The following is a 72,089-nucleotide window of genomic DNA, read 5'->3' as shown; positions in this document are numbered from 1 at the left end:
CCATGAATGGAAGGTTCTTGGAGTCACGGTGACTGTTTGTTTACATTTCGGCTTTTGGCTGTAACATTACCAGAAATGCGCCTAGCGAGCGGATTTAACTCGTCAAACTATCGGAACAGCAACGCGATAACGCGTGTATACCCTTTATAAAGTCAGCTTGTCGCGGAAGTCAGCTAGGTTTGTTTTGCTTGCATTTGACTCAGCGCGCGCGCGCGTCGCCCCGGAGCCGAAGAAAAAGAAAACGTTTAGAATTGTACAACTATTGGCGCTACGAGGTTCAAATTTGGTACAAAGGGACTCTAGAAGTTTATGAAAGAGGAATGCGAAAGGATTAGAACTTACATGGCAGATTTTCTAACGAAACTGTCAAAATTCTCGCAGCTCCGTCCTAACGCGTCTGCCATGAATGGAAGGTTCTCAAAGTTACGGTGACTGTTTACATTTCGGCTTTTGGCTGTAAATTTACCAAAAAATGCGCCTAGCAAGCGGATTTAACTTGTCAAGCTATCAGAACAGCAACGTGACAACGCGAGTATTAAAAGGGTCACATTGTCGCGAAAGTTAGCTGTTTGTTTTACTTGCACGTGACCCAGCGCGCGCGGCCGCCCCGGCGCCGAGGAAAAAGAAAACGTTTATAACTGTACAAATATTAGCGATACGAGGTTCACATTTGGTGCACAGGTGCTCTAGAACTTGATGAAGGCGGTGTGCGAAAGGATTAGAACTTACATGGCAGGTTGTCTTACGAAAATGTCGCAGCTCCGTCCCAACGCGCTCGCCACAAATAGAAGGAATTCCCGATGACGGTTTACATTTCGGCTTTTGGCTGTAACTTTACCGAAAATGCGAGTAGCGAGCTGATTTTATTTGTCAAGCTATCGGAACAGCAACGTGGTAACGCCAGTATGACCTCTAAAAAGTAAGCTTCTCGCGGAAGTTAGCCAGGTTTGTTTTGCTTGCATGTGACTGAGTACGCGGCCGCACCGAAATGCGCCATGCTCAAGGCCGGTAAGAAGCAAATGGGAGAAAGGTGAGGGGAAACTTCGGAATAGACAATCGAAACACTCGAGGAGATACACTGGTGGGATTCGAAGAGAGAAATAACCTGAGGTTAATAAACAATATTCTTCTACTAACGAAAGAGTAAAAAATGGACATGGAAAAGTCCCGGTGGTACAGCCAAAAACGAAATTGACTTTATTCTAAGTGACAACCCGAATATCGTGCAAGACGTAGAGGTTCTAACTCAGACCCGGAGCGGCGATCACAGGGTGGTTAGATGAGAACTAAGGCTGAATCTGAGAAGAGAAAGAACGAAACTCGTGAAAACCAACAAACCCCTCATGGAATAAGTCAGAGCCAGATCGCAGGAATTTAAAATAGGTCTTCAAAACAAACTCTCGTTTTTGAACGAACAGAACGAGGTCAGTGTAGACAGGCTAAATTACAACCTAACATCGGCCTTAAGTGAATTAGCACGAGCTGTGGGAGAAGCAGCATGTGGAGAACAAACAGGAAAACTAACTGAGAAAACGAAGGAACTATTTGGCCTAACGTAAGGACATTGTGAACAAGATTGTAAACCAGACTCCCGTGCGGGAGCTGAAACTTCTTTTAAGATGATCTTTTTCATTACTTGGTCGGTGCCCTCTTTCTCTCTCAAGAACATGAAAGGGTCAAGTACGGTGGGTCGAATTGAATTACCGAGATGTCAAACGTGATTAACAGAAATAAAACATTCGTACATATGACATGATCAAGGAAATGCTGGAAATAGGGGGAAGCTTGAAAGCAACAAAGAGAAAGCTATCCATCGATAAAGAGAGGCTGTACGCACTCAGAGATGAGCAGGGAAACATCACGCACAACGTGGACGAGATAATTAAGGTAGCGGAACGATTCTGCACCAGGCTGTAGTCAGCGACGTTAGACCAGGGGAAACTACTGAGAGTACAAGCTCAACTTGCGATGTCCCACTAGTAGCTAAAGAGGAAGTTTGAAAGGCTCTCACAGGCATGAAAATAACAACAGCTGCGGGTGACGACGGTGTAACCGTAGATCTTTTGAAGGAGGGAGGAGATAATATTGTACTGGAAAAGCTTGCTGTACTATTTTGGAATGCTTGAAGACTCAAAAAGTGCCCATAGACTGGAGAAACGCGGAGATGATTATGATTCATAAGAAGTGAGATCCCAAGGTCCTCAAGAATTACAGACCCATCATCCTACTTTCAGTTGTTCACAAGCTGTTCACCAAAGTTATAGTTAGCCACATAGGTGACAGCCTGGATTCTCATCAAACCAGAGAGCAGGCTGGGTTTAGGAGAGGGTACTCAACCATGGATCACTTCTATGTCGTCAACCAAGTGATAGAAAAATCCACAGAGTAGACTAAACCCCTTAACGTGGCATTTATAGATTACGCGAAAGCGCTTGATTCTGTACTCACCGCAGCCGTGCAAGAATCACTAAAGGACCAGGGAATAGAGTAAACCAACATAAGACTTCTAGAAGACATATATAAGGGATGGACGGGCAGGATAACCCTCCACAAGCAAAGCGATAAATTTCCGATCCGAAAAGGAATAAGACAGGGGGATACCATTTCTCCAAAGCTATTCCCAGTATGTCTGGAGGGTGTGTTTAGAAATCTTGATGAAAAAAAGGCAGGATTAAGGATAAACAGGGAATACTTGATCCATTTGAGGTTTGCGGATGACATAGTCTTGCTGAGTGAGACTGTGGAACACATGCAAACAATGCTTGAGGAACTACAATCAGAAAGCACGGCCGTGGGGATAAAAATAAATACGAATAAACCTAAAGTAATGAGGAATATGCATGCCAAAAATGTCCTCTTCAGCTTAAGAAACGAATCGCTAGAAGAAGTAAAGGAATATAACTGCGCGGACAGATGGTGAGTGCTGCCCCCAACCACGAGAGAGAAATCCGGCATAGAATAGGTATGGGCTTGGGAGCAGTCGGCAAACACTCCCAAATAATGAAAAGTAAGCTAGCTCTGTCACTCAAAAGAAAAATCTGCAACCAGTGCATACTGCTGGTGATGAAATACGGAGCTGAAATTTGGCACCTTACTAAACAACTAGAAAGCAAACTTCGGTCGGCTCAACGGGCCATGGAACGAATAAGTTTAGGAATAACACTCAGGGACAAGAAACGAGCTCCCTGGACTCGAGATCAAACTAGAGTTGACGATATCATAGTTGAAATAAAGAAAAAAACAAATAGAGTTGGGCTGGCCATGTAGTGAGACGAACCGACAACCGGTGGACAATTAGGGTAACAGAGTGGATACCAAGAGATGGGTATAGATGAAGGGGAAGGGCAATAATACGATGTAAGGATGAAATACGGAACTTCGGGGGTAAACTGCGGACTGGAGTAGCGCAGGACAGGAGCGTTTGGAAGTTAGTGGGAGAGGCCTACGTCCTGCCGTGGACCTGAGCAGGCTGATGATGATGACGATGAAGATGACAATGATGATGATATCATCAAACATTCATCTTATAACAAATAATGTTATTGAGGGGTGTACGCATTATAAGATGCGATGCACGACTGAGTGAGATTGTTACAGCATATTCACTCTAAGAAATCTTCCAAGGACGGCTTCCCCAGAACCATCCGAAACAGCCAATCAGCGTGAGCAAATGTGTGGAGTTGAAGAATGAAGAGGCCGAGCATGCGAGCATCCCCGTTCATTGATTTGCGCTGCGGGAGAACAGCCCAAGGCGTGCATTTGGGCTGTTTTCTTTGTGCAAAATAATCGCGTCCCCGGACCAAGCTCAAGCTTAAACAACTACGTTGCTAAAAATTGGCAGCGTTTGAAAGGACTTTGTAGAACCTATGGGACAATTCACACGTAAATAGCAAACATACAAGGGCGAAAAGGATGACGCTGTTTCACAGGAACTCAAGCAAAAATCGTGTGACCTTATACTCCCAGTAATTCCCCTTTGCTTTCAGGAATTCGTTTCACTTGTATGCTGGCGTCGTGGCACCGCCTTAGTGCGGGCCATGGGGAAGCTTGTGTGTGAATTTTCAGATGTTGTGACGACGCGGGCACAAAGCAACGTATGAGTCGGATGCACGTCATGTGCCGCATGCCGCTCCCGCAACGGCGCTGGAACGCTTTAATGACTACCCCGGAGAAACGTTTCACCTCATAGCGTTAAAGGGAAGGTGAAGCGGTTTTAGAATTAAAAGAAAAGTTGACTAGCAGCAAGTACACATTGAATAGTTCCCGTGTACGAAATATTTTCGCAATAAATACAATAGAAGCGGCGCAATGCGCAAACAAAAGTGGCCCGATGCTCCGCCCCCATCTCGCCGCGCGATGCCGGAAGACTGAAGAGCGCGGGCGAAAACCGGCTGAAAAACGTCATACCTGGACTTCCGGCCGGATCGGCCGCCTCTGCCACGCTCTTTTCGCCGTGTTTCCTTGTGAATGATACTTGTTGTTGTTGGGGTTGATAGCATTTATTTGTACAATTTTCGTGATCAAAAAGTATGCACGAGCGTCAAACGAGGCATACGTTACCATGCCGTATTCCTAAGCAGGATAATGCCACGCAGGGATGTTTGATAACATACGGAAGCGACAACCTAGAGCTGTGCTTGATGACAGAGAATATACTACACAACGTTAGACACTTCGTAAAACGCTCCAATGCGTTTTTCTGATTTCTTTCTTTCTTTTTTTTTCTTTTTTGATGCGCCGGAAGTGAATGTTCCCATTAGATGCTAGATTTAGGAAGTAGTGAATACTGCTGTACTTTGGCCCGGGATGTTTCGTTCAGTTCCAGAAACAAAGTCACATTTGTTCAGGAAATACCTGTTTCGTTAAACGCGTCGGTTTTCTTCAAAAACCCAGTTTTGGCGAAACTAAAACAAGGGGCCAATCCTGATAGAGGTTTCCACCCGGCTAAGAGGTAAAATGTATTCCTACAAAGTAACAGAAACAAGACCACCACATTACTTATTTTGCAAGTATACATGCCACGATAAGGTAATGTTTGTCTGGAATGAAAAAAAAAAAAAAAAAACACCACTCCGAACCACCACAGTGCCATAATTTGTGTTGATTGCGGGGGCCTAATTATTTGCCCAAGATTCCGTGTGCCTGCATATTATAACCTGGCAAGCACTTGTTGCTGCTGAACCTCAACTGTGCTCCAGTGATAGTCGTTGATATATATAACGATGATACTAAAAAAAATAGAAGCGAAGAGTAAATATACGGCCTTTGTCCGACTAGCACGGTAAATGCTTAAATATAGAAATGCTGAAACAGGCCAACGATGTATTATCACAAACGTTTGGTGATTGTTACCTAAAGTAACGTAACTGCAACGTAACTGCCTTGCCCGACTGGTCTGTTAATTTTAACGAGGTGGCCGTAATATTGTAGCAGAATGCACAACGCATACGCGAAAATCAGGCACTACTAGAGCCGATAATGTTGCTGAGGCCCCAGTATGCTACAGTGTTTTCAGAATAAATGCATGTCAAGCAGTAAGACGCCACTCATCAAAGTGCAGCTAGCGATCGGGGAGGCGCCTTAGCGCCGCTGCCGAAATAGCGCGCGCGTGCGCGCGCGCGCGCGCGTATGGGTCGGTGTATGGGAATGAGGAACGGGTTGGATTTGCGGCAACGAACAAATGAAATTCGGAAGCAGAGTCCGCTTGTTGGTTTATCCGTGTACCGGCAACATATGTCTCGCATATACGTTTACAGCGCATGAACGCTATTTTTTCGTGCAGTGCACGTACGTGCTTTTCGCTGGTAGATTGTTTATAAAACGGCAGTTAATCTTCGGCATAAATGGTTTCGTATGTAGTAACAAACAGTTCAGGCAGTACCTAATATTAATATAAGGAATAGAAACCCTCGATGCTGGTTGCCTAATTCAGAAATATTTTGAAGGAACCCTCTAGCCGACGCCACCGTCACTGCTTTGGGTTTCTCGGTCGTTTAAAGCAAATTTAAGCTACAAGATAATTGAAACAACAGCACAGGAAGTTGGAAAATAAACTTGCAGTCATGTACGAACATTAAACTGCAAGCTAAATTGCCGAAGAGGCAAGCGCCGCTGCCGTACGATCGTTCCCAATGCTTCCGACAACCCGCGCGGCTGAAGGGAGTCCTCCTTTGGCGTCATGACGGGCACAACCAATCAGGTGCGTCAAAAGACGATAAGCGCGCGTATTTCAAACGGGACCGCGAGTTTTGCAAGATAAATGCCGGTTGGACTCATGGACGATAAAATTCAATGTGACATTCGGAGTCAGCGCGCAAGAGACTATATAAACGTGCCCCTAACTCAATTTTTTTGGAAAGCGCTTCAGCTTCCCTTTAAGGATATATCAGGTTAAAGAGTAACTTTCCAATCAATAGCTAGTTAGCTATTGATGTTTCCGGAAAGCTACCCCCGCTTTTTTAGCCCCAATTTGTGGCAGGAAATGTAAAATTCTTACGGGGTGTTCCATGCTGCATTATGAGTTACAACTGAACAGGTGAAGTAGACAGTACATCTGTTGCGGAATACAAAATTAACTTTTCTGTTTGCTACAACGCAGATGGTTGGTAGTAGGAAAGAAAAAAAAAAAGCAATCTAAATAAAATGTACTGTGCTGTAAGAGCTGTCAGTAGCCTTTCCCCCGCATGCTTTGCGGATGCGTCCAATGTTCTTTGCAGCAAAACTACCTTCCCTGCAAAACCTAATTTGAAAGCAAAGCCAGCTGTACTGACATGCTGTCGTTCGTGTCTCCGCAACCAACAGGGACCGATACGTGTGCCGGTAACCTCCTCGTGCGCGCGTCCGCTACCAACAGGGACTTGTCCTACACGGCCTGCAGGGTCCGCAAAGTAAGTGTCCCAGTCTGTGCTTTGCGGCAAACCCAACTTTACAGCGAAAGCTGACCCGACAGCAAAGTCAGCTTTAGCCCTGCCCGGCCTTCGTGCCTGGAAGCGTTATGCCCGTGCGTCCCTAAGCCACACGCTCATCCTGCCTATTTGTCCCTCAAACAACATTCCCATGTGTCAGTAACTTCTACACTTCTGTCCGTGCGTCCGTACCCGATGTGCCCATACCCTTTTATCTCCAATACCTTACGCCAAAGTGGAAAGGTGCTGGTATTTTTACACTTGAGGTGCTCCGCAGTCGAGGGTTATGGCTTAATGTGGGCTCTTCCGGTAGCGTACCGCGTACGTAACGTCGGGTCCATGACGTCTTTTTTTTGCGTTTTCCCTGTCTAAATAAACACCCGTGTGTTAAGTTGCCTGGCTTTAAAGTATAAAAGGCGGCGTGTACGTGTTGCTTGGTCTTCCGTTCTTTTATAGTACGGCCCTAAACTCCTGCCAGACTTCGGACTTATTCGCTCCAGCCCGCTTTTTTCATTTCAGCTAAACACCAACGACCCACCCTCCTTAAGAACTTATGGTAGATATATTTATCGTTTGCGGCGTGGTCGGAGGTGTATCTTCTCTCATGACCGTCACGAATGAGACAGCTTGTACGGGAGGGAAAACTATTGTATAAATGTATTCTAAGCCGCATGCAAACTCATTTCCGTTCTATCGACTTACATACACTGAAAAACAGGAATTTATTATTTTCAACGAGGCAACTAATTCTCGCAACAGGAACCAGCTGTAAAGCATAAGAATGTGAATAATGCGCATATATCCTAATATTGGGCCACCGTTGGCCTGTTTGCTGCAATCTTGTCTACTTCATGTGAGAAAAAAAAAGCAGTTTGGTTATACAGTGTTTTTGTACGTATAACTGGCCCCTGCATATCGATGAACTCCATCGTAGGGGCTAGAACCAATTTTTTTCTGCAAATTACTTGCGCGATATAATGGTAAATTATTGTTGAAATCTTAAAATAAGCAGGGGGTTAAAAAAATATATTGATTTGTTTCGGGGGGTTTCATTTTGTGGAGGTTGGAAATAAAGTATTTTCCGAACCGGCTCCGATAGGTTGAACTTTGAGAAACTAGCAGCATGAATGTCGCAATGTAGCTTCTCGTGAATAAGATATCATGTTATCAGAAATTTCATCTGTTTCGTAACTGAAAGACAAAAAAGGAAATTTGAAGTTATGCTTCATATTACGCCAATTTTAGTACAACTGTCTTCGTGCGCTAAAGAGTAAAACATACACGACAATAACAAAAATTGGACGAGAAACGAACGTCTGACGTAATGTGCTTGGGAAACATTCTTAAGGAATTAAGGTTAGTTAAACTGTGTCATTGAAAAAAAAAGGCATGGAACCAAGCCGGTACTCGCTTACTGGTTCGAAACTTAAAGGGAAACTGAAGGCAACTAGCAAGTTGGGCTCAAATGAAAGTTCAACTGCTTCATAGCCGTCTCAGTGGTTATTCGGCGGCGAAATATGCTTTAATTGCCGAAAAAGTACCAACTGAAAAGCGCATTTCATTCCTCGCGCCATTTCATGACGTTTCGCGTAGCGTAAACGGAGGCCGGAAGTGAGTAAGGCAGCGGTGGGGTCTAGCAGGAAAACTAAAACCTACCGAGCGAACCATCGCGGCCGCAGAAGCTATATAGTTTCATACTAATATATACTAGAGGGAAATCTGGCGTTGCATTCTCGGGCTGCAGTGGGTGGCGCCATTGCAGCTTGATTGGTTGATTGATTGATTGATTGATTGATTGATTGATTGATTGATTGATTGATTGATTGATTGATTGATTGATTGATTGATTGATTGATTGATTGTAGGTTTTAACGCGCCGACCCAAAGCAGACGATGAGGCGCGCCGTAGTGGAGGGCTCCGGATGAATTTTGACCACCTGGGGATCTTTAACGTGCGCCGAAATCTCGTACACACGGGCGTTTTTGCTTTTCGCCTCCATCAGAAAAGCGGCCGCCGCGGCCGGGAATCGAACCCGCGACCTCGTGGCCATTGCAGCTAGCGACGTTTTTCGCCTACTCGGCTTGGTTAGGAGCATGGCTTCTTTTTTGTCTCGAAGCCAAACTCAACAAAAACGGGTAACATTGTTTTCATGTTCATCTTGCATGAAGCTTCTAAATAATCCCTGATAAATAAATATTTCTGGAGCTTTAATTTTATGATAACAAAACAACTTGATTAATCTTCTGCAGTAATATTGTTGCTTTTTTGCAGCCAGAGGCAACTTTCCAGCCTATGCCAAGGACAAGTAGAACGTGCTTGTATATACATGACGGAACGCTCGCTGAAGCGCGGCTCCCCTAGACAGTGGCGCCAGATTTCCCTGTAGTGTATATTAGTATGAAACTCTATGGCAGAAGCCACTGGTCGCGCAATCGGCGTATGTGACAAAACAACTCGCCCGCCGTACACGTCCGTTAAGTGTCGCTCCGTGTGCGTCAATCTTGGTGCCGAACGGGGCGTGAGATGGTGGTTAAACAGTGTAAATGTGCCGCACGGCCTTTTACTTATATACCTAAATGAGGTCTTGCGGACAGCGCAACTGCAGCGAGAACGACGACAGGGGTGCTTTTTTGATTTGCATTCTCGTTATGGATCGAAGCGTGGGGTATTCGTCGCTTCGATGTACTCGGCTTGACAACGAAGCGCCATTTGTTACTTTAACTTAAGACAGCGTGCAACGCCAAATTTTTGCTGCCTGCTACGTCGGCATCGCGACGCGAGTTTTAGTAGCACGTTTCATCAGTTTTCCTCCGCGATATAATAGCGATTGATGCACCGTCTGTTGAATGTTTTGCTTCTTAGCCTAGCTCCCAGAAGTGTGCCTTGAGCTATTACGAGCGCCCAAACGCCTACTAAAAAACGCCTTTTCGCCAGTATGGAATGAATAACGTGCATAACATGATACAAATATCCTTTCACCTAAGTGCGCACCGTAGTGGAAGCATAGAAGCACACAACATCCGGAATGAAAAAACTCAGTTTGACGCACACATTTTATTCAACTTCAGGGCAATCAAGAAATGGTTTGGAGCAAACAAATCATCACGGCATGCTCTTTGAGGCCGAAGCGCGATATTAACAGGCGATCGATTGCCTCCTTCCCGTCGTAAGGGTAGCGCTCCCTTCTTGCGATTTACGGGGGCGAACAAGTCACTTTACGCTGGCGCAAGCCGAGAAGGTTTTTTAAAAATCGCGCGCAGTCTATATACCCGGGGTGGGGTTCAATCTTCGCTAGTGATAATACCAACATAGCAAACGCAGTCCACCTGCAGGAGCACACCGTCGCATTTCATCGCGAAGCGAACGCGACCACAACACACGCACAATGAACAATCATACGCCATTTAACTTGCTGTCTGTACATTTTGAGGTGTTAGAATCCTGGGCATTCCTTTACATCGGTGTATGCAGTATGTTTTGTATTGAAATGCCTTCGCACCTTATTCTCAATGTTTTGCCATTTTTATGTGAAATAAATGTAACTTTACCGCTAACTATTGTACACAATATTTTGCTGTGACTTTCCCTGTTATTTTTTTTCTTTGTGTAATTTTTGTCGTATTACTTCACTGCGTTCTGAGAATAACACTGTTCATCGCTTTCGCTACTGCTGAGAATTTTTTCCTTTTCTACTCCTTAAATCACAAGGGGTCCCATTACAGTGTTAAACTCTGGGACCCCTTTCTGTATAATATTTTTTCACAAATTGAATATTTTGTTACGAATAATAAACTGAAACTGAACTGAACTGAACAGCTCCGGTCGCCGGCCTGGCTGCGAAACTTCGTTCGGGCAGACAGCGCTACGTGAGGGACCAAAAAACTTCTTCTATCGGGCGCAAATTACTGTGCTCAGAAGAGCGGAACCATAGAAGGCCGACGCGCTACTTGCCGCCATGATGCAAACAAGAAGATAACGGGCATAGGACTACGCCGAACTTGCAATAACCGCGTCAACCGCCACCGGCGCACGCCTGGGCAGCTTGCGAATGTCGGGACGGCTTGAATTATATCTGTACACATTTATAATTGTTTATGTCTTGTGAAATTTAACGTGCAAAGAAAGATTGTACGTGTTTTATTTGAGAGCTTTTGTGCGCGCTTCTCGTCCGTCACGTGACTCTGGGCACGTGACTCTGTTGTTCGTCACGTGACTCTGGGCACATCCGCTCAGTCGCCGTTTACGACATCTCTACTGGGTGACTGATATCTTTATTTCTTGTCTATTTACGAGATCATTTTGAAGGTAGTGCCCCAGAGACTGGTACAGTGGAATCTCAATAAACGGAATTCGGTTAAACGGAACAAACGTTTAAACGGAACAAACGTTTCTCAATTGGTTGGTTTTGTATTAAGTCAATGTAAAAAAAAAATTGGTTAATCGGAATTCAAATTTTCCGACCACCGCATAAACGGAACCGAAAACGGACTCGAAACCGCAACTATTTCGGCAAGAGCAGCGCAATCGCGGTACGCATCACTGGCCCCCCCCCCTTTGGTCCCGGATATTTTCCTGTTTCTGTCTCCGGCGATTTCTGCGTGGTGTATCTATCTTTGTGCGGCGGTTTACGACTTCGTGCGATGTCGTATGCGACATTTCGTCGCGAAGCCAGCATACGACGGCAGCGTAAAAACGACCGCGCAATGCATTTGCGTTGTCCAGGAAGATTGAGGTAATCAACGACTTCGAGAGTGGCCGCTTCACAAAAAAGACGCTCGCGACGAAGTACGGTGTCACCGGGAGTAGCCTGACCAGAAAATTACAGGACAAGAACAAGCTGCGAGAGGCTTTCGAAAAGTCAGGCTTTGGTCCTGAACGGAAAGACTGCGAGTGTCTGACCACGAAGATTTTGAGAAGCGCTTCGTAGTTTGGATATGGAGAGCCCGCAGTAAGAACATCCTCATAAGCCGGCTACTCATTCATGCGAAAGGAGAATTCGTCCTTCACCTCGGCATAGACAGCTTCGCATGCGGTGAAGGGTCGCCTCTTCACGTCACTTCGGGACGACGCGTCGTGAAGAATCCATTCTCTCTCTAAACGAAACCCCTGATAAACGGAACATATTTTCCCGGTCCCTAGAGGTTCCGTTTAACGACAGTCTACTGTATATTCGTTTTCCGTGATGTCAATATATCGCTTTAGACCAACTTCGGTTTTGTCTTCAGTGTTCCTTTCAGGGGCAACGTTGGACCTCTGAAATAAAAGAAGGGAAAAAAAGAGAGCTTTGGTGAATAAATGGGCCGTAAGAAGGGAGGTGCTGAGTGTCAAGCATAGATATAAAAAGTAAGTATCGCCGTATAAATAGTACAAGGTATTTGGATTCAAATGAAGAAAATGAATTGTATTGTATCTGTTTGTTTTATGGCGCAAGGGCAACGATGGCCAAAGAGCGCCAACGCAATGGTTGATCATTTTGAATTATGTTTTAGTTAAATCGTGCTGTAAATGTGATGATATTAAAAGTAGGGGTGTGCGAATATTCGAAACTTCGAATATTCGATTCGAAATTTTTGGTATTCGATTCGATTCTAACGAAACTTTTATTGTTCGAAATATTCGAACCACCCAAAACTAAAAAATAAATAAAAATAAATTCAGAGCGTGTCTCAGCAGCAAAGTCGCGAACGTTGGTATGCGCTTTCTCAGACTGTATCGGTGTTTATTCGCAGTTACAGTGGACTCTCGATGATACGATTCTGGGGGTGCGAATTTCGGGATGATACGAATTTCCGAAAAGTCCCGGCGAAATTGCATTGTTTGCAATGGGCAAAATTTCGGCTGTTGCGAACGGACCTGCGCGGCCCGGCGGAAGATACGAACGAGCCGGCGAGGCACCCGGCTGCCGAACGAGCAAGTGACGGCTCTCGCTCCCCTGTTTGTCACCCTTTCTCCAGAAACGGCCGGGCTGTTGTTTTCTGCTCGCGAAAACGCTCTGCACACTCCCAGCGCGCGCTAACACCGCCGCGAAACCACCCCCACGCTGCGCACGGCGCGGCCGGCGGCGTCAACATGGCGTCAGCTCCAGCCGCGAAGTGGCGCGGGCAGCGCGGGCGCTCGAGCGACCGCTTCTAAGCGTTCTTTAAAATGTGGCTCAAGGGAGACACGAAGTTGCTTGTGCGGTAAAGGAGCTGATAATGCATGCGAAAACGGTAATATAAAACATCATCCGCGCCGCAGCGCCCATAAAATATTTGCCGTGGTGCTAAGCCTAACCATCTCCGGTGGAGCCAAGCCGGCTGCCTCGATCTCATCGCAAGTAGTCAGGCTCCTCCATTCTGCCGCGCGCGTCGTGCGTCATTTTCTGACCGAGGTAGGCGCTACCGCGGGCGCGAAATCGTCGATGCGGGCGTGAAAATACAGCGCTCGCAGAGCCGAGGCGAGCGAATCGCGTGCAAAAACGCACCATGCGGTTCACGCTAAGGACCTTAGTTCACGCTTGACTGTTGCGGCGTGTAGCGAGCTTGGGCACAGCGAGTGAGGAGACGAGCGCGAAGCTTTACATGCTCCGGAAAGGACTGCTTTGCGACATTGGGGTTAAAAAAAGCACAAAAAATCACGAATTTTTCACGCGAAAGTAAGAAAAGAAATAAACGAAAACTTTTTTCAGCGCTCAATTTTTTGTTCTGTGTTGGTTCATACGAATTGCGGATGATACGAATATTTTTCGCGGTCCCGCAAGATTGGTATCATCGAGATTTTACTGTATCAGCGCGCGGCAATGTGCACGGGCTCAGGCATGCCAGCCACTAGTGTCTCAAGTGAGCGGCTGTTTTCGGTATCTGGTGGAGTCGTGACGAGCAGGAGGTTGTCACTGCTCCCTGAACATGTCGAGCAGTTAACCTTTCTCCATGTTCACATTTAAAGTGAGTGCAGACCTTAACCTGTTGAGTGCAATGGTATTCTGTAATTCCTAATTTTACTTTGAGTGATTTGTTGTGCACTAAAGTTGCAGTTTTTGTGTCTCTAGATGGTGAAAACTTTAATTTTACAAAAAACAATAAGTATTCGTATTCGAAAAATATTCGAAAAATATTCGATTCGATTCGAACTTTGTTTTTATTATTCGAATTCGCTTCGAAATTAAAAAACTGATATTCGCACACCCCTAATTAAAAGAGATTAGTGTGGGGGTGTATACAGCCCCTCATTTAAAACAACAATAAAATTGGGGAAATGGGAACGGCAGGGTAAGAATGTAAAAAATAAATAGACACTCATAGCTTCCTCCCACTGTGAGGGGCCCCGAGGTTACACGTGTTATGATATGCGGTTTAAAAAGCCAATGTCTCCCAGGTAAGCAAAAAGGCGTTTACTTGGAATTAAGGGTTGATCAGCTAAAACATCGAGGGATGAAGAGGAATCATGTGTGTAGAGTTCCCGGAAGTGCTTTTGCCTTGCCTTGTGGAAGTACCCACACTCAACTAAGACATGGCTGACGGATAGGCGATGTCCGTCCCTGTCGCATTGTGGCGGTGGTTTGCCCTGCAGAAGGTGCGAGTGAGTAGCGTATGTATGGCCTATTCGTAATCTGCACATGTATACATCCGTTGTTCTGAGTGTATTAAATGCAGAGCATTTCAGTAACTCACGATGTCACCCGCGTTGACGTCCGTAGTCCGCACCGCACCCCTCCGTACTATATAAAAAAAAATACTATCGGGCGCCCGGTTTCGATCCCTCGACCCTGCGGGCGAAACGCAATGTACATGGTGCTCTACCCACTGCGCCACAAAGCCGACACAGATCTGGACGCTACGAACGCGCCTTATATCGTTGACTCATTCAAATTACTGCTGACGAGCGCTCTCTCGTCAGCAGTTGCCACAAGTACAACAACATTACCGTAACGCAAACTACTTAACATCGTGCGCCCCCGGAAATTTGATCATGCCCCTCGCGAGGGGGATGTTTCACTGCGTCTTCTCTCGGTCGCGGGACCCGTGGCGCCATCTGGCGGAGGCGCGGCAGAACTCGTAGCACTTTCTTTGAAAAAGCGCCTCGAAAGCGCGGCAAATATGAAATAGGGATGACGCGCTTTCGAGGCAATCCGCCGACGCGGCAGCTTTGTGTACAGACTCGGCGGCGAGCGTCCCGGGATCCTGTTTTAGTGCCTGTCGGTCGTCACCGACGCTACAGATAAATCGAATATTGAAACAACCAATAAGGTGGCGAGCGAGCTTGTGCGAATGGACAGCCACGTGACGCGTCGACCCTGCGAGAGGCCGCTTGCGCGCGAACTTATCATGAGGCTTGGTAAAGAGTCGCTTGCAATAAAGGACCTAACATAAAAAGCTGCCTAAAATTTCTTTAAAGACCGTTTGTTTTGCTACAGGACATAAATGAGTTTTTTTCCTGTGGGTTATTCGCATGAATACTGTTTTTTCTGTGTAGTAGCTGCTAAATTGGGGTTTTATAGTGTGGAGTTTGTTATCTGAGTGTACCAGTGTTGCTGCCAGCGTTGTCGGATTGCCTTTCGAATGAATGGTTTCCAGTCAAGATAGGGAAGCTGCTGAACGTCGACGCTACAGCGAAGTGCTGCCACAGCGGCGCTCTGGTCTGCGAGTTCATTACCAGGAATGCCACTGTGTCCAGGCACCCAACACACGACTATGACTATGACCTGTTTTAAAGCGTAGTCTGCCATTATCTTTTTAACTAACCTGTTCAGCACAATGTTTTCCATAATGCAGTGCTGTTACAACACTCTATGAGTCTGTGTGTATAATGAATTGTGTCTTTGTATTATGTGTTCTAGCGTAATTAATATAGCATGTGCCTCAGCCGTAATTATACTTGTGTTTCTGTTTAGTGTCCTTGTGCTGGCAAAGTTGGGACCGTGTGCAGCACATGCCACAGCAGTGGCAGTTTTGGAGGCATCTGTGTAAAAAGCAGTGTATGGGAATTTGTTTTGCAAGTGCAGGAAGTGTTGTCGGATGAGTTCTGTGGGTGAATGTTTTTTGTAAATTTCCTTGAACGACATGTCACAGGTGACAGGGTGCAGTTGCCAAGGCGGCATGAACACAACGAAGTCAGTTTTGTAAGGTTCAGATAAAATAAACCCAAGTTCCTCTGCCTCCACCTTCACTCGGATAGAGAAAGGCAGAGGAAGCGGCGGACGGCTCAGAAACAGCCTTTCGGACGCTTTGTTTTAAAGAATAGCATTTACCAGATGACTATTTAAGGATGTCGCCCTTACGCAGTACAAAAGTGCCATGTATGTACGCTGATGCTCTAAGCACCACTGATCCGTTTCTGCATAGAGGCTTTCAAGAGGACTCGGCCAGAAAGCCCCGGACGCCAGGCGGAGCCCCAAGTGCAGCACTGCGTCCAGCATTTTTAGAGCTGTTTTTGATGGAGACCCATACACTACACTTCCGTAGTCCACACGGGACCTGACAAGACTGTTAAAAAAACTTATAGTAGCGTAAGTGCAGATTACAAAGGGGCGACCAACGCGGTAGGATTTGAAGCGCCTTCTCTGACAACCGCAGCCGGTGCACGAACGAAGAAGCGAGCGGCGGCGAAAGATGCGGCAAACTCGAAACTAAAGCGTGGCAAACTGTTCGCATGGCGACGCAGTGAAACATCCCCCTCGCGAGGGGCACGATCAAATGCAGAGCATTTCCGGGGGCGCACGACGTTAAGTAGTTTGCGTTACGTTAATGTTGTTGCACTTGTGACAACTGCTGACGAGAGAGCGCTCGTCAGCAGTAAAATTGGCAGCCTCGGCGCACGTTGATTCCGAGAGAGCGGAGAGAGTGTCCTTGAAACGTGCCTGGGCGCGCTATCGAATGTTGATCGCGCCGATAGCGAAACGTCTGAGCCGGGCATGTCGAGGCGAGCGATGCGGACTACTACGGACGCCTAGAACGGGTGACATCGTGAGTTAAAGAAATGCTCTGCATTTAAAACACGTAAAAGGCATGTTGTATCTGCACCGTATGACTGGCGGGAAAGGACTTTTAAGATGTTCATAGACTTCATGCATTTCATTTTAAGTTGTTTAATATGTGGGATGAATGTAAGCTTATCATCTAAAACTACTCCAAGAAACTTGTGTTCTCTTTTTACGGGTATGTCAACTCCCTTGAGTTGTATGGTTAGTTGCAGATGAACCCCACGCTTCCTGGAAAAGAGAACACAAGTGCTTTTCTGTGGATTTAGGATAAAACCACTTTGCCTGCCCACTTCGCTAGTCTGTTCACAGCAACTTGGATCTGCCGTTCACAGATAGAGGAGTTGCATGACCTGAAGCTAATGTGAACGTCGTCTACATAGATTGAATAAAAAATGATGGGTGGCAGTGCTCTCCCTAACGTATTCATTTTTACAATGAAAAGTGTGCAGCTAAGCACTTCACCCTGGGGAACGCCATTTTCTTGTGTATACGTCCTGGATAACGCTGCACCAGCTCGTACCCGGAATGTTCTATCTGATAAGTAGCTTTCCAGTGTGTTTAACATGTTTCCACAAATGCCGAAAGATTTAAGGTCATGCAGGATGCCATACCGCCAAGTGGTGTCATAGGCCTTTTGGATGTCAAAAAATACAGATATACAGTGTTGTTTATGAGCAAAAGCTTCTTTAACATAACATTCAGCAGCTATAACATTGTCAGTTGTTGACCTGCCCAAGCGAAAGCCTGCCTGGCAGCTATCAAGGACACCATGATATTCCAAGAAATAGGTAAGCCGTCTATTGATAATCTTTTCAAAGAGCTTGCTCAAGCAGCTTGTCAAAGCAATAGGGCGATAGCTTGTCACAGAAGAGGCATCTTTCCCCTCTTTCAATATAGCCAACACAATTGCTTGTTTCCAAGCACGAGGAAAGTACCCAGCACACCATATCTTGTTGTACAAGAAGAAAAGAGTATTGAGGGTATCTATGTGCAGGTGCTGAATCATTGTGTATGTTATTTTATCAGCTCCTGGCACCGAAGCACGGCATGTGTTGAGGGCTACCATAAGTTCCTGCAGCGAAAAAGGAGAGTTATACCCATCATGAGATTTCTTGTTGTCACGAATAGGCTTTCTTACAACAGATTCTTTGTATCGCAGGAATGTATCAGTGTAGTGGGAGGAGCTGGAAATATGTTCAAAGTGCTGTCCCAGGGTGTTTGCTTGGTCTTCAAGTGTATCGCCAGTGGTGCTGACCAGAGGTGTGACATATGTTTTCTGCCCCTGCAGTTTCCGTATCCTGTTCCAAACTTTGCGCGCATCTGTATAGGAATTTATTGATGATAGAAAAGACCCCCAACTATCTGTTTTTGCCTGACGTCGGATTCGCCGTCCCATGGCTTTTGCGCGCTTGAAGGAAATCAGGTTTTATGTAGTAGGATACCTGCGGAGGACCCACAGGCCTTATTCTGAGCATTTCTGGCCTTCTTGCAATCGTCATTCCACCAGGGCCTCTGAAGATTACGTGTGGTACCGGAGGTCTGGGGAATAGAAACGCTAGCAGCATCAAGTATATGTGCTGTGATGAAGAAGCACGCTTCATCAATACCTAAGTGTGTTATTGATGTGTAAGTAAGTTTCGACATCTCTTTAAACGTTGCCCAGTCGGCACCAGCTTGTTTAAACTTTTCATGTGAAGTGTAACTGTAGGGGCATTTTTCTAAATATCTGAGGGAGACTGGGAAGTGGTCGCTCCCGTAGGGATTCGCATCCACTTCCCATTCGATGGACGGAAAAAGAACGGGGGAGCCTATAGCAAGATCAATGTGTGAATATGTGTGGTGTGCTGTATTGTAGTATGTCGGCTGCTTTTTGTTAAAGAGACAAGCTCCGGATGACAAGAGAAAGTTTTCTATCAACCGGCCCCGGGAATCTGTGCGTTCCGATCCCCATAGTGGGCTGTGCGCATTAAGGTCACCTACTAGTAAAAACGGTTCTGGCAGTTGATCTATAAGGGACTCAAATTCGTAACTGGACAGACGATATTCAGGGGGAATGTACAGTGAGCAAATTGATGTTAACTTATTGAAGATAATTGCCCGAACAGCAACCGCTTCTAGGCCGGTGCGCAAATGAATAGATTGACAACGGACAGCTTTTCGCATAACTATTGCCACGCCACCAGAGCAGTGCGAGCAGCTGTCTCTGTCTCTTCTAAATACTAAGTATTGGTTTAGGAAGTTGGTATGCTTAGAGTTCAAGTGGGTCTCTTGTAAACACAGGACAGTTGTTTTAGTTTTGTGTAGGATTTCATATACATCATCTAGGTTTTTAATTAATCCTCTACAGTTCCACTGCTTAACTATTTGTGCTACCATAAATGTTTAAAGAAGATTTTGGCTGGTGAAGACTAGGGATGGTTGTATCACCTACCCCACTCAGGTATGATTTGGGCCAGTGACACGGGGGGCTGCTGGCTTTTTTCCCCGCCCCGCCATGGAGCGCTGTTCTTTCACCGCTTTTGGTGCTGGCCGAGACGGTGTCGTGTCTATGTCCTCGTCTGAGTGATGGTACAGCGGCGAGATGAAGTCCTTGCGGCCTCCGACACGGAATATGTTCGAAGTGGAGGAAGGAATCCCTCCCACCACCGTTTGTTGCGTGTTGGACGCAGAGGCATTCGAAGGACCCGCCACATCTACATCCATGGCCACCTGAGGTCTGGTAGCCGGAAGAAGGGGACCAACGGCAGAGCCGTCACTCCTGGCGTTCGTGGCCGACGCAACACTTGCGGGTGCCACAGGTGTTGTGTCAGCTGGTTGGGCTGCTTTAGGCAGCACCTTGGGAGGCTGGGGCGGCACCAAGTCTGCTTCGCAGCACTGGGTGGCCGCAGTGACAAGACGCCGCTCCGCCCCCCGGCGAGCTGCGTCGGCATACTTCGCAGAAGCAAAGGCGCTGAGCCTTTTACGCGCTTCTAGGTAAGAGATGTTCTCGCTGACTTTAAGATTGAGTATTTTCTTCTCAAGTTTGAATGTTTCACACGTCCTTCAGTACGCTGTGTGTGGGCCACTGCAGTTCGGACACTTAAAGTGCTGTTGCAATTCTCTTTGGGGTGGTCGTGCTCTGAGCACTTTGCACACGTTAAACGCCAACGGAAGTTGTTAGTACTGTGCCCATAACGTTGGCACTTAAAGCACCGACGTGGGTTGGGGTGTATGGTCGGACGGTACATCGAAGAAAGCCTGCATTCACAAATTCAGGTAAGGTACCGCGGTCAAAGGTGAGGACAACATGTTTGGTTTTGATTTCCTGATTTTCTCGACGCATAGTGATCCTCCGGTCGCGCAGGCCCTCGAGGATGTCAGAGTCAGTTTCATTGCAGAGATCAGATTCGGATATCACACCTTGGGATGTATTTAGCGTTCGGTGGGGAGTGACTTTGATTTTCAGGTGGCCAATGAGGGTTTGTTCAAGAAGCTTTTTTGATTGTGCCAGGTTGTTTACTTCTACAAGGATCTCTCCAGAGGTCAGTTTCTTGGCTTTGTAGTGTTTTCCTACAGCACGTTCAATGCACTTAGCTATTAGGAAAACGGATGTAGAGGTCACTGGCTTTGTATTGTCTTCGGATGCAATGATCAAGGACGGGGAAAGTTGTCAGGTATTTGGAACGATAGGGCAGGCAATGGGGGAAAGTTCGCTTCGGTGCGGCCCCTTTTGGGGGGCCGATCAGTGGGTTTTGAAAATTTGGAAAGAACCATGCAGCATGGAAAAAAAGCAGGGAACGGGGGTACTTCATTCGCTCGGTTTACCCTGATGCCGAGAGAGGTCCCGGAGCTTCCTGCCTGGTAAACAGACAGGGAGCCCATCCGCTGGAGCTTGACCACGGCTCCAACAGCCACCGTTTGTGGTTTCTACCCTTCATCTTAAAACTCCCAGCCACGGTAGGATACAGCGTGAGTATGGGGGCTCGGGGTCCGCGGTATCGCCAGTACCGTCACCAAGATTGCTCAAGGTGCCCCGCGCGGGGAATGAAGAAAATGAAGAGGAGTGGGGAAAGTCATTGGCTGCGAAGGACGAACAACAAATGGGCGACATGTTCAACAGTGCGGCTACCGAGAGGTGAGCATCGAAGTAAAGTGGAGAACTAGGGAGGGCCCAAGAACCCACAAAACAAAGAGCGCATTTTTGCTTTCTCAAGGCGGAAACAAAGAGAAATATTAGCGAACAGCCTTTCCAATATTGACATTTCAATGCTGCTGCTGGTGATGATGACCTTTAAAAAACCAACGTACTTTACCCGCCCAAAAAAGAGGACGTTTTTTCTGCCGCCTTAACTGTGCAATAGAATGATCTGAAATAGCTTTACAGTTCTTGTGGTTCGAAAGTACTGCATCCCGAAATGACAGTTTTACGTATTCGCAATTTCGGTTGTATTTATTTCTAAAAAGAGCTGCTGAGCTAACCTAGGCACAATCTATCCTGCCACATAATAAATTTCACAGAGTTTCATTGATAATTAACATTTACCGTGACCTGTCACTAGCTGTGTTGCTAAGTCGCAGGGCTCACAAGTAAATTGCGTGCGATTCGAGGCCGCTGCAGGCTTTCTTTCGAGATTTCCCGGTATTCTTTTTATTATTTATTACAGCAGAAGATTCGTGTGGTTCAAGCACGCCTTCTCAGCAAATGCAACAATGTCTCTAAGGCGGGAAACGATTTATATCCTATGGGAAATGGCTAAGAGAATAGGAATGAGAGAGAGGAAATAATCTCTCTGCTCATTCGGACAGTTGCCTGACTTGATGCTCCAGATGGGGGTGAGGATCATACGAAAAGTTCACCCATACGCGCATCGGCCCAACCATGCAAAAGTCCTGTTGCACAGGCCTTTGATCCAGGAGAAATATCACCGCCGCATCTCTCCCTTTTGACGCTGTACCAGTGCACGCCTTCTGGTTTTTCTTCCCTTCCCTATTGTTGGAGAATACGTTACGTAAGACCAATAGTGGGAACTAATTACGGTGAACGCGTCCCTGGCGAGTGGGTCGTACTGCCATGTATACGTGTCCTATACATGGGCCCTGCGAGGGGGAGTTGTGCTCAATAGCGGGTTCAGCTTATCTTAGCCCTCGCGCGTATATATATATATATATATATATATATATATATGTATATATATATATATATATATATATATATATATATATATATATATATATATGTATATATATATATATATATATATATATATATATATATATATATATATATATATATATATATATATATATATATATATATATCAGGGTGTCGAACCGGAACCGAACCGAACCGAAAACCGGAACTGAACCGGTATTTTTGCCGGAACTGAACCCGAACCCGAACCCGAACCGTTATTTTTTGATCACGCTGAACCCGAACCGGAACTGAACCGAAAAAAGAAATAACGGTTACCGGTTCATGCCGAAACGGTTCGACCCTCTGTTGTTGACATTGCACAGTCAATGCAATTCAGGCTTTTTTTTCTTTCACGTACCATCAACTTCGTACCTGCTCGCTCACTTCCCCCTCCAGACAATTGAACACTATCACGCTCTATGTAACAACAAGGGAAATGAATGAGCACCAATGTAGCAATGGTCTGTTGCTGCTGGAAGCGCGAGCGTAGTGGAAGCTGACCAAAGGAAATGTCATTCTCCGCAGCTTGCAGGGGATATAAAACGATTTTGCCCTTCCCTAGCTGCAACTTTAATGGCTGCAGGAGTGCTCCAGTGTGCAGCAGCGAAAGCCCGATGTGTGCAAACCTTTTCCATTTCATAATTTCTTTAAAAGGTCCGACACCTGCAAATTGTAATATTTGACAAATTTGACCGCAGGAGCTGCTCAGTGGCTAAACCGCTTGATGCTGACCAAAAGTGGCTTAGATGTCCCTTACCCACGACCATTTTTGAGGACAGTACCGTGGACAAGCTCCGTTTTTTACAAGTACAAATAACAACAGATATGTCAGGGAAAACTGTTAAGGTGCGCACTTTATCTCTTGGCAAGAAACTGCAGTCCTCGACCTTGTCTTGGAAGCAGCAACAGTAATAAAGCAGATGACACGTGCAGAAAGGACGGCCGGTACCTCACACTGTCCCATTCGCCGAGCGATCATCTTTTCTGCTTGTTCTGCAGTTTTTTCTCTTTCAGATCTGTTTTTTTTTTCGAAGGTGCACTTGTACTGACTGCCCAACTCGCTACATTACTTCTACTGCTACTCGATCCGGAGGGGAGTACTGATTTGATTTGATTGTGGGGTTTAACGCGCCGACCCAGCACAGGCGATGAGGCGCGCCGTAGTGGAGGGCTTCGAATTAATTTTGACCACCTGGGGATCTTTAACATGCGCCGAAATTTTGTACACACGGGCGTTTTTGCTTTTCGCCTCCATCAGAAAAGCGGCCGCTTCGGCCGGGAATCGAACCCGCGACCTCGCGCTCAGCAGTGCCTTAGCCACTGAGCCACCGAGGCAGGTCAGAGGGGAGTACTGCTGTGGACGAATTAAAGAGCGCCTACCCAAAAAAGTTCTTCTCATGCTCCGCGCGTAAAATTTCCCTTTCATTTTGTAACAGCATAATCTGTTATAAGATTACGCAATGTAGCACACGGAATGATGGCCGGGGGTCAGGCGGTACGATGACATACTGATTGTAATGCACACATCCAGTATAGCTTTCGCAAAAGGAATTGCAGTGGTCAGAGCAATAATGCAGTGACTGAGCGTTAACTAAAGCTTACTTTTAACAAAAGTGTGGCTAACACATTCGATAGGGTGACAGCTAAGAAATTATTCAGGGTGACCAAATGATCTAATTCATTGGTAGTATTTATGTGCCTGTAGTAGGGTTTTTCTGTTTTGTTACAAATATAAAAAAAATGTGCGCCATTGGTATTAAGCGCTGATATTTCAACACGCCAGTACGCAGACCTAAATTTAAGGCTTCAAGGTAAGCGTGATAGGCGATTCCATAGCGACGATTGCGATTTCACCAAAAAATGAAAGGGCAGAATATATATCCCACCGTCATATCTCTTGGCGGTGGCTTTATGAATAGTCGCTAGGACAACATAAAGTCTGGACGAGAAAGTAGGTAGTAAATCGTCACCACTCCATCTGTTTTTCTAATATCTCGTGATTTTTTAAAGTTTGCTTTGCAATTGCGCCACTGCCCTTGGGGAACAGCAGCATTTTGAATTTTTGTTTGTGTTTTGACTTTACTGTCGCTTTAAACTACTAAATGTTTTTTTTTCTAATTTCAGTGACAATTCAAATCATCGAACCGGTTCGCGAACCGGTTCAAGCTCCCGAACCGGTTCGCGAACCGGTTCGGCACGTGATTTTGTCGAACCGGAACTGAACCGGAACGAAATTATTTCACCCGAACCCGAACCGTAACCGAACCGGTATTTTTTTCGGTTCGACACCCTGATATATATATATATATATATATATATATATATATATATATATATATATATATATATATATATATATATATATATATATAGACAGAAAATAAGGGTTGGCAGTCAAGAAAACCTCGGAAAGCAAAGGGGAGGTTGTGGTGGGTCATAGAAAGAGATGAAGAATTTTTTGAGTCGAAAAGAAAGTGGTGAAAAAATGCCCACCCGGCGGGCATTTTTTCACCACTTTCTTTTCGACTCAAAAAATTCTTCATCTCTTTCTATGACCCACCACAACCTCCCCTTTGCTTTCCGAGGTTTTCTTGACTGCCAACCCTTATTTTCTGTCTTATTTCACGGAGCCCCTGAATTCCCATTTTCTGATTCGCTATATATATATATATATATATATATATATATATATATATATATATATATATATATATATATATATATCTTGAGAGGACCTTGAGGGACAGGTGCAGGAGGACGTTTATTAGGAAGCGTTGCAACCGTCGCGGACCCAGAACCAGCCTCTGATGACGATGATCTTCCCAAGAGGGGAATTGGTCGAATGGTGATGAGAATGATTATGAGGGGAAGAAGATGAAGCACAGGAGGTTGCCCACAATGTACGACCCGGTCACTGTAAATAGGACGCGATGCTCAGAACGTTCTCACAATATATATATATATATATATATATATATATATATATATATATATATATATATATATATATAGTAAGGAAATGAGGGGCTCGTTGAGGAAATACAGAAAGATAGGTCGGCAGTCTACAATGCCAAAGGGGGCATAGGGGTGTGGTTAGGCTCTTTTCTTTTTCACAACGGTTAATTAAGTAAACATTTTTTTTAAATATACAGAAGAAAGAAAGAAAGAAAAACGCGCCCAGAGTGGGGACCGAACCCACGCCTTTCGATTACATGTCGAATGCCTTACCAATTCGGCTATCTGGGCGACTGTGTTCTTCACTTTCTGGGCTAATTATATTTACTAGAAGTGAATCTGACTCTTGAGGGTGGTAGCCAGCGCCACTCTGACTACACGGGGAGAAGGGGACCTTCTTTTCAACCCCCGGGGCGTGACTTGAACGTCTACAGCCTGTCATGAGCGGGTTGTAGACGAGCCCCTCATTTCCTTACTACCGTAAAAACCCGCGTATAATACGAGGTTTTTTTTTTCCAAATTTTACTATGCAAAATTTGTGCCTCGTATTATATGTGGATCCCAACGTTTTCAGCCGAAAATTTGCACTTTCCGTTTCGGTTTCAGCGAAGTGTGGGCCATCTTGCGGTGGCGTTAGCTGACTGCTGCTTCTCTCAGCCGGCGCCATTTGGATTGTTTTGACCACGCAAAGGATCGGCACGTTCACCGCAAGTCTATCACGATGTCGGGTGCACGAAGGCAGTATTCAGCAGCAATTAAAAGAAAAGTTATTTTATGTGCCGAGACCATCAGGAATTGCGCCGCAGGACGGCAGTTCGGCGTCACCGAAGGCAGCATTCGCGGGTGGATAAAAGCAACTGGTGCTTGACTGGATAGTGTCTGTGTGGTGTCGGCGGCCTGGAGCACTGTTGGGGGTTCCCGTCATAGCTCGTGTTGGACGCCTTTCGCTGCCACCTGGCCGATTCCGTGAAGAAGTTGTTGCGCGAACCCCGCACCTAACTCATTGTCATTCCAGGAGGAATGACATCCCAGTTGCAACCGCTAGACGTTTGCATTAACAAGCCTTTCAAAGACAGCATCAGGCCCTGTTACGAGGAGTGGATGAGGTCAGGAGACCCGTAAGTGACAGCTACCGGATGGCTGACGCGGCCTTCTCCAGCGGTGCTTTGTGGCTGGATCGCGGATGCGTAGGCCAGCATCCCAGAGGAGCTCGTCAGTCGCTTTTTTAAGAAATGCGGCATCTAGAACGCCCTTGATGGCGCTGAGGACCACTTTTTGTGGGAAGACATTTCCAACAAGGCGACTTCAGGAGACAGCGGCAGCGAACCTGACGATGACTCAATGGACGTCGGGAGACAGTGCCAACGAAAACTGACAATGAGTGAAGGGTAACTGCAGTGCAAATAAATGTTTTCTGTGCTCTTTACCTCGTATTATATGCGGATGAAAACTTTTTTTCTGATTTTGATGTCCCCGAATTACACCTCGTATTATACGCGGGTCCGTATTATACGCGGGTTTTTACGGTATATTATTCTGCGAAAGCCTAGCGAGGGTCTCGGTTCTGGCAGCCTTGATGCCTAGGTAGCATAAAAGGGCTTCCCGCCAGTAACCCGCTCATGACAGGCTGTAGACGTTCAAGTCACGCCCCGGGGGTTGAAAAGAAGGTCCCCTTCTCCCCGTGTAGTCAGAGTGGCGCTGGCTACCACCCTCAAGAGTCAGATACACTTCTAGTAAATATAATTAGCCCAGAAAGTGAAGGAGAACACAGTCGCCCAGATAGCCGAATTGGTAAGGCATTCGACATGTAATCGAAAGGCGTGGGTTCGGTCCCCCGTCTGGGCGCGTGTTTTTCTTTCTTTCTTTCTTCTGTATATTTAAAAAAATGTTTACTTAATTGACCGTAGTGAAAAAGAAAAGAACCTAACCACACCCCTATGCCTCCTTTGGCATTGTAGACTGCCATCTTTCTGTATATATATATATATATATATATATATATATATATATATATATATATATATATATATATATATATATATATATATATCCGCGCTCTTCGGAACAATCCAGATGAGAGGCGGTCGCAGTGGCGCTCCGCGACGATTCAAGTCGCCGAGCGCACCTCCTTGTCAAAACTTCTGTATATAACTCCCCCAGTGGCCGGAGCAGACTTGTGCGTCCAACCACCTTCCAGAGTTCCATCTAGTGCGGGGAAGCCAACCGTCCCGCATGTGGGAGTCGCAGTGCCGGTGTTAGCGGCGGACCGCCTATACTGGAGGCAGGCTGCAGATCGGCCGTAGCCGCTCACTCGCGCAGTGCATGGGGTTCTTGTTCTGAAAACTGGAAGCAGGCTTTTCTGTCATAAACGGGAACCGGCGGTGCGGCGATTGGCGAAAAATCAGACGCGCAACTCTTGCGCCTTTCGGAAACACATCGAGCAATTCTACGTCAGGTTCCTTTTCCGTCCTCTCCGCTTATCTCGTCTTTATGGTATACCCGTATACCCCGGTCACGGCTGTCTCAGCCATTGCGGTCGAATACAGTAGAGTGCAGTGCTAAAAAATATGCCGTATGTCCAACCTACATAGACGACACACAATAAATGTTTCAACCAGCGATTCGAGAGCGACTAGCCGTCTGCCGCCATGATCAACCCGGCTGATAAGGTCGTACGGGTGCAGAACGCGCACTTGTGAATAATTCGTTTATTTACTGTGCTTGATCAATACGTCTTGAGGACGCGGCGCAACACCGATGTTTGCCGTTCCCGCACTCGGTATCTTTTGCCTATTCGGCGTGAGATGGGCTACTCGCGTGTCTGGGTTGTTACACACTAACTCGAAAAAGAAGGTGTCGCTAGGGCGACGAACCAACGGAATGCATTCGCCAGTTCTGGTCTTGGGGTGACGCAAGGAGACCAGAGTGCACACTGCCTGAAGCAGCAATCTGCGTAGCTGCGGCAACGAAAAAAAAAATCCCGCCATATCCACGGAATGAATGATGATAAGTGGGGCGAAGCTCGAGAGGGGGAGATCATCGGTAACCGTAACTCTCCCGTGAAAGTTCGCCTATTACATCATTAAGAAAGACGTAAGACTGTGTGCGTACATTGTACAAATCAACTTTTATTTTCGGAGTCAATGCTCCTAGGCCCAGACCTGGTGAAAGACCCCGCGCCATCGAGGACTACCCCGCACCTCCACCACAATTTGTCACGTAGGATGGGACACAACGGTAAAGAAAGAAGTTTTATTTAGGGCGAACTTGTGCCCGAACAAGACGAGAGGAAACGAGCAAATGTCCTTGCGTCTCGTTCGATCTCCGAGAACGACTGCCTGCGTTCGTGGCGTGATCTCTTGCGTGATCTCCCCCTCGCAGTGCACGTGCGCTCGCGCCTCCGTTGACGAACACAGACAAGCTCGCGCTCCCGGTGCCGAGTTTGCGCTGCCGGTTGCACCCGGTTATTGCGCGTGCAACGCGGCCAACTTTGCGACATCTCCGAAAGCATGCGGCAGTCACGTGCCACGAGACACAAGGGATGGACAGACCCATGACTTAAGGAGCTCCGCCCCTAATAAGCTGTACGTTGGTGTACAGCCGACGCACACCAGCCTCAAAAACAATATTGGTACGCGAAGGACATTGAGATTGACTTTTTAAGCTATATGCCTACGTTGCTATATGCCCACAGGCCTATATCCTTAACGTCGTGCGTCTGCAAAGCCCTTGAACAAATGGCTCAAACTTGCCTCTCTGATTTTCCTGAAAGAAGTTCTTCCCTCATTCTCTCAACGAATTCCGACGCCGCCGCGTCTGTGCAAGGATATGTTTTTGTTTTTATAGCACACCTTTCCCTCTCCCACCCCCACCCAAATTCACTCTCTGGTGACCGTCGAGGTCCTTAAGGCCTTTGACTGTGTGTCCCATGACCATATGGCAGCTTGCCGCATTGTCCTGCGGCTCCCGCATGTACTCCTGTCTCCGTTACTTCCTCTCTAACCGAGTGGCTCGCTTTCGAGTCGACACTTGTCTGTCCGACTCCGCCACATGACCCGGGGTACTCCTCAGAGTGCTATTCGTTCTCCCACCCTTTTCAACATTGCTATGACCACCCTCGCTTCCCAACAAGCTGACACTCCTGATCTTATAATAATCACATATTTTGCGCCGACATCACACTCTGGTGTTCATCTGAATCTCCGGGTCACGTGCAGATACCCTGCAGCGTGGCTTGGATCTCATCGGATCCTCTCTCATCGCTGTTGGTCTCTGTCATATTCCGGAAAAGTCCAAGCTTCTCCTTTTTAACCGTTCTTCGTACAATCGCGGCCTCAACCCCCTCATCTCCCTCCATATTTCTGGCTCTGCCATTCCTGTCGCCAACAAATGTGAGATTGTTGGCTCTCCTTTGCATGCTGCCAAGAACGTACAAGCCCTACACAGCGCCGTCGCGACCTGTCACTCGCTAACCCTCCTCTTGCGTCATGTGGTCACCCGGCGAGCGGGTCTCCATGAAGCTAATGCTCTCCGGGTTGGCCATGCGTTCGCCCTCGAGAAGTTCTTGTACTTTATCCCTTACATCTCTTTTACCGAAACTCAACTCGATGCCCTAGAGACCACCCTGATGCTACTCTAAAAGGCAGCACTGAACCTCCCTATCACCACGTCTACTGATAAGCTGTTTGTCGCGGCCCTCACACTAAACGTATTTACACTCTTTTTGGCCGAAAAGGGTGTAAAAACGTTTCTCATTTCTTTCTTATTTTCCAAATTCTTTATCTTGAGCTACTACATCCTCCCGTTTGCTTTCCGAGGTCTTCTTGACTGCCAATTCTTATTTCTGTCTTATTTTCAACGAGCCCCTCATTTCCTATTCTGATTCGCTACATATATATATATATATATATATATATATATATATCAGTTGGTCGAACCGAAAAAATACCGGTTCGGGTACGGTTCTGGTTCAGGCGAAATCATTTCGTTCCGGTTCAGTTCCGGTTCGACAAAATCACGTACCGAACCGTTTCGCGAAGCTGTTCGATGAGTTCAATTATCACTAAAATTAGAAAAAAACATGTCGTAGTTTAAAAGAACAGTCACATCAAAATACAAACACAAATTCATAATGCTCCTGTTCCCCAAGGGCAGTGGCGCAATTGCAAAGCAAACTTTAAACAATACGAGATATTAGAAAAACAGATGAAGTGGCGACGATTTACCACCTACTTTCTCAGCCATACTTTATGTTGTCCTAGCGACTATTCATAAAGCCACCGCCAAGAGATATGACGGTGGGATGTATTTTCTGCCCTATTCTTTTTTGTTGAATTCGCAATCGTCACTATGGAATCGCCCATCACGCTAACCTTTAAGCCTTAAAGGGGTACTGACACAAACTTTTGAAGGCGAGATAACTTCGGAGATAGTTTGGTGTGAACACATATACATCATCTGCAAAATATCAGCGGCGAATACAGCCTAGAACATATTTAAAATCAATTTTAAAGTGTGCGAAACGCAACCGAGCAGCCAGCAGAGGACCACGCGCAATCGACATCCCGTGGATATTTTGTAAATAAACAACATCCAAACACGTCGCGAGTTTGTGTTTGCCGCTTCCGCACTGCTGGCGTTTTTCGCCGGCTCGCCGCTCCAATCGGAGGGCCGGAGGGCGGAGCTTCTGCTCTCGAGAACGAACGACCCGATCGTTGGCGGCGGAGGTGCCGTGATTTCGTCAGCTCATCGGGCAGCTGGCCGCGACCAAAGTTCTACAGCGATTCCAGGCACTCTGTTTCTATCACTTTTTATTTACATTGGACGCGAAAACGTGCCGGTGACATGAAAAGCCCACTGAGCGAGCCGCACGGTCGCTGTGCAGGCGGCGGCCACGGCCGCGAAGTGGCCCAGGCCAGCGCAGGTATCTCGAGTGATAGCTTGTTACCGCTGCACGAAATTGTACCCAAGCCCCAAACATGGCAGCTTATATGAGAAACGAGTTAATGATGCGATGGCGGGTTGCATTAAAAATTGTCATCTGCACCGCTTACGAGAGCGGCAATCGAGTATCCGCCGCAGTGCTATGCCGAACACTCCCAGCGCGCGTCTTGCCACCCAATGGGTCGCGGGTCGTTCTTTATCCGCGGTAGCATTTGCACTCGCAGCGCCTGCGTCACGTCCACGGTCGCTTTTTAATTAAGCGGCTCACGAGATCAGTACGAGGGGGCATTCGCAGAAACTGCCGGCGATGCGGATTCGACAGTGCTACGGCAGCTCTGCTCTGTGATATCCCTCCGATGGTCACGTGGTCAGCTTTGTTCACACAAAATCCATCGTTTCGCGGCACCCGCTGAAACCGAAACTGCGACTGGCCGCATTGAAAATGCCTCTAATTAAACAACCCTCGCACGCTCAAGCAAATGAGGTTTCTACAGGTGATACGTAGGTCACTAGCTACTTATCGCAACCAAAAAAACAAGATGCAAAATTTTTGTGTCAGTGCCCCTGCGTACTCGCGCGTTCATATACGAGCGCTTAATAGCAATGACACACTTTTTTTATATTTGTAACAAAACAGAAAAATCCTACAACAGGCACATAAATACTACCAATGAATTATATTATTTCGTCACCCTGAATAATTTGTTAGCGGTCACCTTATCGAATGTGTTAGCCACACTTTTGTTAAAAGTAAGCTTTAGTTAACGTTCAGTCATTGCATTATTGCTCTGACTACTGAAATTCCTTTTGCGATAGCTATACCGGATGTGTGCATTACAATCAGTAAGTTATCGTACCGCTTGACCCCCTACCATCGTTCCGTGTGCTACATTGCGGAATCTAATAACAGATTATGCTGTTACAAAATGAAAGGGAAATTTGACGCGCGGAGCATGAGATGGGACTTTTTTGGGTAGACGCTCTTTAATTCGTCCACAGCAGTACTCCCCTCCGGAACGAGTAGCAGTAGAAGTAATGTAGCGAGTTGGGCAGTCAGTACAAGTGCACCTTCGAAAAAAAGCAGATCTGAAAGAGGCAAAACAGCAGAACAAGCAGAAAAGAGGATCGCTGGGTGAATGGGACAGTGTGAGGTACCGAACTGCCTTTCTGCACGTGTCATCTGCTTTATTACTGTTTCTGCTTCCAAGACAAGGTCGAGGGCTGCAGTTTCTTGCCAAGGGATTAAGTGCGCACCTAAACAGTTTTCCCTGACATATCTGCAGTTATTTATATCTGTAAAAAACGGAACTTGTTCACTGTCTTCAAAAATTGACCACGGAACTCACTTCTTTCGCATTGATGACACATTTGGTTGTGAAAGACAGAGCAAAGAAATGTATGGACCAATAGCCCCGTTTTGGTGCTTTTTTTACTTATTCGGTTTTACTTACTTTTTGCATAATATTTTAAAACAACGTGATTCGCCTTTTTCTTTTTTGTTGTTTTCCGTGTAAACACATTAAAAAAAAACTGGCGCATTTTATGCCCCGTGTTATATCTCTGCTCCGAGGCGCAGCTTATGTTGCAGGCCGGCAGACTTATTTTAACCAGCTGGTGATATTAAATGTGGATCAAAATCACGATACACGGATGTTCTCGATTTCCATCTACTTCATAAAAACAGTCGTGGGGAAGGGAGATCGAGGCCACTTGTGGTCAGCAGCAAAAGGCTTAGCCACTGAGCAGCTCCTGCGGTCACACTTGTCAAGTACGAACAATTTGCAGGTGTCGGACCCTTTAAACAAATTATGAAATGCAAAAAGTTTGCACACATCAGGTGTGGGCTTTCGCTGTTGCGCAGTGGAGCACTCCTGCAGCCTGATTTCTCCAATAAAGTCGCAGCTAGGGAAGGGCAAAGTCATTTTAGATCCCCTGAAATCTGCCGAGAATGACATTTCCTTTGGTCAGCTTCCACTAAGCTCGCGCTTCCAGCAGCAACAGACCATTGCTACATTGGTGGTCATTTAACCTGTTGTTACATAGAGCGTGATAGTGTTCAGTTGTCTGGTGGGGAAAGTGCGCGAGCGGGTACGAAGTTGATGGTACGTGAAAGAAAAAAGGCCTGAATTGCATTGACTGTGCAATATCAACAACGGAGGGTCGAACCGTTTCGGCATGAACCGGTAACCGTAATTTCTTTTTTCGGTTCAGTTCCGGTTCGGGTTCGGCGGGCTCAAAAAATAACGGTTCGGGTTGGGGTTCAGTTCCGGCAAAAATACCGGTTCAGTTCAGGTTTTCGGTTCTGTTCGGCTCCGGTTCGACACCCTGACGTATATATATATATATACATATATATATATATATATATATATATAATGTTACGTGGCGGCAGATGACACGGACCATGTAGCGATGAAGCAGAACTATTTACATAATGCCAAAACGGAGCCCGGCCTGGCAGCGCGGCCCACCAGCTCTTCGTCATCACCATCCTTGGTGGTGGGCTATGGCGCCACGGGGATTGTCCGCCACGTCCCGTGACATCACCCCGCCGGTCGAAGACGACCGTCCCGGTCGACGCCGACGCCAGTTGGCGAATCAATGTGGATGAGTGTGCGATGAGAAATGCAGACGAATCGCTTGCCGCCACGAATGACGATGATGGTGTTGATTGATGCCTGGCCCAGCAACAGCATTGTCTTCAGCCGTGACGAAGCGCCAAAGGTCCTAAGGCCACGTCGGACGGAAGGGCGGGGGAATCCATCTTCGGCTTCTATGGGCACGGCTCATTTCGGCTTGTCGTCACTTGGGTCTTTCGGGCTGGGGACACGAGGCGGGGGACATCGTCGTGTGGTGGTCTCTGCTGCGCTGGGGCTGCCCGGCGCGGCTTCCATATCCCTGGCGGCGACGTCCATACCGATGCGACGCGATGCTGGGACCAGGATGGGGATGACGAACCCGCACGCTCCACCAAATGTTACGTGGCGGCAGATGACACGGACCATGTAGCGATGAAGCGATGTATTTACATAATGGCCAAAACGGAGCCCGGCCTGGCAGCGCGGCCCACCAGCTCTTCATCACCATCCTTGGTGGTGGGCTATGGCGCCACGGGGATTGTCCGCCACGTCCCGTGACAATATATATATATATATATATATATATATATATATATATATATATATATATATATATATAATGGCTCAGAATTGACACTTGGAGAGCCCCGCACGTAAATGGTTTTGAAGGAGATCTATTTCCACTAATAAAAGTTTATCTTAAGCGATAGGTGAAATAACTTGTAAGCAGTTTCAAAGATAGGCCCCTAATTCCGTAGTGAGGCAATTTTAGAAACAAAATGCCATGTTTAATCGAATCAAATGCCTTTCTAACACCAAGGAATTGTCGTGTTCAAAAATTACTAATTAGATTGTCTGAGTGATATTTGAACACGTTTATGATGTTAGAGAGAGCAAGAGGGGTAGCAAAACAAGAATACGGATATTTTCGGCGGGCGTACATGCTGCGGATACTACCTTTGCCGGCTCACAGCCCATTTGGCTTGCGTTGTCTGCAATCGACACAGAGCCACGGGAAGGTGAAATTTTTTGCTTATGAAGGCAAAGTCTTCATAGGCAAAAATTCGTTCTTCATTGCCCTTCATTCGTCCTGCATGGTGCAGTGCTGATGCGAAGCTTGTATGGGGTAAGATGCAGGATGGCGAAAGCAAGTGAGTCGTTAATTAAGGACTCACCTTGTCGGATAGCCACGATGTATGCGGGCTACGTGATCATCAGACAGACATGCACACCTCTGCTCTCCCCGAGTGGCCTACACGTGTGGTTGAAATCCGTAAGCGTCAGCGAATCAGACGTCAAAGAGCCTGTCGGTAAAACTGAGCAAAGTGCGGAGGCCTTGCCGTCTACGCCGCAGTTAGCTACGTCCTGGTGCTGTGCTGATGTGAAGCTTTGATCAAGTAAGATGCAGGATGGCGGAAGCAAGTGTGTTGTTAAGGGCTCGCCTTGTCGGATAGCTACGATGCATGCGGGCTACGTGCTCAAGACAGACGTGCACAGCTGTGCTCTCCCAGAATGGCCTACAAGTGTAGCTGAGATCCGTAAGTGTCAGCGAATTAGGCGTCGAAGCGCCTAACCTGAAAACCGAGCAAAGTGCGCAGGCCTTGCCGTGTACACTGCAGTTAGCTACGTCATAGAGTCGCTGACGCGACCATTGAGGATATGCGAAAGCGTATAAAGGGCTGCGGGAGCCGGCAGTCTTCTCTATCAGCTTTTCCCGACGAAGATCCCACAGCAAGCGTCGCGATGAGGGCTGTCCTCTTGACCCCCTGCCTGCTCCTTCTCTTCTCTGGGACGGCGTTTGGACAAGTGAGGTGAGTGGATGCGCGTGCACTGCGCAGGTCCGTTTAACATTTACGAGTTTTATCTCGCATGTTAAACTGATAAAAAGTTAGTCGATACGGCTGGTGACAAAGGATCCACAATTAAATTTTATCAGGTGAGCTCCCGAAGTGAGCTCGAACCATGGAATTGGTATTCTCTGTTTGATATTAGACGCAGCTGTACGGATAGTAGGAAAAGGAGATGCCGTCGTTTAACCTCACACAAATGCACTTGATTAGCCGATCCATGCAGCCAACAATGAAATTTCGGCGAATGGGGATATCGAGCATACGATATGGCCCAAAAGCTTGGTCTGCGTGTGACATCACCCAAAGCAAGTGTGCGTCCTGCATTGCGCATCCCGCCCTGCGAAAGTGCCTGTCCAGCAAAGCTGTTGTAAACCACTACAAATGGTGTGGCGGAGGATATGGGATGTTTCTCGCCGCCACGGCGGGCTTGTCGGTTTCACTCGGCTAGCGACACTAGCTAAGGGTACGAAGTATGGGCACATTTTTCTCCAATAGTTCCGGGCCGCCGCCATGATCCCTGGTCAGTTCGCATTACGTGGCATTTGTTTACACTGCGACAGTTCGTGGGCGCCGCCATTTTGTTGCTTATGGGTTTTAGTCGGTCAACTCCGGTAGGCCTAGCTTGTCCTCCCTGTTCTGCGGCTGTTCGCAACTAACGTCGTTCCGAATGCGAAACAAAGATAACGCGCGTAACAGCATTTCAGCAGCAGAAGTTAGTCCAAAACTGCGGCGAATGCTGGATTCTGTCTAGCCTGGCGCATCCGCTTGGCGCTTGGGCAAGAACTGCTCTATTTAGTGACACTAGACCTGCCTAGGCTCAACGACAATCTTCAAACATAATCTTTACCAGGAACACATGCTGGGCGTGTCCCATTGTACACAGGCGTCTTATCATCCATTATTCGGTTCCGATGCTTCTTTTGAATACGCTCGGAGTCTTAGGCCTCTGCGCTGGGCGTTTTTGCGCACGGAAATAGTTTTTGCCCACGGCGATGGAATCGTTGGGGTGGTAGAGGTATACAGCCTTGCTGTAAAATGCGGCACCCTCGTGAGCGCGTGCCTCGCGCCGACCGCCGAGCGTTCCCGGTACGCGCAGTGGCTTTAACAAAAACAAGAAACTTCAGCGCCGTCGTCCAGCGTTATCGCGCATGTAATGCTTGGCATGAGGAACACGACGATGTCGAAGCATATGACGATGACTACTACTTGAACAATGCAAATCAACGACCGAGCACGAGCATGTAAATAAACAATTTCGAACTTGTACACATGCGTGGTGATGCGTCCTTCTGTGCTAACGTATAAAGAAATCCCGCAGCTTCGGTATGGTTCAAGCCTTGAGCGACTTAGAGCAAGCCTCGCCTGTTGAGCTGGTGGAAGTCTACAATGCCGAGGATGACTTTGCATCCACCACTCTCCACGAAGAAGACGACGACCTCTTTGATGCATATGACGACGATTTCTAGCACCGCAGCTATGCAAATGATTAATGATACTGAAACTTAACTATGTGTCCAGCAATGATCACATACAACAACTTTGCCATTGAGTCTTGCGCGTGAGTGCAAGCTTCCTTTAATTATTTTCTCTCGAAATGTTATTTAGTAGCATTTATATTTAGACACGGTTGTTTTGATTCCCATCGGTCATGCAATTATTTGAGAAAGGGCCATGCGTGCTTATTCATTGGACGGCAGAGTGACCCAGTGATCATTTTTCGGGGTACGTCATGGCCTAGTAACTTCCTAAAGCTCAATTTTTCAATTAAACCTCGTAGGTCAGTAAAAAAACTGAAATGTTTCTGTCGGAAATATTATTTACCTGCCAAGTCATGTACTAAGCAGGTTTTTGGTCACCATTACGAATGGATGTATAGTAATTTTCGGGTTTATACCAAACAACACCTACACGGGCAAATCTAGATTTGGGGACACATTGCGTCTTTTTACGGATTCCTCTATGCGTGTTTGACCCGTTGATATATCAACACACCGGGCACCATCTTTACTTCGCTAGTATCTGATATTTTTTTCTAACTCCCTGGAACGTTAGCGCGCGCTTTTTTACGAGTATGTGCACTTAACTATTTTTCATTTATTTCAGGATACGTCTCGGTCGGGTGCAGTCGGCTCGAGAACATATGTTTGGGAATAAGATTCCGCTTAGCCGCCAGGGTCACCCAACCTTTGGAAGACTGTATGGAAGAGGAATCGTAGCTGAACACTTGAAGAACTACGGCAATGTAAGGTCTCCTTTCGCATGACCTAATGTTTTTCATTGGCGCCTAACAGAACAAAGGCGAACTGCCTTTCGTCACATTTCGTACCAACATTTCACAGACTTCACTGAGCATTGTTTTTATTTTGCGGCCAGAGGCAAATGCTTTTGAGCACTTCGTTGCCCCCGCAAGAGGAGTTGCACAGCCTTCGGGACACGCTGCCGGTCATAGAAAAGTGACAGACTTTGCTTATATATTGTATCTCAGAAGCACGGGTAGCGAACTACTTGAGAAGAATCGAATATGACTCAGGGTTCTCATACCCTCACCCTCATTTTGTTCGACGGATAGTTCGGTACAATTGGTTTTCACTAGGGAATCACCACTGGGCAGCATTTCTGCTTTCCACAGATAGCGCAGCGGGCGCGAACTCGGCTTTGCGTAGCTGGGATACAAGATCCTACTATTTTTACGTTCTTGATTAAACTAAGCCAACTTTCAACAGCAATTGCGTAATAGCCGCTCACTCCATTCGGGCTGTCCACAAACTGTCAACGGCCGGTTTGAAGCGCTTTGGTCTGGAGCTACAAAAATTAATGCATCCAACTGGTGTTACCTGCACTGGAGTAAATATGCTTATAAGTCATCATGCTTTCGCAACAGAATTCATTAGTTGCATGCAGACACCCGCCTGCATTTCCGAACGTATTATAGAATGAGCAATGGCCACAGGTGGTCTTCACCACTCCTCCCCAGAACGACCAATCAGCGTGCCCAAAAGTGCGAATATGGTGGTTGACGAGGTCCAGTATGTAATTAGAGTTAAAAAAATAGAATCTGCGCTGGAACTACAGCGCACATGCATGCCTTGCGCTGTGGTCTCAGGGCATATACTATTTTTTTTTTTACTTTAATCGCATGCATCGTCTCGTCATTCGCCATCTTCGCACATTTCGTCACGCTGACTGGTCGTTTTGGAGTGGTGTGGTGAATCCCACCTGCGGCGATTTTTTAGAGTGTATGCCCCTGTTAATTGTAATTCCGAGAGCCCTTTCTGGGGCGGTGCGATAATTGTACAGCACAATATAAGGAGCGCGCTACGAATTTTCCTTACTACAACAATAGCAAAAGGACCCAATCAGGCCGCAGTCAGAGCTGCGTGGGGAATTTTCATGCCTCGTTTTACCGGGTTGCGGGCTATGAAGCGAACAAAAAATAAAATTACGAATATCGAAGGTAGATCCCAATATACCAACTATAATAATTTTGAATTGACAATGTATACCGCAGTTACAACTTTGCATTTTTAAGCGAGTGAATGAGAGAATAATCGATTTTTCTTTTCTTAATGAATCACCTGCAAGGACCCACTCACCGCTGGCAAACCTTTTCATGTATGTGTTCATTTAAAGGGACCCTGCAACGCTTTCGATAAACGCTTTCACTCTTTCCTTCGCGTCTGGAACCACTGCGAAAGTACAATTATCGCCAGCATGGAGCGGCACAGCTTGATTTGCATGTCGCCGCAGATACGCCTTCCGTCTCTGCTTTGTTTTTGTGGACTTATTTTTGAAGTTGCTATCGAAAAGCGTTCATTGCTGCAACAGAAGGAAAACCGGCCAACAGCCGCTACATGGCCTTAAATGACGTAATTTGAGCCGCCGAAGAACGTCAAGACCGGGAAAGAGGAAAAAATCTTTTGAGCGAGTTTCCAAGTTATCTGATGGGCATAGAGCAGTGATTTTTGGCTGAGGCACTTTGCGATCCCCTAATCTACGTACGGGGTGTGTTAGGTAACTACATTCTGCAAGCATTAAAGATGTCAAAAAACGTGAAGAAAGTGTTGCAGGGTCCCTTTAAGTTGTCAAGCGACGACAACCTCTTTGGAGGTAGGTAATAACAAAAAAAAAGAAAAAAAAGAAACAGGAATGTATGATCGGTTATCATTATTACTATTGTGGCTGGTGATGGCATAACTTTGTTTTGCCTTAAATCGTTTGTGTCTTTTGTTCTTGCTAGTTGCTTGTTTCACTGCGCAGTGCGTGGTAAAATGTCGAAATGGGTCCACCCAGGGTCATGAAGCCTTGATGTCGCTGACTGCTGTCAGAAAGGCGGAGGCGGCGTCAAGCGATTTCACTTTTACTCCAACCTCCCTCCATCACTTATATAGATGGACATAAATTATTATTATTAAATCTGCGAAAGAAATGCTTTGGAGTATTGAATGCACGGCGGAGATTTTGTTAACCCCGCAGAAGCGACGCGATATACAGGCTTAGCCATTGAATTTTACGTGCGAACAAAACTTGGTATGGAACAAAAGAGGGAATGGGGGTTGGGGGTCAATAATGTTGAAAAAGCAGTAAAATACCTATAAGGAAGGGTGTCAGACAAGGAGACACAATCTCTCCAATGTTATTCACAGCATGCTTACAAGAAGTATTCAGAACGTTGGATTGGGAACAGGTGGGAGTAAGGGTTAATGGAGAATACCTCAGTAACCTCAGATTTGCTGATGACGTTGCCTTGCTAAGTAACTCGGGGGACGAATTGCAAAGCATGCTTTCCGCACTGGGCGAACAGAGTAGAACCGTGGGCCTGAAAATTAATATGCAGAAAACTAAAGTAATGATCAATAACCTCGGGACAGCACAGCAATTTGAGATAGGTGGCGAGGCAGTGGAAGTGGTAAGCGAATATATCTACTTAGGCCAAGTTGTGACCCCAGACCCCAACCATGAGGCAGAGATAATTAGAAGGATCAGAATGGGGTGGGGTGCATATGGCAGACATTCTCAGATAATGAATAGCAGCCTACCATTGTCGCTGAAGAAGAAAGTGTATGACAGCTGCATCTTACCGGTACTCACCTACGGGGCAGAAACTTGGAGGCTCACTAAGAGGGTTCAACTTAAATTGAGAACGACTCAGCGGGCAATGGAGCGGAAAATGATAGGTGTAACATTAAGGGACAAGAAGAGAGCGGAGTGGGTCAGAGAGCAAACTGGTGTTAAAGACATATTAGTAGAAATTAAGAAGAAGAAATGGACGTGGGCAGGGCATGTAATGCGAAGGCAAGATAACCGCTGGTCATTAAGGGTAACAGAGTGGATCCCTAGAGAAGGCAAGCGTTGCAGGGGGCGGCAGAAAGTTAGATGGGCAGATGAGATCAAGAAGTTTGCGGGGATAAATTGGTCACAGTTGGCACAGGACCGAGGTAATTGGAGAATAATGGGAGAGGCCTTTGCCCTGCAGTGGGCGTAGATAGGCTGGTGATGATGATGATGATGATGAATGTTGAACAAGTTCCTACCACGACCGGCTTGAGTCCCACTATTATCTATCCGTTTATTTCCCAAGCGGGGGTTGCACAGCACTGACATGGCAAAAAATGCCGTTTCATTTCTCCTCGCATTTCACGTTATTGGTTGGCCGGTGACCAGTTGAATGGTTTTCTTGCGCAAGTGAGCAGCACTTATAGACCAGAGGGGAGCGCGAAATCTCACAGCCGACGGGAGTGGCGTTCGTTGTTGTGCGACACAGTCTCGTTATGGAGTCGCTGTTGGTATGACGCCAGAGTGTTTTTGCGTGTCAAGTCATTGATAAGAAAATGGCGTTGTAGCCGCTGCGTTTTCGCCAATTTGCACATCTTATCGTGCCTTTCGACACACGCACGTCAAGAGCCAACAAATACGTTTCTCAAGAGCGCCTGGTCTACGCAAGTTTGCACCCTGCAATAGATACGCCGTCTTTTAAGGACACGTCAGCGGTTTCAGTGCCGGGGAAAATTATTCTTATTGGTACAATACTTCTTTGTTTACAGACTTATATAGGCGGAAAGGACCGTTTTTTTAAGCAAACCTCTGGAATGTATTAGAAGGAGGAGAACATTTCACAGCGAAAGCTAGATGTCGATTTGAAGGGATTTTTCAGAATTCTGCGCGTTGCCTTCGCCGTCCGTCCGCATAATAGCGAGAAGCGCACTGAGACAATGTCAACTTTATGGCAAATATTTAAGCAAATCAAGTAATGTCCACTGAGACAAATGATTGTGCCTCGTAAGTCCCCATGTCCGTGCAACCATAATTAACACGGAGGTGTCCTTCATGTGACGACAGTGCAAGAGACCATGACAACCATGGCAATCATGCTGCAAGGTCACTGGCTAGGAAAGATTTTGCAAGGGGGGATCAGGGCTGGGGTGGGTGCAAATCTTTAACGGCAGATTTGTCACGAAGTGGCCTAATCTTAGAGGCCCCATGAAGACAAAATACAACTTGTTTCGGTTTTAGAGAACCAAGCTTTGTTAACTCGCCCAGCTTAATTCTAGCCCCGAAAAACGTTTTCTAACCAAAAAAAGAAAACTTGGTGCAGCTTGCACTAGCGGTGCAAGGCTGGAAAAACGGCCGAGCTGGCGGCCCCTCTCCCTTCGGCCGAGACCCGGCTCTTGTACCTCACATGGATGTCCGAATTTGCCGCTGAAAATTCGCCACGAGTTGCAGGCCCGGGTCCTTTTGTCCGCAGGCTTTCACATATCTCCCAAAGTGGACCGCGTTAGTACGCGCCAGAGCCTACAGCAACCGGCTTCGCGAACTGGGCGTCTGTAGCGCGAACTCAGCGTCTGTGCTCACGCTGGCAGAGTGTTCTTGAAGGTTGAGCTGGCCGACTCCGCGCGTTCCTCACGAGGCGCACGCTCATATGCGGTCGGTATTTTGTCTTGGTATTTTTTGCGAGCCCCTCACGTGCATGGCGCAAACCCACGCGCAAAACCTGGACGACGCCGGGCTCTCCTCACGAGGCACGCGCTCAAGTGCGCTCGGTCTGAGTTTTGTGTTAACGCTCGACAGCGGAACTAAAGGCTTAAACAGCTCTGCTGTGAAAACGCAATAAGTAATGAAAAACGTTCGAATATCGGTCAAGTCTGGCATACTATTTGTATGATTGACGTAATAGGTGTCAGCACCAAACAGATAGTCATCGATGTGATAACTGCCCGTTCACATTCAAGTGAAAAGATTAAACGGAAGTAGAGGTCCCACTACAATAACAAAGTCGTGTTTCTTGGGCATGAATTTTGTTGGCGGAAGCAAATCTCACATATTCTGTAATATCTCCATAATTGATTTGAAGTTTGCGTTAAGATTGGTATCATTGTTAAGGAGACAAATTAGGCTTTTTAACCAACCAAAACTTGCGCATTGTCTTAATGGTCCCTTTAAGATGTGTTATCACGCATGACACCAGTGAAAGGCAGTTGAGCAGCAGCCGGTTTGGGAAACGGAACAAACAGATCCGGTGGCCAAAGAGAGGCGGAGACGGGCAGAGAAGGCACGTGAACGCCACGGTGCAAGGCGAAGTGGAATGTCACCCGCCGCGGTGGCTCAGTGGCTAAGGCGTTGCGCTGCTGAGCACGAGGTCGCGGGTTCGATTCCCGGCCGCGGCGGCCGCTTTTCTGATGGAGGCGAAAAGCAAAAACGCCCGTGTGTACGAAATTTTGGCGCACGATAAAGATCCCCAGGTGGTCAAAATTAATCCGGAGCCCTCCACTACGGCGCGCCTCATCGCCTGCGTTGCGTCGGCGCGTTAAACCCTACAATCAATCAAGTGGAATGTCAACATGATCACGCGGGACAGAAAATTGAGGGTTTTTGTTTTCGCAAGCGAAGCAACGCTGAACAAGTTTCCAAGCAGCGCCATCACTACATTCACACATAGGGCAGAGTAAAAAAAAATTGCATACTTGATAGAGGTGGGTGGTGAGACAGATTTTGTTCAAGTAATAATTTTGGTTCCCAAAATCGAGGATCGCCGCTAGGGGGCCGCACCCAGTGGTCGTGGTCAACTCGTGCTCCAGCTTTTTTCGCACATTTTGGCGATTTAAGCGATGTCGACCCTTCTTCCTGTGTGTTCCCATCTTTACGGACATGTTGTTAGTCCGCCAAGCCCAAAATTCGGCCCTTCCAGAACCGCCACGCGCCCGAGATACGTCTGTCTTCCCGAACCTTCGATTAGGCCTAACCCTTCGGCCTCCACGACGTGCTCGCAACCCCCGGCCGCAACTGTACGCGTGGCGGCAGCGTATGCTGCTGTCGCAGCAGCTGCGGATGGAAAGGCTCCCATTCACTCGAATACTATGCACACTGAAAACGGACGTACACCTAACAAGGACGGTAAGGCAATCTCCAAAGAACCTCAACTACCCCAGACTTCTTTCACTCTACAATCATCGGATGTGAACACCTATGAACGTGAAGAGCTCGAAGACGGCGGTATGGAAGAAACCGAAGAGGACGCCGCCGCAGCGGAGGTTGAATACTGGCAACGAGCTCCACTTTCGAAGAAATGCAGACGTACGCGCACAGACAGGGTAAGTTGGTCACTCCAGACTCTTCATTTGAGACCATTAACCAAACTTAAAATCAGAAAAATTCCTCGACATACCATTGCCAGTGTAACTGGATGAACAGCGTCAAGTGCAGAACTCGCCGAAATGGTCGCCGTTACCTTCGATGACACTGCCAACAGCGCACGCATTGCTGTATACGATGAAGGTCACGCAGCTAAGCTAATCCAAATCGACCACCTTACTTTTCGCCAGAACGGGAAATTAGAAACCATCGAAGTAGGAATTGAAGTTATCTGCTCAACCAACAATACCATCAGAAGACTCATCGAAATAGATCCAAGCGATAGTAACGAAGCTATACGCAGTTGGATTCGTTGCCTGGAGGCTAAATTACTTCGAGCTGAAAAAATAGGAAAAAGAGTTCGAGCGATCGTTACTTTTGACTATACTACTCACCCCCGTGCAGTAAAATAGTATACGAACTCGTACGAGTCACCGAGTACCGTCCAAAATGGTTTGTGTGTTTCAACTGCCAAAGTTTGGGGCACATGGTTAATTACCGCCCTTCCCCCAGTGTGTGTATGGGATACGGCCGTCCTCATGTCGGAGAAGACGAATGTAAATCTGCACCCTTTTGTGTCCCGTGCCAGGCCATTGGTCATCTCGCTGCCAGCAAAGTGTGTCCCAGCCGGCTTCCAAATAAGGAGGATAAGTCTCGAAAAACCTATTTACAAAAAGAGTCTGGCGCCGAACGAGGAACAATGCAAACAAGCCATTGCAACAATAACAATGTTTCCTGGGCAGCCACTGTCACGGGACACCAGCGGAAGATTGGCTGTAACCATACTGCCCGTTTACGAGACAACCACTCAGTTATGCTGGAGAATTTTCAACTCTAGAAGAGCCTTCTAGGACTTAGCTCAGAACTTCAGGCGATGCGTTACGAGTTACGAATTCGAATATCTCCGCAAAGCCAGCACACGACGTCAATCTCTGTTTCTCCGCCACCACGTGTCACTGAGTCGGTGTGCCAAAGCTGCTCGCGCACCTACCGCTGCCCCAGAGCTTATTCTTCGCATATGATAAGCAGAAACCCCACGAGTTATGTCAGTGAACAGAGTTGAAACAACGGTAGGTGCTAAACAAGTTTGAGGTGTGCAAGGAATGGCAGAAAGCCTGCGGCAATATTGCCGTTTCACAGGCGTAATACGCCATTCTTGAACAGAACATGCAACAGGTAATGGAACAAATGCGCAAGTTTGTATAGACGGTCACCCCAAGTGACTCCGAGCGCAAGAAGCTATCTTGTTAACTGAGCCACTTAGACCCTCCAGATCGTATCATATTTGAATGAAACTATCGAAGGATCGCTCAAAATGCCTCCTTACTGAAATCGCAAATATCCTCCACCCGACCTCTAGCCATACTGCTACAGGAGACTAGAGGCCCTTGCAAAATTCCTCACTACACCACCTACAGGGACCCCAAGATCCCTCATACTTTCAAAGATAAGACAAAGCCTCCCTCAACCCCTGTTCAGGTAGCAGTGCTGGTGCACAAATCGTGCCATTCAGTACAACACTGATGTGATGAAGCAAGCAACACCAACCGAGAAATGATTGTCAGCCCTATTTAACCCAATAGTGAGGAACCTTGGCTCACGGGTATCGGTATATTACAGTCCTTAATGTAACTCTCGGACTAGGGATTCCTGTGACTAGATATCGTATATGTTTTCAAATTGCTCTGGATAAATTATAATTGAAGGCGACTTCAACGCGAGAAGTACTATGTGGGGTTATTCCCACTCCGATCTACGCAGGAAACTCCTCGAACAAGCACTGGAGTATAGTCCCCTCCCACTCTGCGATGAACCTTTCACTCCCACCCGTATTGGTCTCCACAGCTCGCAGCAAGGCATCAAACCGGATCTAGCCTTTACCACACCGCGCATCATTAAAAATTGGCGAACACTGGGGCAGTGATCACGTAGATAAACCGGGCGCACAGATGTGCAAACTTCTTCGTACGGCTGAATGCCTTACCGAAAAAATTGGAGAAAGCGGCAAACTTCCCCATCATATGAGACTGAAACACCATTATAAAGTGATAATAAATGAATATAAAATCACTGGCATAAAGAACTGGCATAATCACTGCGAATGACTTGAGCAAGAACGCGGGCTCTCACATCTGTTAAGCCTCTTTGGGGGTCTGTCTGGACTGGCGAAAACGTAACTGCCATTTCTAGAAGAAATGTGCATCCATTGTAACTACTCTCAAATGGAAGATACTCTTGTGACGACTCTTCCCCCTTGCCACGGCTGCCATCTCGATACTCTCACATCTGCCCGAAACCGATGTACGCGCACCGCTTGCGGAGCTCGACTCTCCGTTCACCGCGAGCGACCTCATATAGCCATCTCCCAAGGAAACCCAAATCTGCACCGGGCCATGATCGATTTAAATGGCAAGACCTTCCACATCTTCCCTCACAGGGTCAAGCGGCCCTCAACTCTAATCAATCGATCCTGGGATACTGAGCAAGGTCCAGACCACTTTAAAATGACAATCATCCACCCCATCCCAAAATCAGGCAAAGATTCTCGAAATTCCGAGAATCTCCAACCCATCGCATTAACTCCTGTTATTTGCAAGTTGATAGAACGTCTCATACACAACGGGCTTCAACACCACCTGGAACACACAGGATGATTCCACCCGGTCCTCAGGGAATTTCGCACCAATTTAGGCACCCATGATTACTTCTGGCTTCTTTGTCGAGTCATAAACCGTACATCCCGAAAGAGCCTACCCGACTACGCCCTGGCCCTAGATATGCTCAAGGCGTTCGATAACGCCAGTCAAGAAGGCATCCTGCAAGAATTAGCCGCTGTCTTCCCCAGTCAGAAGGCTCAGAGGTGGTTTCGCGGCTTCCAACACACCGACCTATTCGCCTTAATCCCAAGGAAGGAATGCCGACTATGTACTACCTTGACCGAGGAGTTCCCCAAGGTTCAATCCTCGGATATTTACTCTTCAATCTGGCCATGAATCGTGTAGCCCGCACCCTTGAAATGGACTCAGCAGCCCGTTTCGCCTTCTATGCTGATGATGTAGTTGTGCTGACCAAGGATGCAGATAGTTGTGTAGTAGTTGTGATGTAGTTGTGTTGACCAAGGAAGAATATATGCAGGCTGAACTCCAGGCTGCTGTCTTCAGCTTGGAGCGCACGCTCTCTCGATTCCAGCTGCAATTATCCACCAACAAGACCGACTTTCTCAGCGTCGACGGCAAGCGTTCGACCAAACCTGACCAAATCCCCCCCCCCCCCCCCGCAATATCACCAATACGATTCTTGAATCAACATATGGTACTATCAAATTATTTGGCCTCCAGATTAGCAGATGCAAAAGCCCCACTACATTGATCCGTCATCTTCGTGCAACTTATCACTCCACCTTGCACTTCATAACCCGTCCATCCAATAAATACGGCGGCTCCCACCAGGACGCTTGCATCAAGCTTGCGGGCGCCGTTTCGCACGGCCCACTGTCTTACGGATTTCCCGTATATGCATTCCGTCGCCGGAATCTCAGCGAACTCACCCTGTTGAACAGACACCTGATTCGTACCATAACGGGTCCACCACGCCACACTAGGATGGACGTTCTGGAGCACGCAGTGCCACTTTCTCCGACCGCCAATCTTGTTAAGATCAAGCTGCGTTTCCAGAAGCACCTGGAATACATGCCGCAGGGATGAGCTAATCTTAAATGGGACACCTTAACCAGCAATATCGACCCTGCTATCTTCCCCAAGTCCATCCCACCTTGGGAGAGATCTGAAATCGGACCTATCCGACGACGACCCAATCCCCGATGTCAACGAGCAGCAAGGGAACAATACGTCCGCAAACTGGCCGACGATAAAGCCGACGGTGAAGTTGATGTCTTCCCCGATGCCGGTATCCACGACACAACAGCCGCTGTTGCTTGTACTTGCCACGAGGTTCCACAACTCGGTAGTTCTTCCAACATTACGAGCACATATGGCCTTTCAGAAGAAGTGGAGATCTTTGAAAATGTGGACGCCGTTCAAAGCATCCAGACCCTTTATTCAACCATCTACACAAAGAAGATTGCATCATCACTAACTAGCATGCTGCCCTTCGGGAACTGAATAGGACCTCCACGCCTAACTCAACGGCCGCTAACATCCCCTACATAGTACGGGACCTATCTTGTGGTGGAATCATGGTGCGCACGGTCTGGGCACCTGCGCACACCTCTGGAGACTGACGGCAACCGAACGGCGAAAACGCTACAAGGTAGTGCCTACTAATTCCTCCCATGGTTCTCAACACCGCATCAGAACAATCTGACCTACCGAGCACTTCTGAACCACATTGGCAACAAAACGTACGTCAAGCTATAGAGCCCACTGGCGGCACCAGTTAGCCGAGGCCTCACCGTCTGGTTTTCTAGCCCCAGTAAAGACCCTTCCCCGAATAGGAGAGGTCTTCGCCAACAAAGTTTACTCCAACTCGGCCTATACCTCACACGTGATTTGGAAGTGAACGAATCCATGGCGTTCCTCCTCACCAAGTTGCCCCCACTGGGGCAGCAACGAGACGCACAACTTGTTACACCTTTTTGGTCATGCGCAACCTTCTCAGATGGCCGTGCGCAGTTACTCGCAAGCGCCACGGTTTTGACGCCGGTGTTAGAGCATGTCGAGTATGATATAAACTACCCCGGAATAGTAGAAAAAAATCACAGAATTTGCCGTAAAAAATGGTCTTCACAAAATGGTTCAATGGCTGACCGACTACCTTTCAAGTGAACCAGTCACAAATGAACACCGGTGCGCTTCCATCTTGCCACACCAAGCATACTGCGTTTTCAAGAACTATGTCGGACACCACCTTCCCTCACGAGGAGGTCGTTGTGTGTGTTGCTCCAATGGGACCTCGAGAGACAACTACTTTGATAATGGCGCTTGAACATTACCATCAACATGTACTACGTCTTTCCCAATTCCCTTTTCCATCCCCTACGCACAGGGCTTTTTAGCCTCCTTTCTACATTAAATTAATTAATTAATTCATTCATTCATTTATTCCCAAAATCTGTCAGTCTTCTTTTTTTCTCTGCAGATTCTCATCTACACTTACGGAGCACTTCCAGAATGTAGGCAGAAATTCTGGGAAAACTATCTCCTCCCCTACAATCTTTTCTCGCGGGCAAGCTGCACGAGGAAGTATCCAAATGGTCAATCGTTGACATCACAGGGCAAATCAGACCAATGATGGGGCCCGGCATATATACTACTGGCTCGAGAATGGGGTATGGGCTGTAATATCACGCCGCTAAAGCATTACTTTTCCCACAGCGTCACCACAGTGCAAACCGCATTTTTAATGAAATTGTATGTCAGGCATTCTTATTGACCAAATTTGCTTCATTCGAAGCAGATATTGGACATCCAGGCAAATTACGGTGAAGCATACCTTCTGAATATTTTGGAAAGTAGGAAATAGCCAACTTCTGCGTCAGCCAATGGCTGGACGGTTGCGAAAGTCAATGCTAACCCAGTCAAACCACTGTAGCAAGGCAGCGGAACAGACGCTCATGGATGTATCAATTCGGAGCTATAGAGATACAAGCAGTGGATTATTTATGCAACTTGGATTCGGGGATTGACGTTTTTAAGAAACACATTACTTGAGTGGCGCTTTTGCAGTGTTTTCGGGGATATATATACTGGGCCCAGCCCGGCGTTCTTTGGGGTACTTCAACGATGTCACTGTGAACGGAGGTTTTTATATTTCACCGCAATCGAAACTTTTGCAGTACCGCATGAAATAGAAACATCATGGCCTGTCAGTGGATGCTTCATTCACTCAGCAATCTAGCGGTGTTGGTGACGTGTCCCGCAGTATGGTTGCCGTCTGGGCTAGTTGGTTCAGCATGTTAAATTTACAGCGCAATGAAGACACATACAAATACAAGTATTGCGCTGTAAATTTAACATGTTGAACCAATTAGCCCTTACTATATTAGCCCTTACTTACTATATTAGCCCTTACTAATTAGCCCTTACAAAGTTATAGCCCTTACTAAGCTGAACCAATTAGCTCTTACCTTACTAAGTTATATTTCTTGTTCATCGGGCCCTTTTTCGTGTGTAACTATGCCTCCCTCAATGTTAATCGCACTAATAGCCGTCGCGATCTGTCGTGCGCGCAGCTAGTCCTACTGCATACGCCTGAACAGCGCTGTGTATGTCCCTTACTTGTACTTGTGTGTGTCTTTATTGCGCTGTAAACTGAACCCGCTGTATGACCAGACAAAGAAAGAAGACGCGCATTTTTACCGTAATTACCCGATTCTAACGCGCCCCCGATTCTAACGCGCGCCCGATTTTCCTGGCAAAAAAACCGAAAAAATTTGCACCTCCGATTGTAACGCGCACGGAACTTTGTGAGCAAGAAAAACGAATGCGAGAGAAACGGGCGATTTATTGCTCGAAATAATCTCACTCATCTCACTCCTCGTCGCTCTCCACTGACCACATCATCTCGTTCTTGGTGCCGTCAAGCGCGTTCGCGATGCCACACTTCATAAAGAACGTTCAACCATGATCGATGAGATCGTGGCCCATGCCTCGCACGCCCATCCTGCGAGCTTCTCCAGAGGCGCACGCTTCAGCCGACCGCTCGTTTTGAACTCTTCCTCCATGTTTTGAACGCGTGAGAGCCGCTGCCGCCATTGCTGTTATCAAGCGCGCAAGTGGAACGATTTGATGATTTGTGTGAACGCCGATAGGAAAGCCTAGGCGTCTATGCTATAGTGCCTAGAATATTCTAGGCACTATACCTATGCTTCCTGCGTATGAAAAATCGTTGCTAAAAGCTTTGGCGCCTGCTTGAGATGGCGATGGTGATGGGCGGGACGAAATTTCCGTGGTTTCTGCAGTTTCGGTTTCGTATCCGATTCTAACGCGCATGCGATTTTTCGACCTATTTTCCCGGAAAAAAAGTGCGCGTTAGAATCGGGTAATTACGGTAATCCTGTTTCTTGGCAGGCGCAATACTACGGAAACATCACCATAGGAACGCCGCCGCAGTCATTTCGTGTCCTCTTCGACACTGGTTCTTCTGACCTCTGGGTGCCCTCAGTCAAATGCCCTCTGGACAACGAGTTTTGCAGTGAGCGGGTTTCATTTTTTTCGCTTTCTATTTCTCAGTTTTATCCAACTACGGCTTGTTTTCGATCAATGACATTACTGAATAAACCGCGCAAAAATAGCAAAAGGTGTTTTGGAGCCTTGGTCTAGGCTAATATAGTTAACGCCACCCTATTATGGACTACTAAAAGGTCCTTTTGCTCAAACCCCTTACGCTACAGCCTCACAATTATTTTATATTATATTTTAAACAACTACCCGGACGGCTGGTCATTTTGAGCTGGTCATTGAGCCAAGCTCGGAAAGACCACAGAAACCTTTTCAGTTAATCATGAGTTCGGCCTAAAGCCAATTCTGCATGGTGCGAATTTCGTCCGCGAATTCTCGGCTGCGGCGCCGCTCGTGCACCAGAACCGTCTATTTTCATATTTTCACTGCTGCGAGAAATTGCCAAATGTCAAGCGGCGTTCTCAAGAGAAACTCGACTGTTCCAAACATTTGACAATTTGCCCGAGTTACGAGAATGCGACGTTTTGCCGCACGAACGGCGCCGCAGCTGCGAATTCGCAGGCGAAATTCGCGCCATGTAAAACGGGCCTAAGAGAAGTGCCTGGCATCGGGGCCTGCGTGTGCAACGATAGTTATTAGGAATTATATATAGAATAAAAGACTGTTGAAGTGAGAGGCTCTCCGTGTAAAAACTTTATTACGCATTCAAAATATGGTTTTCATTACATGTTATAGAACGTTTGGAGGTCCCATCCATGCAGCATCCTACAACTAGGCCCAGATATGCGCAGCGCGCTCGTCGGGTGTATTGCTTAGCCTCGTTGCTCGCCTTTCGAGATTTGCTTACAATTAGCGCTGTATTTGTTGGGAGAGCTGTTGTTTGGCCTCCAAGGAGGATCTGCGGCCATCGCGCTGATCAGCAAATTCCGCTACATGATGCCATATAAGCCACAGCTGCCCAGCTATCGCGCATGCGAGATGTGCAGCACACGGCAGCGTTCCGGAGTTCGTTTAAAAGTATAGCGTTGGCCGACTACTGAAGACCAGCTCCGGATGACCTTCGAGATACGGGGGTAGACGCGAAGAGCACGGCTATAAAATTTGTTTCGTCGTGATGGTATGATTTGTATGTGACCGTAATCTTTTTAAACTGGCGTTGATAACAAAATTGGCCATTTTTACTCGTATAAAATGTTTTATAAGGACACCGAAATGCATTCCTCAACGGCCTATTTGTGGCTGCATTGAGGCGTTTATAGCCTGTGTGATTATTTATTTGACTACTCAGCGCAAGGCTGGAGGCTTAGTTTATCTGTGATCGACGGCAGAAACCACTTGGAACTATGGGAAACAGGATCTGGATAATCAACGTGCAGAGAAGTTCATAAACAATCAAATTACAGGCTCCGCTGGTCAATCATGTAATGCCTTCGGAGGGTGCCTTATAGCGTTTCGCTCGTAATCTAATCTGTGTGCAGGTATAGTGCGGCTTGCTTGAACAGCATCCCCTTAAGCCACTGTGCTCTATGCGGGCACGCCTTTAAACAACGCAGGAGCGCACGCCCGATATAACTGCACCGGCTCGCGGACGTGCTCGACGTACGACCAGCCGTTCCTGTTCGGCTACGGCACCAGCGACAGCGACAAAACCTACGTCACCGGCAGAGTGAGCCGCGATGTGGTGTCGTTAGGCGAAAACCGCGTGGAGAACCAGTGCTTCGGCGAGGCGCGGTTCTTTGTCGGCGACGTGTTCCTCGCGTCCAAGTTCGATGGCGTGCTGGGCCTGGGCTACCCGAAATTCGCCAGGCTGCCCGGGAAGCCCCTCTTCGACAGCATGGTCGAACAGGGCGTCGTGCCGCAGCCCGTGTTCTCCGTCTACTTGCGCCGGGACGCCAGCAGCACCGAAGGCGGCGAGATCCTCTTCGGCGCCATCGACGACGACCACTACACGGGCGACATCAACTACGTGCCTGTCAGTAGGAAGGGATACTGGCAGTTCAACATGACCGGGTTGGTTCCCCCCTGGTGTGGCTCGTCCTCCTCCCCACTGTTTTTGCAGCGACAGCCACGAATGCTAAGGTCCCGCTTTTAATGCTAAAAAGGCGATGCTTCAGAAGCGTAATAGAGCGCCCGCTGGAGTTCGCACTCACCCCTTCCTTTTCGGGCGGTGGCCGGGTGGCCCCTTTTCGTGTCTGGCTGCGCCTGCGCTATGCACAGCTGCGCACAAATTAGAGGAATTAAGTTTGCTCTGATACTACGGGGGAAAGGGGCACGGATTGTGCGCTTTCTGTCAGAGTGTCAGGTCTGCCGAGCGATATCCTGCACGAAGTTCCACGGCTGCACTAGCACCTGACGCGATAACATATTTTTGGTTTAGCTTCCAGTATGTTCCCTTTGTTTTTCATGGTTGAAGTATAAATAATTAGGCGCGCCAGGTGGAAGTACACACCTTTCACTGCGTTTCTCAATCACGGGAGGTTTAGTTTCAACCACGGTGTAAGAATATTTAGGTATTGACACTGCGCCCCGCGGCGCGACCACATCTTTTTCGCCACCCCGCTGTGCTTCGCTTCAACGCGGACAGACGGCGCACCTCCACGGGGCCTACCAAAAAGCCGAGTTGCGGCGGCCGTGCAGGTGTTATGGGATCGTTCGGTGCCGCCGCGTGCGCTTGTGCTTTAAGTGCAGCAAGGCACACAATGGTTCAAACCGGAATCGGCTATTTGGGTTTTACTTGCTGGAACTGTATGGAGGGCGGAACGGTAGCGAGGACGTTTCCCAGAGTTCGTTTCGAGTTTGTGGCTGAAATGTGCTCGTTTCAGTATTAAAAGACCGTAGTCATTCTTGAGCTTCTTAAACGCTAACATTTTGGTGTGACTTCCTTTCTGTCTGTCGCTCGATTCAACCACAGGGCCAAAAGATAAGCGAACTCTTGAACAAGACGTTTACACACGTAGAACATTTCCAAACCACGTCACATACTTCATAGTTGTCAACATCGTCCCGAAAAAGAAAACATCCCACGTTAGAAGTAAAACAATAATACATAACTGATACTAGCACTATCATTTAATTGAAAATAGACATCGGAGCACTTTTTGCGTTCAAAACAATACTTGAACCACTAATTACACAAGGGGTTCGTGCTTTGTCTTGGAGCTTGCCGCTCGAGTGCCAAGCCAAACAGCAACAAAATGTCCGGAGAGATGACGCGCCAGCAGTACGAATGCGGAAAAATTGAATTCACCAAACCTCAATTGCGTTTATCCTGAGAGAGAGAGAGAGAGAGAGAGAGAGAGAGAGAGAGAGAGAGAGAGAGAGAGAGAGAGAGAGAGAGAGAGAGAGAGAGAGAGAGAGAGAGAGGAATAACTTTACTATATTTGTTGATTGTTACGAGATGGTTGGTACCCCTAACCCAGGCAGCTGGTGGCTGCTCTGGCCGAGGTCCGACGCAGATGGGGAGCAGCGTGAGAGATTGGCGGGGTGAGGGGAGAGGCAATTCCGTGGCAGGGGCGGCAGAGCGCCAGTCGTCTCTCGACGATATTGCCGCGGAGCGAGCAGATATACGGCCAATTTTTTTGTTCATCTGCACGACTCGTAATACCATTGTTAGCTATACCGCCTCTTAAATACAAAACATTGGCCTCAACGCGCATTCCCCCAACATTTGCGTGAAAAATGCCTGCACGTAGATTCGAACATTGCGTGAGCGCTTTAATGCCTCGACACTGTGAGGAGGCCATGCCCGCCTAGGAAAATATGGTCAACTTCGCCAACCTTAAGTTCCTTAATCTGCACAGACGCCTGTAGTATGTGCCCACAATTCCCCTGCATCAAAAGTACTGCCTCCACACTCCGTAACTGGGTACAAAACTCGTGTTCTCCTTACGCCTCCGCCGCTATATTCATGAGCGGCGGGATTAAAATTAAAAGGAAGCCAAAAGGGAATCCGCGGCGATTTAATGACTAGTGCACTGCTTTGGAAAGGTTGAAGTGCTAAAGCAAACGTTCATAAAGGAGAAAGGACCGGCGCCTTGACAGGAAGGACAAGAATTGGTAGCTACGCGACGCAAAATTGGTTACTGGAAATGCCCCTGGAGTTGATCCTGCCCACCTCGCTTATTACGCCGACGCTGAAGATGAGGTGCGGTTGTCTACCTCTCGGAGACTCCGGCGTGCACCTGCTGAGATAGATACATACGCGACTGTGAAGTGGGACGGGCATCCGTCAGTTGTAAATACAGTGGAACCCCGATAATAGGACTTTCAAGGGACCGCGAGAAAGCGTCGTATGACCGCAGTGTCGTACGACCGGGGTGCGGGCGAATTCCCGACCAGTAGACTGTCTCATGCGACAGGTAGACTAAGAAAGTATTTAAACTACTGCATTTAGCGCGTTCTTGGCGTGATTTGCGAACCTTTAGCTGAAATCCCAAGTTTTAATAAAAGCAACGCCTGTGTTGTGCCCCCTCCCATCCATGCGTCCGAGCTACCGCCCAGCACCGCACTTTGCGCGAGTGAGATAAGGCCGATCCGGTCCAGCAAATTGAAAGAGGGAAATGCGAGTGCGAAACTGCCAAGGCCAAGCGAAACGAACGATAGTACAAGGCGGAGATGAAAAAAATAACCTACCCGTACATGGTGGAGACACCCTTTGAACGCTGGCGTGCCGTCGCTATTGGGTCAAAGGGCTCAACATACAGATGCTTTCGTTTCCCACAGGATGCAGCAGCGCGAAATATATACGATGGTTCAAACTTCCCGTGTAAACCGTGTTGCGGCGAAAATTATAGCGCGGTTCTTGCTGCAGTGACTTGCTGAGGCAGCCAGCGATTGACCAAAAATTGCGGTGCCAACGTATCCGTGTTTCCACCCTTGTGGGGGACGCGTGCGAATTGAGGCACTCTGCCAAAGAAAGGAGCGGAGTGACAACGCGGCTTTGAAAAACACTTATAAGCAGAGGGCAGGGATATAAGGGGAGAGAGCATTGTGAAAGGAAGGAACTAGGATCGAGCGGGCGGGGAAAGCGGGTGTTCAGTCATCGCCGTGGGTTTGCGTCATATGTGTTATCGCTTTCGTCGACGGCTTGACGGGAGCTTCAAATTAATGGTCCGCCTGCTACCTGAACTTCGACTTCTCGAGGTTGGCGCATTGGCGTACGGCTGCCGCGTGGGGCCGTCGCAGGTCAACTCCCGCTCACGAGTACCCGCTTGCTTGCTTGCGTCTATTCAGCGAGTTTTCTGGCCCGCCTGCGGACCATTGTACATCAAGTAGTGTCAAACGAGGGCTAAGAATACAGAAGGTCGGGATGAGGCGACGGAGCGGTGTAAACTATGGTAAAACGCCTGTTTATCCGCGCCAGAGTCCGTCGTATGAAGTGGACCGCGTGTACCCGAGCAGCATATCATCAGGGTTTTTAATGCATTGTTTCGATGGGGAGTTCGCCGAGACCACGGACATTCATCGTAAGAAGCGGGTCGTCGTAAGTCCGGGGGACGTATCAGCGGGGTTCCACTGTAATTGCAGTTGGCCTGGCATAGCTACCTCAACAACGTTGGGCCACATCATTCTCCACCGAGCATTCTAGTGTCAGTGAAATTATGCAGCTTCATATTCGTTATAAGCGATGCCGGCATGTTTTCTGCATTTCATATCAACCGTTAGTAGCCGCGACTATTTAATTCGAGCACCTCGTGACCTCCAGACATTTATTTTCGAAAATACCTATATATAGTGACCGAGGAGCTCGGCCAATGAGCCGGAGAACACGGGATAAACAGTGACGCAATAGGTTAGTTCTAGCGAAATTTGTCCGTGGACTGTGCTTACCACAACGCAAAACCTGAAACCGAGCGTCTGCACCTTGTAATGCACTCTGGTAGCAAAAAAAATGTGGTTGGTGCCTATTTTATAGGAATTGGTAAAACACAAAAATGAAATGTGCCTTCACAGGAGCATTTATTGTGGATCTATATGAACTTTCACATCGCTATTTATATTAGCACCGTTAGACGTATCAACGTTAGACACTGGATTGCAGGCGCCGGAACATTGCGTAAATCCGACTGAAACCACAGCCCCTTGAAAATCATGCAAACGAAACGGAACCGAAACCGAAAGCAGTAGGGGGTGGCGGTTGCCTCAATTCACCCGCGTTCCGCGTACACGAAGACGCTGGCATCGAGGCGCCAATTGTCGGCGCTCATTAATGTCATGATGAACTACTTCGCTTCACTTCTCCTAGACGGCAACATCTCCTAGACGGCAACATCTCCTAGACGGCATCTAAAATGAAGAAATTAGGGGGAAAGATATAAGGCGCGTTCGTAGACCTACTGGCGCTTGAATTCGTAGCGCAGTGTACCTCAGGTTGCGGCGACAGAGTTCGTGGCTCAAATCGGGGCGCAGCACTGGCGACGTCATTTCCGTGACGGATATGACGCCGGTAAGATCTTGGTGTACCCGGGCATAAAACACTTTCGTGTTAAAAACACAGAAAACGCGGCCTAAAACGACACCAAAAGCGGGGCCCGCAGCGTCGCCGCGTTTGCCGCACTGCAAGCGATAGGCAGTTAGTAGTATTAACTCTATGCGATAGGCCCCTGCGCCCCTGCGCCGCAGCGCCCTCGCGCCGCTGCGGTCGGCGCATGTACTAGGGGGCGAACATTATATGCTCGCGTTCGTAGCCGCGGCGGCCTGTCACTGTCAACACCTAAATATATCCTTACACCGTGGTTTCAACTGACACAGGGTAGGGCTGTTCTGGTGTCCTGTTGCTTCGATTCGACGTTTAAAAGATGACCTTGATAACTGACCCCCCACTAAATGCTGGCTGAGCCGGTCGTTGACACTACCTTTCCATAAGCACATCACTGAGTTAAGCTGGCCAGAAAATGTATACAGTGCCATATGAAATCACGCAACTACGCGCCAGCTTAACTGCCGTTTTTGCTGCTCACTCAATGATATACTTCCTGCGCCAACTTCTTTCCAATTTTCTTTTACGAAATACCGAAGCAGCACTGCAAAGCGGATTTTGTAATGGTGGTGGTGGTGGTGGCAAAACATTTAATGAGCCAAAGGGAAGGGGTATTAGGATGTGGTTACCCTCCTAAGTCCAGGAGGCCTCTTGTCCGGGCTGCCTCCAGTGCGCGTCGCACCAGGGCGACCTGGCGCTCCGGTGCGGAGCTGGTCAGCTCGGACTCCCACTGCTCAGGGGAAGAGGAGGGGTGGGGATGGGGGTGTTGGGGGCAGGAGAAGACGAGGTGGTAGGTGTTGAGAGGGGTGTGACAATGTGGGCAGTCGGGTGGAAAGAGAGAATGGGAAATGTGGGATAGAATGATGTGGTTAAAGTAGGTTTCGGTCTGTAGTCGGCGGTGGATGTAGGCCTGTTGGGCGGTGAGGGAAGGGTGGGGGATGGGTATCGCCGTCGGGAGTTAGTGTGGTGGGAGAGGATGGAGTTGCACGTGGGGTCGAGAGGTGTCAGGGCTGCTGGGTCGGGGGATATTTTTGGCCATAATGAACGATGTGTCTGAAATTCCTGAAATTCACACCAATACATCAGCTGAAACCTCATGCTGGCCGTGTCTTTTATACACACACACACACACACACACACACACACACACACACACACACACACACACACACACACACACACACACGCACACACGCACACACACACACACACACACACACACACACACACACACACACACACACACACACACACACACGCGCGCGCGCGCACAGCGAGAGAGAGAGAGAGAGAGAGAAAGAGAGGGATATATATATACACGCACGCACGGACGCACGCACACAGACACGCACGCACGCACACACACACACACACAAACACACAAACGCACGCGCACACACGCACGCACGCACGCACACAAAGAAAAGCCGAATTTCGGGCGCCGTACTTAAAAACTTCTACAGGTACTGCTTTCATCAAGGCGCTTACGTTTATAAGCTTCTAGTCCAATGGCATGCACTCGAAAAACAACCGTATTTGCGGCATCTCGCCCTACTTCCCGTGACATGAACAATTCTTTCATATGGCAGGGTAAAAAAAAAAAAACCGCCCGCATCTTCCCACGGGGGGAACTCGAGTAAATGCGTCGCAGAGTGGTGGGGGTATCGCGTGAATTTTGCGTAATTGGGTATGGTTTGGGAATGCTTAATTGTTATTTCGTCTTTATTATTCTTATTTATTGAATGAAGGAGAAGCGAAGGCAAGGAGTGTAAAGTTAAAGTCTGTCTTTATTGCTTGGTGCCGTCAAGCAAAGCTTCAAGTCAAGCGAAAGCCAAGCAAAGACGCCCTTGACTGAATTCCGAACGCGCGCTCCGCCGCTTATATACACACCGCCCGCGTTCGAGGGAGAGGAGTACGGGGGAGAGACGCGCATGCGCACACTCCCGTACACAAGCGCGCGAACTTTCCACCCACCCACCACGGCCTTATCACGTGTACACGCCCTGCCGCCGTTACCGTTGAGCGCGACGCAGCGCACGGGTAGCTACGGCGCATGCGCGCACAGACGCGCTGCCCCCGCACTGACGCAGCGGTTGTTGAGAGCGGCGGAGCGCACGGGGTACACGCGGTCCTCCCGCACCGCCGCACCTGTTGTTGAGAGCAAGGAGGGTACGGGGGAGAGACGCGCACCTGCTCCTCGACGCGACGCGCATGCGCAGTGAGCGTGTGGACGGCGCCGACAACATCGACGAGTGACATCGCGAGCCTAAGAAATGCTCCGCATTTAAAACATGACGAGCGGAACACGCATGACGTTGAGGCCACATTTTTACTCAGCAAGTAGCGTAATTAGACGCTTTTATGCCCATTTTCACGACGCCCTTATTGAAGGACGCTCCTTTCTTCTGGTGTAAGTATTGATTTAGGAGCCAAAGATGCTGATATCAACCCGTAAGATACGCCGGTAATCAAAAAAAGCTTCCGTTCTGGGGTTATAATGCCCACAAGACGCACGGGAATGTTCGGCATGGAGCGACGGATTAATTTTGACCTCCTGGCGTCATTTAATGTCCGCGAGATATCTTGCACAAAAGCCTTCCTGTATTTCACCTCCGTAAAAATATACAGATTCAAAGGCCGTGGATGACATTTGGGGCCTCGTACGAGGCATTACAGTCACGAAGTGTCAACTGCGTGCATTCAGAGGAGCGAACCTTGCTTTGCTGAAGGCAACCACTGGTTGAGCAAGGCTACTTTCGACTTAATGGTGTTTGGGCTGCGGAGTCGATGCATTTCGGCTGCCGTGACGAATGGGTCGTTGCACACTGGGGTTCGGCAACTCCAGTGCTGCGTCAGAAGGGAGCCCTACTTACGTGTATAAGAACAATCATTATGCATTTGCTGGCGCTACTGATAATGCGCGCCGTATTGTCGCTTGCATACGCAGTCGATCCCATCAAGCAGCCGAGGCCACATCAGAATTTTTTATGCGCCTTATGCGTGACGTTGAAGTTGATCTTCCAATATTATCTGTAAGGCCTGCTATTCTAGCACAGGATAGAAGTTCGAAAGAAGATGACAAAACAAGCATGAAGTGCTCTAAACCCAAGGGACAAAGAAAGTGCTTCGCATGGGCTTTCGTGTCGTTACTTGAACAACACTCTAATACAATGCGCGAAGCTCATGAGCGTTGGAACAATGACATTTGGACCCTTTATACACCACAGACGAACTAGTCCCACCCAAATGTATTGTACTGAGTCACCATCGTTGTGTTGTAATTAAATACAGCCGCACACGATTCTTATCATTTGCGCGCGAACCGAGCCGAGTATCGCTTTCCAGGGAAGAGCTAAGCTCATCCACGCGTCGTGAGCTTGATTAAGCGCCGTACATTAAAACCGCAAAGTAAAACGATCCCCAAAGACTAAATCTGGCTGAAAAATTTCTGGGCGGTTGAAAATGAGATCAGCCTTTCCTGCCAATTGTTTGTGCGGAAGCAGGCCGGATACAAAATAAAACAAGCCAAATCGATTCACGAATTCTAGTCGCAATGTTAAAATTTTGTGTTAAAATCAAGGACATGTACCTGGGTGAGTTGCGATGAGTTTTTACTGCGAAGCAGTACATGTCTAAACCCCCCAGTTTTCCTTCCGGTGAAGCCGCTTTACTCGGCGCCGCTGCATGGCTCTTCCTCGCCACCGCTGCCCCTCTTATTCGCTACCGTCATTTCTCTCGCCACCACCGATGACTCTTTTGCAAGTCGCGCAATCTTCGGATAGCGGCGTTATCAGCTCATTACGGAGAATCAACAGAATCACGAATGGGCGCAAAAGCTACCGAAAGCCGCCGCTGCCGCCGAGCATGTAGCCGTCGCCGTTGCCGCTTCAAATTCCACATAGCCGAGTAGCTTCGAATCCCTCCCGATTGAAAAGCAACTTGCCCGGGTAGAACGCCGGCGTGAGCCCATACTTCTTCAGCTTGACAGGCTTTCCGAGCGACATTTTCGCCGGTGTATAACACAAGCCTAAGTATGCGCCAATCACCGGTTATTGGTTTATGCGTGCACGGGTTGGGGATGGAAGGAGGGGGGCGTGCACGCACAGCTGGGCTTCATGCTCTACCTGTGACATGCCCGTTGTGCCGGTGGGGGATTTAAACGTTGAAATGTCATGGCTCAACCGCCCTGTCTCTATCCGTAACCGATAGGTTTGGGTCTCGGTAAGATGCCTACGACAGGGGAGGGAAATGAACAGCCACATGTTTGTCCGCTCTAGGCCTTTGACGTTTTAACTGTTCTAACGAGGTTTTAACTCCGAGATTTTACTGGAACGGACGCATGCCGTTCACTTGGAGGAAGAGGAGCGGGAATTGAAGAAGCGTCAGCCCCGAACAGAAGCGCGAATGGGCGTGAAAACAACGGAAACCCGTTGCTGCCGGTGTTTCCACCTCAAGTTCCAGCTCGACAAGTAGCGGGGAATTCATCCCAGATTAACAGCAACTTGCCCGCTTGGAACGCAGCCGTTAGCCTAATTACCTGTTCAGCTTGAAGGGCTTTCAGAGCTACATTTTCGACGCTGTTTTTCAATTCCAAGCATGCTCACATAGCCGGTTGCCGCAGTCTGCGTGCACGGGTTGGGAGTGGAGGTAGGAGGGGGTGCAAACGCAGATAGGTTTCATTCGCTTACTGATGACATGTCTTTTGTGCTGGCGAGAGGTTTAGACGTGGACGTCAAACGACCCAATGCCACCTGTCCGGTGTCCTCAGTGGTTGAGTGGATGGTGTTGGTGTGTTACACAAGCAGTAAGATGCCTACGACGCGGGATCGAAACAGGCAGCTCCCTGTTTGTCATCTAGAATAAAGCTCGGGTCATTCCAAGCTTAATTCAGCTAATTGACTCGGACGTATACACTCAATCGTAAACTACAAACAAACAAACGTGTTTTCGTTCGTGCACTCCATGGACTGCGGCTAGCTTTGCAGAACATTCTCTTTCAAAGAGTGCAAGGGTTTTTAACTAAAAAATTCACAGCGAGAAGTAACGAATACATCAGAGCACACCGACGAGTGCAGTCTCTCACAAGTACGTTTTTTATTAGATTATATAATATATGCTTGACTATATGCATTAATTTGGGCTTTCACGTGATGATGCGCGTTGTCGTTGTAACAACCAAAAATATACTGCTGTCACCATACGCATTTATTATGATATAGTGAATACAGAAGCAATAGTGTTGAATTGAAGTGCGGACATGTCAGCCGCGCGAACTCCCCAGCTTCGTTGTAGCTGAGGGGCAAGTGTATTCGCCCCGCACCTACAAGAGGAAAACTGAACTTTGTTAATCCTTTACTTAGTAACACAATAGTTAGAGCTTCCTTTTCAAATGTTATCTGTTCTTTTTTTCTCTCTCCAGCGTGCAAGTCGGCGAAGACAGCAGTTTCTGTAGCAGCGGCTGCCAGGCCATTGTGGACACAGGAACCAGTCTAATCTATGGGCCAATGAGCGAAATCTACAGGTTGAATAAGATGATTGGCGCTACTCCATCGTTCTACAGCAGGGTATGTCCTACATTAATGAACGGTGCAATGGGAAAAAAAAAAAGAAAGTCGACTCGTTTGCGCAGCTATGTTTAGCATTTGATTAGGTAATTAGGAACAGTATCCATTCTTCATTCGCGAACAACATTTATTTTTCAAAAATAATTTTCTAAGGCCACCGTTCAGATAGACATTTCTGTTGTCAACATCGTTTGGCTTTGAAGCGCGCGCTTTGAATTGCATTTATTTTTATAAGCGCAAGCATAGGAGGCTTCCAAATTGTTAAAATCCGTGTAACCAGTGTGCGTGAAGCCTCTGTGAGTCGAGCGCCCAGCGGGGGTGAACGAACGATAGCACAGTGGAGAAGAACGAGGACGCGTGATGCTGTCAGTGTCAGTGTATGTGCATGTGCGCGGTCTGCGCGGCCAGCAATGGTGAGGCGGCGGAGCGTATCGCTTAGACTGGCGTACGAGTGCGTGTATGGCGCCGCGTGGCTCATGGGGCACCTTTAGCAGACATGTGCACCGGATCGTCCGGTACTGTTTGTGCCCAGCACTATGGCGTTCGCTGCTGTAGTTTGACGGCGGCGTTGGCCTCTTTACTGAGCGAACGAAGGGAGAACCGCAGTCAGAAAGAAATCAGAATGGGAAAGTGTGGCGAAAGTGTGAGAAGGAGGGTTGTATGCCGAGCCGACGCGGGACTCTAATCGGCGGCGACGCATGGCAAAAGTGTGACGCGAGACAGTGAGAAATGCTGAGTGGTGGTCACGCGCTGCGAGATGACGCCATGGCGGCGCGTGGCGTCGGGCGCTCGACGATGGCGCATTCACTTCCTGAGATGCAGTTCGTGGTCCCTTCCCGAGACGCAGACACTTACCATCGCTGACATTTGCGCGGCAGGTTCAAACACGGTTTTCAACAACATGCTTGGCGGCGGCGACGCGCTGCAAGGTAACGGCACAATAGCGCATCGCCGTGCGTTCGCTCATCACGCGTTCACTTCCTGAAACAGAAGTGATGCTCCGCGACCGAGAATTGTGCGATTCGCGCTGCGCCGAAATTTCGCATTAGGGACATAGTAATCGTCAGGCATTATTTATTCGTATGGTCGCCTTTGTTTTGATGCCACATGGCTAAAGGATATGCATGATGCGCATATCTTCGGAACAGTATCGCCTGTTGTGAACCCCTGGTAGGATGCGTTGAAATTTTGAGCCATATTTGGGAAAATCGCTGCCGCACCCGGAAATGGTCTCAGAAATCCTCACAGTTTTTATCCTGTATTTCCCAATGCACGAAGTGCCTCGCACGTATTTATTGACACTGAAAGTGACTGGCGACATTGTTTCCTTTTGTTCAAGCATGTGGTCGACTGCGACAGGGTTCCTCGTTTGCCGGAGATTGCCTTTATAATTCTTGGCAAGCGCTACGTGCTGAAACCAAAGGACTACATTACTCAGGTAATTTAATTTTGCCGCGAGCATCTCACGCGGTCGCTAGTTATAACCTCAAGTGCATTAATAACACCTAGAAACCTGACAAACGCTTGTCTAAATAAAAAAAAAGTTATTCGGGTCCTTGAGTTCGGCTACCACAAAATCAAAATCCACCCAGGAATTTCATGGAAAGATGGCGGAACACAAGGAACCAACTCCAGTAGAACCAGTGAGCGACGTGGTTCTGGTCTTCGCATTTAACTGAGCAGTTTGCGATGCCGTGGCGGAAGGGCTAAGGTTGTCGGCGTTCAGTGGAAATTTGCGATGTATTTTCTGAGACATTAGCAACGTTAATGTAAACAAATTTTCTTTCACCTCTGCTATTCAAGGACATTGAGATATAAAATTATCTATATTCGTAATGTACGAGTTCCCTACAAATATTGGTTTAAGGAAGCTACAGAAACTACTAAGGCGTAAGCATTCTTACACCACTTCTCGGAACGCGTCAACTCGGGCAGGCTTTTTTTTTTAATCTTTTCTCGTTATCCGCAGGTGGGTGCTGAATTACGTAGAACATTTCGATTTCGTTACTTCATTTCTATTGTTTTCTGTTTTTCATTTTTAAAAGTTTCCTGGGATGGTTGGGATATTTTGCCATAGATTACCAAATTGACAGAATTGGCCATCTATTGCCAAATTGGGTAATTGTCCTATTTTGTTTTTGTTTGCTTCGTTTTTTTTTCTAGAACGATGCGTACATTTACACTTTTATAACGATTAATTTCTCCCGTGAAGGTGCAATTGTGCATTTTTGTAGGAAGAAGGCTGTAAGTCCATTGTTCGCGTGGGGTGCTAGACGAAGAATGCTTTAAAGGGTAATGTAGACAAAACACAAGTTTGGTTCATTCGTAAGAATGCCTCGTTAGAATCATATTGATACCACATTTAACGTAAACTTCGCTCAAATTAGCTACATAATTAGGAAAAAAGGGAATGAACATGCGACCCACTAGCTCATTTCCCGCATCAGAACCTATGATGTCATATGTGACAGCTCTGCGATTGGCTGAGGCCGGCAAAAGCAAACGCAAATTATGAGGGCTAGAAACTTGCCGAACGAGCTATTCGAGCTTGCATTTAGGGAACATTCTTTTTATAGCAGCAAGAATGGTTAGGTTAACAGTGGAAGTTACGAAAGCACACGTAAACATACAAGTACCGATGCGTACAGCTGTTGGTACTGCTCGCACTATGCTGTTTTAGCTGCCCAGCACTGTGGCGCTTTGGGGTTATCTCAGACGACACTGGCCGATTGGCGTAAGCGACAGTGTCTTACGTGACCATATTTGTCGAACGAACACCATGTTACACGAAACGATTATTTTCTACCTTAACAAAAACAAGCCAGGTGCAAATACGGTCAAAAACAAATGCAGAAAACTTCCCGCCGCGGTATTGTGGCGCCATCTAGGTTGGCTAACGGTAAGCAAGGCTCCCCAGCACATATGACATCATTGCATATGTCACGAAAACACACGATTTGCGGGAGAATCAAAATTTTTATTTAAGTTGATACTGAATAAAGCATAGTTTGCTTCCGGACAAGCGCTGGGTACACCACAACACACGAAATGTTTCGATGAAAACAAACTTGTATTTGGTCTGCATGGCCCCTTTAAGCATTCTTCGTCTAGTACACCAACGCGAACAATGCTTACGCACTAAAAGTGGCAAACGTAAGATGAATGTTCACGAAGCTTTTTGCATCTTGCGCCAGTTGGGCAGCGCATTGCTGGTACTCCAGCTCACGAAGGTGAAAACGATGCCTCCCCCCCCCCCCCCCTTTCCTTACTTCAATCCCTACGTCTCTATTCGGCAGGAGGAGCAGGGCGGTGAGAAGCAGTGCTCCAGCGGTTTCAGGGGCCAGGGCGACTCGATCTCACCTCAGTGGATCCTGGGTGACGTATTCCTGGGCCGCTACTTCACCGTGTTCGACCGTGGAAACGACCGCGTGGGCTTCGCAGAGGCGCGCTGATGGCGCGCTTGATGGCGGCGGCATGAACAGTGCTGCCCTCTGTTGCCCCTGCCCGCTCCTCGCCAATAAAACCTTCTTGCCACCGGGGCGTCACTAAACCCCTGTTAGTTCCTCTACACATCTGTTGTCCTTGCGCTGGTTGGCTTCAAAAGATAGAGGCACTGTGGGAAACAGAAAAAGAACTCTTGCACGATGAATTACGCTGGCTCTCTCTAACGATGCCACATTGCGCTAGAAAATAAAGGAATGTGCGGTCGCATATTTGTAGTATTCGGATGTTGGGGGTGCCTTCAGGCGAAAAAGCGCTCAGTGACCTTTTGAAGGGTTTCTTTTACGCACTGACAAGACCTACTGAAAACCACAACCCGATATTCTTCGGCGTACTTGACGTAATGTAAATGGATGTATATACCGTTTGCAGTGGGCCGACACGCTAAGAACGTATCATGAACTGTTGGTGTCTGCAACGTTTTTGTTTCTCCCAAGGGCCAGCCACATTTCTTTTGTTTTTTCCCTGTTATTCTTACTCGTCTCCAAAAGACGTTTTACTTTACTCACCCATTCCTCCCGCATTATGAAGTTTCTACCGTCTTTGAATCATTTCATCTAATTTCAACACTTTCTGTAAGGGTCGACTTTAAACGGCCATGATACTACGCGTTTTGGTTGGAAAAAGGGGAACTGAACAACAGCTGAAGATTTGGCCAGTGATCTCCCTGTGGATAATGAGAATTGCGAAACGCAAAATACTAATGCTTCGGTTGAAGCACTGAGAAATAGAAAATTAAGCGTCTTTATACCTAGTACTACGCAACAGACTCCTTTCTGGTCATGGCCAACCTCTAGATTAAGTAAACATATAAGAATAAAGAAAAAAATGGTTGCGGCTTGGCTCAGCTAACCCTGCATATGCAAAGCAAAAGCCTGGATTAGTCTGGCTGAGTCTTGTTTTCGCTTGGTTAACCATTGATGTAGCTGCATTGCCGACCACGGCTCGAGGTCGTTCGGTCCCGTGCAACGCTCACAGAAGGAGGCCCGGCCTCGCTTATTTTAAGTGCGAATGCACTTTATAAGCGACCCCAAACCTTCCACCGCCGGCGGCGCCGTCCGTCCGCAGTCCTCCTCTCTATGTAAAAAAAAAAAACAGCATCCGGTGCCAGGTTTCGATCCGAGGACTTTGCGGCCGCAGCGCGACGCTCTACCGACTAAGCCACGGACGCGACGCTGATATCAGTGTTAGTAACGCGCCTTATATCTTTAACGCATTCAAACTACGTCAGCGGCGTGCGTTGGGGACTCAGCGGCGTTATAGCGGCTTGATAACTGCGTGGTGTACACGTGATACTACAAACCCGATGGAAGAGATGGAAGAGAAGGCGGCGAGGCGGTGGGCTGCGGGGGCCGAGCGCAAGCGCCGCAAGCGGGCCGACAACCGTGCATTCGCACTTTCACATTCTCCCCCTCGGGGAAATGCGGGGGAATTTTTTTGGCGAACGCGGCGTTCCATTTTCACGGCGAACGCGGCGCAAATGAGTCGCATATGGCGAGACCAACGACCAAGCGGCGCATGCGTGGAAGGGGGCGGTTTTGGTAGGCCGCCGATCAGCTGAGTAGCGGCCGCCGCCGCTAAGTCGCAACACGACCTAAAATGGGGCCTTGTGCGCAGCGCCCACAGCGGGTCCGGTGAATCACGCGATGCGCTGCGAGGGGTGTGTCGCCGGGGGTGTGTCTCCAGTCAAAAGGTTAACTTGCGCATCCTACGCGAAACCACTTGACGGAAGTAGTAGAGCTTTGCTTTAAAAAACAACACATGCGCACTCCTCAGTAAGAAGCCCGTGAGCACACGGCGTTCGGTGTCCACTGAAGGGTGGAAGGTTCGGAAGGCTGGCCATCTTGAATAGTGTGCTAGGGGTTACAAAATGCTTTGGCCCCCCTGGCAAGAGCGGCGCCGATACTAATTGAATACTCGTTTTGTTCGGATTTTTTATAGTTACGCGTATATTTGTAATCCCGATATTTGGTCACCCTTTTAGCTAATAAGTTAGCCCCTTCTTTCCTACGTTTGGGTAAGCCCGCAGATGCGGTGTGTCCCACCTTGAGACAATTTCCACGGACATGGATAAGTGGCCTATATATACAATGAACTGTGCGATATGCGCGAGTGAACGGGCAGTCATGGCGCAACCTATCTAGAATGATAAAAAATGGAATTAATAAGTCCTTTATTAAATGCAGGGATCGAATATTATTATGATTTTCATTCCTTCGTTCACTGTAAAAAAGTTCCGTGGTTTTTACCACTACGCACCAGAATGACTAACTATTGCGTACAAAGCAGGAATTACCTGGCAAAGAAAGAGTAAGGACGTTCACTTTGTCTCAAAAATGTAATCAGCAGTGTGACATCAGGCAGTGTCATGCTTGAGTTTAGAAATGTGACGGCACAGAACGAACTTCTCGACTGAAATACTAGGCTGGTCCTCGTTATTGGCCATCCTCGCCCCGATGATCTCAAGCGTGCAGCAGGGCCACCTAACGGCCCACCTGCCACCTGAAGGCGCTATGGAGAAGTCAGCCCACGGGTGTCTTAATTTAAGAGTGCAAGATGTACGTTAATAAATATCGGCCGAGACTCGCTCACCTAGAGGAACAAGTTCCAGCTTCAGGGCGACGAAACGATAAGCAGGGATACGTCCCTCCTTGCTCAGTACGTGCATTTCATCCTATTCGAAGCAGCATAATGTGTGTCCAATGCATCTTCGACATGAGCTTTGGAAATAAACATACCATTTATTTTATTAGTAAATTTCCCAGGTTACGAGGGGTGCTACGTAATGCGATGGCGTTGCGAGTGTAGCAAATTCAGCGATATTTCAACTAGCCTTTTGTGAAAACAGTATCATTGTCAGCGGGCACATATAACCGCGGCAAGGAACAAGATTCCAGGAATCGTACAAATAGAGATGAGGGACAAGAATCGGCTAGCCCTTGCAGGCCACAAAAACGTCAAGAGGAGCGCCGCAACTGACACAAACGTCTGACGGAAGACAGTGCTTGCTGAGAAGCTAAGCATTCATGGAGGACGAGCTATAGGCGCTGAAAAGTGCCACGGCAGTTAGATGCAAGGCGAACTCGAGGAACGCGGCATGGGGTTAATTAAGGTAACTGCCGCGTGGAATGTGCGCCATAAAGTAACGTGGACAATTAGACTGGTCGCTCAGAAGCCTTCGTCCTGGTCCGGGTTTCGGAGGCACTTGTCGTGGCGGTTCATAGGCGCCCCGCGTTTGCAGCCGAAAGCCTCGGCAAACTGGGGCAGGTTGCGCATGGCTGCATTGACGCGGGGGTGGCCGCCGAAGCGCCGCTCGCCGCAGGCGTTGACCGCGTACAGCACGAAGAACAGCTGCACGGCGCTCAGGTGCTCGGCTCCCTCCAGCCGGTGGTCTTTCACGAGTCTGCGGCGACGCACAGGCACGTTGCGAATGCACAGGCGGGTTTCACTGGAGTTTCCATATAGACGACGTTTATTGAGGTTGATGACAGTGCAATTATTTGATCTAGGAGGAGGAATGATCCGAAAGTAGAGTTAAAATTTTACGTAGCCATATCGAAAACATGGGACTATGACCGCACCCTGACGCTGTTGGGAATCGCCCGACGTTTCAAACTTGGCGAGCTCGAGTTTTTCAGCTTCTGTTGACATTGATAATCTCTTGCAATAAAAATAACGCTTTAAAGTGTGTTTTATGCTACAATAAAATTTTGCGTTTCGGCCCTCTGTCCTTCAATGTACCTTAGATATGAATTTCGTTCGCTTTAAATGCTGTACACCACAGCATTTTTATCCATAAATATTGATGTGAAAATTTCAGCGTTACTTTTTGAATATTGTGACAACATACATTGGGCGCCTAAATTTAAATTTCAGGTGGGCCATTACTAGATATTTATCTAAGCTTCGCGCACCAAAACATTGCGTTGGAATCAGTTCACTGGTTAACAGAAACTTGGATTTATTGTTGTTATGTATTTTCTTCAAGAAGGGAGAACTAAACGTTCTTTATGTCTGTGTTTACTTACTTGCTTTTCATACTCGTATGACGTAATTGGAATTGTTTGTGGTTAATATCAATCTATTACAGATGGTACAGGAGATCGCTATCTTTAAAAAGTACTCAACAGCATGAGGCCAGGTATAGAGGCTGATTATTATTTTCAGGGCCGTGATGGTTTGGCGGTCGATTCAAATACTCAAGCACCACTAACTTTGTTTAATTCACGCGTAAGATTAACCCCAAGAAAAACATTTTCAACAAATTTCACTGATGGCACAAATATCAAGACGGCCTTAATATTATGCCTTGTGATGAGGTTAGCGTTCCGCGATAACTGCTGGTGCAGCAAATAATTATACAAAACAATTTCCGATCCCCTTTTCTCCCTGGAGGTAGATGAACAACGAAGCTTTCAGCACACGGCATAGTGCTATGCAAAATTTAAGTGAAATCTATGAGCAAATTTTATTTTTCCACCCTTAAGAGAGATACATACAATCACACACTTTTATTTTGATTCTACTGACCTTGAGAATGGTGCTCTTGATAACTAATCTACTCAAAATGCCTATGTAAGTGATGAGACGCATAAGCTTGAGTTAGGAGTCATGCTTAGTAAAAGTGGTCCCCATTATTAACCACTGTACTCAAGATGCATATCGAAGTGATGAGGCGTATAAGCTTGAGGTGTAAGTCATGTTTTGAATGACTTGCGACTTTGGCGGCCGCCGCGTCCTAATAGCACAGACACCGGGACGTTCCGTCTTCAAACGTCCCGAGCTGTAGAGCGCCATGCGCATCAAAGACACGTGGAACCCCGGGAGTTTTCGTTCGTGGACAAACACTTATTATTTACCATAAAAGATTCATCTTATTACAAGTGGTATTATGGAGGGGCGGTACGCATCATAAGATGCCCGACTGAGAGCGAGTGTTACAGCCTATTTCACTTTAAGAAATCGTCCAGGGAGGGCTTCACCAGAACGCTCCAGAACGGCCAATCAGCGTGACCAAATGTGTGCAGTTGACGAACGACGAGGCCAAGCATGCAAGCATCCCATTTCATTGATGTGCGCTGGGATAACAGCGCAATTAAGGCATGAAGTCGGGCTGTTTTCTTTGCGCAAATTCTATTTTTTTCTCTAATCGCGTGCTCGACCTCGTCAATCGTCAACTTCGCACATTTGGTCATGCTGATTGGCCGTTCTGGAGCGTTCTTCTGAAGCCCTTCTTCGACAATTTCTTAGAGTGTGCTTCATAGTCATCAAGTTGTCTTATACATGCGTCGATCGAATGACCATCAGTACTAATACTGAAATATGAGAAGTTGGCCTTTTTAATGTACTCTGCTTTTCTTGCATCATTTTTACTGATTTGCTCGTGCCCTTTCCACGTACAAAGCGCATATGGTGTTA

General features: G+C 47.6%; 1 protein-coding gene across 1 annotated transcript; it reads left to right on the top strand.

The window, feature by feature from the left end:
* Positions 1-35,187: 35,187 nt before the first annotated feature.
* On the top strand, positions 35,188-66,720 carry LOC144155119 (lysosomal aspartic protease-like). Its single transcript, XM_077686373.1, has 7 exons — positions 35,188-35,325; positions 37,468-37,606; positions 51,018-51,141; positions 52,682-53,138; positions 63,026-63,170; positions 64,510-64,608; positions 66,467-66,720. The coding sequence occupies exons 1-7, from the start codon at positions 35,258-35,260 to the stop codon at positions 66,620-66,622; spliced, it is 1,188 nt and encodes a 395-aa protein (XP_077542499.1). The 5' UTR covers positions 35,188-35,257; the 3' UTR covers positions 66,623-66,720.
* Positions 66,721-72,089: the final 5,369 nt, after the last annotated feature.

Source organism: Haemaphysalis longicornis, unplaced genomic scaffold, assembly GCF_048455015.1.
Source record: "Haemaphysalis longicornis isolate Haplotype H1 unplaced genomic scaffold, Haemaphysalis longicornis Haplotype H1 scaffold_1, whole genome shotgun sequence".
NCBI classification, from domain to species: domain Eukaryota; kingdom Metazoa; phylum Arthropoda; class Arachnida; order Ixodida; family Ixodidae; genus Haemaphysalis; species Haemaphysalis longicornis.
Note: the sequence above shows the minus strand (reverse complement) of the source record. Positions and strands in the feature narration are given on the sequence as shown.

Bases quoted from the DNA above. Each gene is read 5' to 3' on its own strand.
- LOC144155119 (XM_077686373.1), top strand. From the start codon at position 35,258: ATGAGGGCTGTCCTCTTGACCCCCTGCCTGCTCCTTCTCTTCTCTGGG. The intron at 35,326-37,467 runs GTGAGTGGATGC...CATTTATTTCAG, and splicing joins ACGGCGTTTGGACAAGTGAG to GATACGTCTCGGTCGGGTGC. The intron at 51,142-52,681 runs GTGAGCGGGTTT...TAAACAACGCAG, and splicing joins TCTGGACAACGAGTTTTGCA to GAGCGCACGCCCGATATAAC.